The 72,089-nt window shown below is 36.8% G+C and overlaps 1 protein-coding gene across 1 annotated transcript; it reads left to right on the top strand.

Annotated features, from left to right (window-relative positions):
• The first annotated feature begins 39,160 nt into the window (after positions 1-39,160).
• Positions 39,161-40,411, top strand: LOC145010806 (Ribosomal protein S5 family protein). The gene is made up of 2 exons (XM_078969354.1): positions 39,161-39,920; positions 40,089-40,411. The coding sequence occupies exons 1-2, from the start codon at positions 39,264-39,266 to the stop codon at positions 40,254-40,256; spliced, it is 825 nt and encodes a 274-aa protein (XP_078825480.1). The 5' UTR covers positions 39,161-39,263; the 3' UTR covers positions 40,257-40,411.
• Positions 40,412-72,089: the final 31,678 nt, after the last annotated feature.

The following is a 72,089-nucleotide window of genomic DNA, read 5'->3' as shown; positions in this document are numbered from 1 at the left end:
ATCCAGAGTCCAGAGGCTTCATTTTGAGGTAAGGGTTCGAATCTCCTTCAGTTATAGGGATGATCTTTAGAGTTAGGGTTTTATACCCCCTTTTTGGAGAGTGATTATGTGAAGCAAATAGTCCCTCTTCGAGTTTGTTCCTTGGATCTGGACTCAAAGAGGTCTAGAGACCTTAACCATTGGAGCTTTTTGGGTTATTATGGAGTCTTTGGACCTAGGTGGTTATTTTTGGGACAAAATATCCTTTTGATGCCTTGTGGGGGTTAAACAAGCATCAAGCTTCAAACTTTACATGACATTCATGCTTGGGAAGGCTAGATCTAGCGTTTGGGAAAGCAAATCTGACCTCAGAAGGTCAATAAAAGTGTGTGCATGGCATGAACTCGCCGAGTTGTTCTTGGGACTCGACGAGTAGGGTTGGGGTTTCACGTAATATGTTCAATGAGTGGACTCGCCGGGTTGGGGGATAACCCAGTGAGTCAGGAAGAGTCAATATGGGTTTGAGTCAAGCCGGAACTCGTCGAGTTGTTCTTGAGACTCGGCGAGTTGAGTCGTGGTTGCCCTGCAATTCAAGCAGGTGGAAACTCGTCGGGTTAGGGGAGTGCTGGACGTGCCAAGAAAGATCTGAGGGAGTCAGTGAACGCGTTAGACTTGCCGAGTTGCTTTGGCGCACTCGCTGAGTCCGGTCAAAGTTGACCGTTGACCAGAGTTGACCAATGTTGACTTGATAGGGTTAGTCAACCATTTTTTGTAAAAGTGTTAATTAGAGATATATTGTATTATAGGAAGATTATAGTGCGGGGGATCGAGCACGAGTGATTCCAGGGATTTGCGAGTTATCGAGATACACGAGGTGAGTCTTCTCACTATACTTTACCTTGAGTAGGTAACTAGAGTTATGTGATACAGAGATTGTATGCTATATATATGTTATGTGTTGCGCTGCATTATTCTTTGTGATTTATGTTGTGCATGTTTACAGAGTTAGAACCTGAGGGTTCACAGAGTTTGGGTGCACGGACCCACAGAGTTATAGCCTCGAGTGGCTAATATGTGTTATATGTGGTATTTTGGGGAACTCACTAAGCTTTGTGCTTACAGTGTTTGGTGTTATTTGTTTCAGGTACTAGTGACGACCGTGGGAAGGCGCCGGCTTGAACAGTATACACACACGGGATTGTATGTTATGAGATCTTGGGATTTTTGTATGACATGAATTTTATTTCAAACATGGGTGTTTTTATGACTATTAAATGAATTATGTTTTTATAAAATGCGAAAAATTGTTTTGAAATTTACGTTGTTACAATTGGGTTCCACGACTATCTTAAAGAATGTGGAATTGTTTTACAATTGATTCCACCTAGGACACCGAAGCTTAATGGTGTTGCTGAGAGGTGCAATCGAACCTTGTTAGACATGGTTCGTTCCATGATGAGTCAAGCTTTGTTACCTATCTCATTTTTGGGTTATGTGTTAGAGACTATCGCCCATATCCTAAATCTAGTCCTAACTAAGAAGGTTGCCAAAACACCTCATGAAATATGGACAGGGAAGGTTCCCTCATTAGCACATATCAAGGTTTGGGGTTCCGAGGCTTTCGTAAGATGTGACACTCACGACAAGCTACCTCGTAGTGAGCATTGTATTATCATATTCTACCCACAGAAATCCTTTGGATATCTCTTCTATAGACCAAGTGACAATGTTGTCTTCATTACGAGGAGATGGGTAATCTAAGAGAGAGAGCTCATATACAAAGAGGACAGTGGGAGGAAAATTGACCTTGAAGAGCTTCAAGAGTTAAGTGATGAAGGAACCTCAAACACTAGCGCTCAACCTGAGAGGAAACTTCTATTGAAGCATTTGATGAATCCTTACCTCTAAGACGTTCCAGTAGAGTTAGAATGGCACCTGAGTTTTATGGTTTCCATATTACTACAGATGGTGATACATTTATCGGTTATAGTACACTGGTAAATTTGGATGAACCTAACAACTACAAGGAAGCGATGGAAAGCCCTGAGTCTGCAAAATGGAAAGAGGCAATGAATAGCGAGATTCAGTCCATGTATGAAAATCAAGTTTGGAACTTGGTTGACAATGTACCAGGTCGTAAGACGATCGAGTGCAAATGGATCTTCAAGAAGAAGACTGGCATGGATAGGAAATTACACACATATAAGGCGCGATTGGTTATGTAGGGCTTTACTCAAACTCATGGAGTTGACTATGACGAGACCTTCTCACCAGTAACAATGATTAAATCTATAAGGGTTATGCTAGACATAGTTGCATTTCATGATTATGAAATATGGCAAATGGATGTCAAAACCGCTTTCCTTAATGGAAGTTGGCTGAAGATGTTTACATGAGTCAGCCAAAGGGCTTTGTCGATGCAAAGAAACCTAATAGAGTGTGTAAGCTTGAGAAATCCATTTATGGATTGAAACAAGCATCTCGCAGATGGAATATTTGTTTCGATTAGAAAGTCAAAGAGTTTGGATTTTCGAGAAGAGAATATGAGTCCATTGTGTATGTCAAGGCTAGTAGGAGTGTAGTTAGCTTTTCTAGTGTTGTATGTAGACGATATATTCTCATTGGAAATGATATTCCAACCTTGCAGTAGGTTAAGTCCTGGATTGGAAAGTGTTTTGCTATAAAGGACCTCGGGGAAGCTTCTTACATTCTAGGGATAAGGATATTGAGAAACAGGAGTAAAAGACTAATAGGACTTATTCAAAGTACCTACTTGGACAAGGTGTTGAAACGTTTCAGCATGGAGAATTCCAAGAAAGATGAATTGCCCATCCTGAGCAATACCAAATCGAGTAAGACTCAGATTCTGAGTATCCATGTCGAGATAGCAGAGATGAGCCGAGTACCATACGCTTCCCCAGTTGGCTCGATCATGTATGCTATGACATGTATTCGTCCTGATGTGGCCTTTGCCTTAAGCATAGTCAGCAAATATCAAGCAAATCATGGTAGAGCTCATTGGACTGTGGTGAAGAACATTCTTAAGTACCTGCAGAGGACTAAGGAATGGGTCCTAACCCTTGGTAGGAGTAATGACTTGAGAGTGACATGGTATAGTGACACCATGTTTCAGACCGAAAGATATAATTCCCGCTCTCCATTGGGCTGGGTATTTACCCTTAAGGGAGGAGAAATAACTTGGAAAAGTTCTAAACATGAGACTATAGTTGATTGAATGTGCGAATCAGAGTACATAGTATGCGACAACCCGATATTTCGAATCAATGTAATGACCTAAAAAGTCAAGAATTGTAACCTCTTTTAATATAATGAAATTATTGTCAAAAATAAAATGTTCAAAAGTCATATACTGGATTGCATAAATGATAGATATCGTGTCAAGGGTTTCAGAAATATAAAGAACACTGAAAACCGAGTTATAACGAAGAAGTTATGACCAACCTAAGATTCACAACAAACACCGTCACTACGGTTAAACGTAAAATGAGAAATTTCAATAAAATACTTATAAGCCTTAGGAATCTAAATAAAAGTCGTAGATATCATTAAACCGTGAACATACATAAAAAGAACGCCCAAATCTGACTTCGTATGAGGAAGTTATGATTTTTTTTCGAAGTTTCGGTATAGCGGTAGACAGCTAAAAACTCGAAATAGAGATCGAGCGATTTCTAGCCGAAACAACCTAAATAAGAATCGAAGATCTCAACAATAGTAGTACAACGGTAAAAAGTCTGTCAAAAACGGACATCAGATGAAGAAGTTACGGATTTTTAACGGACTTTTCGTGTCCCGGCCTATTAAAAATAATATAATTAAAATAAAGTCAAAATTAGCCAACGGAGTCTAAATGAAAGTTGTAGAGTACATTCTCACCTACATGTGGATATAAAGAACGCGAAAAACGGAGCTCGTACGCAAAAGTTATGCAATTTAGAATTTGGAAAAATCCATTTACGCCCCGCGTAAAGGATTACACCCCACATACCAGAGGATAGGAGCCTCGTCCCATCGGCCACAGGCTCTCCCATCGGACCTCCCATCCGAAGTGCGTCATGCATGACGTCCAGTACGCCCAACATAAAGGATTACTCCCCACGTACTGTTAAAAATAAGATAATTAAAATAAAGTTAAAATTAGCTAACAGACTCTAAATGAAAGTTGTATAGTACATTTTCACCTACGCGTGGATATACAGAATGCGAAAAACGGAGCTTTTAAGCAAAATTTATGCAATTTAGAACTTGGAAAAATCCATTTACACACCGCGTAAAGGATTACGCCCCACATACCAGAGGATAGGAGCCTCGTCCCATCGGCCACAATCTCTCCCATCGGACCTCCCATCCGAAGTGTGTCATGCATGACGTCCATTACGCCCAGCGTAAAGTATTATGCCCCGCGTACCGAGGGTTTCCAGCCCCTATAAAAGGGATGCGAGGGTTCCATGCATAATTGCTCATTTTCACTCCTTCTCTTGCATTTTTACTCCGTTTTACGTGCAAGAAATATCCCGAAACCCCAGTTTTCATACCCAAGTCCCGGAGGAAGTTTTACGCTCCCGAGAATCCCTAGAAATCCGCCTTCTCCTGCCAAAGTTATGCTCAGTTTTCGTCTCACTTTCTTCAATCTATCAAGTGAGTTCATACCCCTACAACTACGTTTTCAAATGCTTTGTAAATTCTTTTATACACTTTTAAGGGGGAATACAAGTAAACACACGGTTATCCTCATGTGAAAAACATAAATATTTTATTATACTCTTTGTTATATACTCAATCATATGTGATTTATAACTATCATAGGAACAAGTTTTCATGCAACATATCACGATGACACATTGTCCTTTTGAAATAAAACATTTTGTTATATAAATATCAAACACTTTATTCATATTTTGAGTATAAATGTTCAATAATGTTATTACAAATGTTATACTTTACGTACATAGTCGACACTACACTAGGGTTTACCATACAAATGAAATACACTTTTGGAAAAACTATAATAGGTATAGTTTACAAGGAAATATTGAGATTTTACATACTATAAGTACTATATCAAGGAAATACTTTCATATACAAGAACAAATGGACTTTACATACGTAAATCTATTTGACACTAAGTTTTGTGAGACATTCAACTTCACGTACTTTCAAGTATGCCGTTAAAGTCCTGTATTATATACCATAATCTCTTGTAGGGAGAGCGTGATACTTGTGTATATATCTATACATGATTGACAATCCCGCACCTAAACTGTTAGCTACAGTTAAACCGGTAGGTTTGGGGTGACAAACGTCATAACATTCCAACGCTTGAAGAACGTTGTTACAGGCAGTCTAGGTCAATAGCATGGTTATAAAACTTACATGGAGTATTAAAAACACGATGAGTTACGGGGTTATCAAATGTCTTAGTGATTTTATACATACATAAACATGTTATTCTATGCATGAAAACTACTAATGCATTACAGTTTGGAACTTTTAAACTACCACACACTCATGGAAAAATATTGGATTTTTCAGAAACAAACTCAGTGATTTTATGCCAAACTTACAAATTTTATACATAAATGCTTATGAACTCACCAACTTAATTGTTGACACTCTTTCAAAACTACTTGTATTTCTTAGAGATTTAGTAATACAGGTAAACCCCAGCTTTTGGAGAAGTGATGCTAAGGCGTTAGTTTAAAACTCATTTTGTCATGATATTGTAATTTGTTTTGAACAAGTATCGTAACTTTTAAATTATATATATGATGGTTGTTTTACTTTCTTTACTATGTATTCAACTGTTACGATACTACATGAAGTCATCCGCCCCTAAACAATTCTACCGTTCTTGTTTGGGGGTGTGACAGATTGGTATCAGAGCATTGTTTATAGTGAACTAAGTAAATCGAACCACATATGATATACAAACTATAAATTCATAGGGACTAAAACTCTCTGACAAAATGTTTTTACACCAAAACCGCGTTTCATTTAGGTTAAATTAATTGGGTTGTAAAAGCACAAATACATGCATACAACGAGTCATTTTCATAGTTAGAACTATACATGAAGTATTAAGACAAGTTGGACACTACAACTAGGCTTCATAATATGTAATCGGATTTGGGACGAATGTTGCATGATCAACTATATTTATCCGAGATCGGAATAATGTATGTCGAGGAATGGTCGTTGTGAGCAACAAGTCAAAACTTACCAAAATGACACTGGTATCAAACATACAAACTTAAATACTATAGGAGTATTTGGTAAATACAATAGTTTAACTTACGTGTTTAGGTTTACATGTGTTGAATTCTAGACAATTCTCATATCTCTATTCTCGCATAGACACAATGGTTGGATTCCACCCACCAGGGGATCCCTACTACCCGAATCAGGACAATGGAGGATGTGTAGAGGAGGACCCCGAAGAGGATGAAGAACCTATAGAGTTGGAGGAAGGGGATGACTCTGGGACAAACTCAGAACCAAAAGTAATCAACCCACCAGTCGCCCAACCTCCTGCAGTTAGGAGCAACTTTCAGGGACCAACTCCCATTTGGGGAAGTCACCTTCACCATTGGAGCCAACAGCAAGGATTACGTCCTCCCTATGGTATGCGTTAGGACTTCTACGACGCCAAGGATGGAGGTTCAGCAGACCGAGCACTCTCAGTCATGGTAGGAAAACTAGCCAACCAGACCTATCAATCTGGGGTCCAAGCAAACCAGATTCGTGAAGTCAACGTGGAAGTACAATTTCACACTTCTGACATCTGTCTACTGGACAGGTTGCAAGATGATGCCCAACTCCGCACCGACACATTCCAAGCACAACTGATTGCAGCCCTCTCTGAGATAAGGGAATAGCAAGCCGCTTTTGATAGGCACCTTATGGAAGCAAAGCAATCGGATACTGAGTCGAGCTCCAAGCGCAACCTACATCACAAGTAAGACTTGCCCAAATCCCAAAATTTTGTTATAGAATAGGAACTCGGCTAAAAGTCTTACTTTTCTTTAACTTCTGTATCGGAGATCCTTAGAAGGGTCGAAATTTTCATAACTCCAAAATGTAACTCAACGTATGTTTAATATATATGAAGAAATTCCTTTGTGCGTTAATTCTTTGAATACCACTCAGATTCATAAGTTTATCTATCACTATGCAAACTTTTATTATAAGTCAAGCTCCAAAACCTTGGGTAGGTCAGTCAAATTCATAAATTGATAAAAATAGCAAATTTATTAACACACAGCATCTAATCCTTAAAGACTTATGTTCTTCATTCTATTTCTCTAGCCAGAACGATGTCGCCCCGTAGATCTACACGTTGTGTCAACAATGCAACACCTCCACCACCACCACCTCCATCAACGGATAATGTCGCCTTGATAGCTGCTGTAACAGCTGCAGTGACATCAGTAATGGCACATATGAGTAATAATGGGTCCGAAGGGGGAGTAAATAGCTCTACGAATGGCCAACGTTAGGTTCGTTCAGGGTATTGCACATTCAAGGACTTCACAAATAGCAATCCCCTAACTTTTAACGGATCCGGAGGGATAATGGCTCTATGACAATGGATAGAGAAAACAAAAGCGGTTTTCGAGATCTATGCACGTCTGAAAGTGAGCAAGGTAAAATTTGTCTCTTGTACATTCTCCGAGAGAGCTCTAACATGGTGGAATGGCCATGTCAAGTCACTAACTCTGGTAGTGGCAAATTCTATGGGCTGGGAGAATCTAAAGCAAATGTTAATGCAAGAGTACTGTCCAAGGGGTGAAGTACAAAAGCTAGAGCAGGAACTTTGGGGCTTTACTATGGTAGGCTCGGACATCACAACCTATACCAATAGTTTTAGTGATTTAGCAATCCTTTGCCCAGGGATGGTTGCTCTAGAGAGCAAGAAGATCGAAAGATACATTTGGGGACTATCACCACAGATTCGAGGAAGTGTACTAGCTTCCAAACCAATCACTTTCGATAGCGCCTAACAGTTGGCACAAGCTCTCGTTCACCATGGAATCTATCAAGGCTTCGCAACTGCTGTCCCGGAGCAAACCATAGGAAATAATAACAATAATATCAGTACCAACAACAACAACAACAACAACAAGAAATTTTGGAACAAGAGGAAGAGTCAGTTTTCACAGGAACCTTCCAAGAAGCAACAAATAGTGACAATCCATGCCTCTACTACCCCTACTGATGTCCCTGTTACCACTGCACCAGCAAAGCAATATACTGGGAACCTACCGAAGTGCAGCAAATGCAATTTCCATCACAATGGAAATTTTCGGGAGATGCACTGCAACAACTGCAACAGGAAAGGGTACGCTGTCCGTTTCTGTAAGGCACCGGCACGACCAATCACCCAAGTCCCTGGAGTCGGGGTGGCCCAGGCGTGTTATGGGTGCAGTGAGGCTGGACACTACAAGTGGGACTGCCCTAATGTAAGGAATGTTGGCGGTATAGGAAGAGTGTTGGTAATAGGGCAAAACGAAGCAATAGTTGGTCCCACGGTGGTTACGAGTACGTTTCTCCTCAATAACGCTTATGCATGCATACTCTTTGATTGTGGTGCGGAGAGGAGTTTTGTGAGTCATAAATTCAAACACATACTAAAACAGAATCCGCAATCACTCAATAACATATTTACAGTAGAAATGGAAAATGATAGAACAAAAAGTACAAACGATATGTACATAGGCTGCACACTAACTCTAAATGAACATTCATTTCAAATCGATCTAATGTTGATCACTATAAAGAGCTTTGATGTCATCATCGGCATGGATTGTTTAAGCCTACACCATGCCGATATACTCTGTCACGAAAGGGGTGTTCGCCTAAATCTGCCAAACGATGAAACTCTTGTCAATTATGGTGGCAAAGCCGGTACCAATTTACAAATCATCTCTTGCGTCAAAGCCCAAAAATACCTGTGTAAGGAGTACCTTTCCTTCTTAGCCCACATAGTAGATAAGGAAAAAGAAGAGAAAGACCTCAAAGACATTCCAGAGGTGTGCGATTTTCCCGATGTCTTCCCTGAAGATCTTACAGGAGTCCCACCAGAACGACAACTCAAGTTTAGAATCGATTTAATCCCCAGAGCTACCCCAGTAGCTAAGTCGCCAAATAATCTAACGCCAGCTGAGATGCAAGAATTATTCAGCCAATTAAATGAACTACTCAACAAAGGATTCATTAGACCGAGCTTCTCACCCTGGGGAGCATTAGTCCTATTTGTAAAGAAGAAAGATGGTTCTTTCCGCATCTGCATCAATTACTGAGAACTCAACAAGCTCACTATCAAGAACCGATATTCCCTACCACGCATTGACGACTTGCTCAACCAACTCCAAGAAGCAAGTTATTTCTCAAAGATCGATTTGAGATCTGGGTATCATCAGCTACGAGTCTTGGAAGGATATGTTCCCAAAACAACCTTTCGAACTCGTTATGGTCACTAGGAGTTTGTAGTGATGCCCTTTGGATTAACAAATGCACCGGCGGTGTTCATGGACTTAATGAATCGAGTGTGTCATTCATTCCTGGACAAATTTGTGATCGTGTTCATAGATGATATACTCATTTATTCAAAGAGTAAAGAGGAACATGGTCAACACTTCCGACAAATCTTGGAAACTCTAAGAAAAGAGAAGCTATACGCAAAATTCTCAAAGTGCGAATTTTGGATTCGGAAAGTAGGTTTCCTAGGTCACGTGGTTAGCAAAGATGGGATACATGTGGAACCTTCCAAAATCAAGGCAATAAAGAACTGGTTAGCACCAAGAACCCCAACGAAAATTCGACAATTCTTGGGCTTTGCTGGCTATTACCGAAGATTTATACAAAACTTCTCGAAGATTGCTAAACCACTTACCACCTTTACGCAGAAGGGTGTAACTTTCAATTGGGAAGAAAGACAAGACACTGCATTCCAAACACTGAAGCAAGCACTATGCAGCGCACCTATATTAGCCTTTCCAGAAGGAACAAAAGACTTTGTGGTCTACTATGATGCATCTAATCAAGGTCTTGGATGTGTTCTAATGCAGCGAGGAAAGGTCATCGCCTACGTCTCGAGACAACTCAAGACGCACGAGGTCAACTACACTACACACGACCTCGAACTGGGAGCAGTCATTTTCTCCTTAAAGATTTTGAGACATTACCTGTAACGCCCGTAGATTCGGGCTAGTCAATTTAGAGATAATAGGGGTCGAAAACGACTTTTCGACAAAAGATTATTTAGAATAAATAATCTTAAACAAGTTGTAGAATATGTCTCAAGGGTTCCGTACATATAAAGAACACCGAAATCTGAGTTATAATAAGAAGTTATGGTCTGTCGAAGTGTTACAACAAAACCGGCACGGCACCGGGAGACGTAAAAAATGAATTTATGATAGAGAAACTGTTAGCCTTAGTAATCTAAATGAAATTTGTAGAATATGTTATCCTGATAGTGTCCATAAAAAGAACACCCAAATCTGACTTTGTATGAGGAAGTTATGATTTTTCGAAGTTTCAACTTAGCGGTGTACAACCCGAAGTTCGAGTATTAGATCAAGCGGTTTTTAGCCGACACAACCTAAACGAGAATCGAAGATCTCGTTATTAGTAGCGTAACGATAAAAAGACAGACGAAAATGGACATCGGATGAAGAAGTTATGAGATTTTAACGGACAAATCCTATCCCGATTTGTTAAAAATATAACTTTCAAAATAAAGTCAAAATTAGCCGACGGAGTCTAAACAAAAGTTGTAGAGTACGTCTCCACCTACGCGTGGATATAAATAACGTCAAAAACGGAGTTCGTATAAACGAGTTGCAAATTATAATAGCATATTTATGTATTAAAATAAAGTATATATCATATATACGTACACATATGTATATATCATTAGAAAGGTATCGACGATGCGGTCATTATAAGACTAATGTTGAGTTCTTTCGACATTAGTTTAGTACAAATATCATTAAATCCATTAAAAATAGTATTATAGAGGGGTGTTTAGTTGTTTATATAACTAAAATGTCATTAAGTAATTATGGAGGGTAGTTTTTGAAAATTCAATTAGTATAAATAAGAGCCTTGGGCTCTGCACCATTCTCTTGATTCAATAGTCTTTCTCTCCTTATCCCCCGAACATTTCGGTCCCTCGTGATTCGACTTCTCTTTCTGTAATTTTAGTATAGTAAGGTGAGCATTGAACTGTTGCACGCATCTTTCTTAGAAAGATTCAGCGATGAAGTTCTGCCCCTGAAGAGCCCGACTCCTAGCTAAAATCCCCTTATAAGTAAGTTATGCTTACCCTATTTCAAATATAGTTTATATTTAAAAAAATTAGTGTTGTTATTATAAATTTATAATAAATATTTGAGCTATTATTATGACTTATATAAGTGTCGTTATAATATCTTTTTAACTACTCGCGGTACGGGGAATATGGTTTAAAGGGCCGCATAGGGTTGTTGGATTTCAGAAGTGCTATACGACAAAATGGTTCCGCCCTCCGGTGTTTTATATCTGGCCCCTGTCTGTACATAGTGGTTGGAACGTATTGTTTAAACGTTTATATAATAATAATAATAATAATAATAATAATAATAATAATAATAATAATAATAATAAGACTGATAATTAGTCACAGTAAATATTAGACTAAAATCTAGTGGTAATAATACTAGGTTTCGTCGAAGAAAATTATTTTAAAGTAAACGAAGCGCTATCCGAGTACCGAGTCACCACCTTCTCAGGTGAGTGCATAGTTACTTTCATCTTACACATAGATATGAAGTATTTTATATAAACTACATACTATGTGTGCATATTATCTAAATACTTGTTGTCCATGTTGGATGAACGTTTTTTTATACATGTTTTAAATGATTTGAACTGTATACGTATTTTAAATATACAAGTATGTTGGGTATGAGATGGGTAGATGAATGATGAGAGATAAAAGATGATGTGAGTAAACATTGGCAGCTATAAACTTAGTGCCTAACAAATAACATCGGCAACTATGGACTTAGTGCCTATTGGACAAACACTGGTAGCTATGAACTTAGTACCTGTTAGGAATTGGTAGCTATGGACTTAGTACCTATTAGATAAACACTTGTAGCTATGGATTTAGTACCCAGCAGCTATGGAATTAGTGCTTTACGAACGAGCATTGACAGCTATGGATTTAGTGCCAGTCCTATAAGTCTGGAAGCAAAGGACTTCAAAATGAACGAATACGGGATAGATGACTCTTAGGATAGATCCTTAAGAGTAAAGAAGATAATGGGGATGGGTAATTGGGTCGATTATTTGATTGTTTAAACATAATAATTATATTATTGTGGGTTGAAAACCTTATGTACTCACCAGGCTTCCCAACCTGACCAACTCAGTTTATTTATATTACAGGTGTTGAGATGAAGTCACATTACACTGAGAGATTAAAGAGATGTAGATCACTAGTGTAAATAAATGTAAGTTCTGTTTATGCTTATGTTTCTGTATTAACGATGACATCCCAAATGTTTTAAAACAAATTAAAAATACTTTTCTTCGAAAATGCTTTGATAACGTATTTATCATGTTTACTGGGAACAAATTCTGCAACATTTTTATTAAAAGAGGTACTCTGATTTTTATAAAGCATAAACAAAATCGGTCTTTTCTGGCCGTGAAAATGGGGATGTCACACTACCTCTATGGCACGAAATGCACAATCTTTACCAATCACAAAAGCCTTCAACACATCCTAAATCAAAAGGAACTCAACATGAGGCAAAGACGATGGGTTGAGATGTTGAATGACTACGAATGCGAAATTCGTTATCATCTAGGAAAAGCGAATGTGGTGGCTGATGCTCTTAGTCGAAAGGAATACTCGGGCCGCCGAGTGAAATCCTTAACCATGACAAACCATTCACACCTATCCACGCAAATCAAGGAAGCTCAGAGGGAAGCCTTGAAATCGGAGAATGTGACGGGTGAAGCCTTAAGCGGAATGGATAAGAATCTTGAAATCAAGGGCGATGGAGTTCGTTACTTCAAGGATCGGATCTGGACGCTGAAGTTTGGTGGATTCAGAGACGTAGTCATGAATGAGGCTCATAAGACTCGATACTCCGTGCATCCAGGTGCGGAAAAGATGTATCTGGACCTCAAGAAACTGTATTGGTGGCCAAACATGAAAGCAGAGATCGCTTCCTATGTGGGAAAGTGTCTGACTTATGCCAAAGTCAAGGTAGAGTACCAAAAGCCATCAGGATTACTACGACAACCCGAAATACCCGAGTGGAAGTGGGAGCAGATAACCATGGATTTCATAACCAAATTACCCAAGACAGCAGGTGGGCTAGACACCATCTAGGTAATCGTCGATAGACTAACAAAATCCGCACACTTCCTGCCAATAAAGGAAACTGACAAGATGGAGAAGCTAGCTCGAACATACATCCAAGAGATTGTATGACTACATGGTGCACCAATATCCATTATCTCCAATAGAGATAGTAGGTTCACCTCACGATTCTGGCAGTCACTACAAAAATCTCTAGGAACGATGCTAGACATGAGTACCGCTTACCATCCATAAACCAATGGTCAAAGTGAGAGGACCATACAAACCTTGGAAGATAAGCTAAGAGCTTGTGTAATCGATTTTGGTAAAGCATGGGATACCCATTTACCACTAGTCGAATTCTCGTATAACAATAGCCATCACTCCAGCATTAAAGTTTCTCCATTCGAAGCCCTCTATGGCTACAAGTGCAGATCACCATTGTGTTGGGCTGAAGTGGGTGACACGCAATTAGCCAAGGAACAAGTACCCGACAGCACTCTCATAGGCCCGGAAATCATAAGAGAAACCACTGAGAAGATTCTTCAGATTCGGGAACGACTAAAGGCTTCAAGAGATAGACAAAAGAGTTATGCGGACAAAAGATGAAAGCCCTTGGAATTTCAGGTCGAGGACCGAGTGCTATTAAAGGTCTCTCCCTGGAAAGGGTTAATACATTTTGGAAAACGTGGGAAACTAAAACCAAGGTATATCAGACCATTCGAGATCCTTGCAAGGATCGGTTCGGTAGCATACAAACTTCGACTACCATAGGAACTCAATAACATACATCCTACCTTTCATGTGTCCAACTTGAAGAAATGTTTGTCCGATGAGACCCTCGTCGTCCCTTTAGACGAAATTGAAATCAATGAGAGTCTCCACTTTATAGAGGAACCAATTGAAGTCATGGATAGGGAAATTAAAAGAACAAGGCAAAGTCGCATACCCATTGTGAAGGTTTGTTGGCATGCAAAGTGGGGACCTTAATATACTTGGGAACACGAAGATCAGATGAAACAAAAATAACCGTATCACTTTCCCTAATCCACAAATATTACTTCACATTTAATTTTGGGATGAAATTCCCTCTAAAGGGGGGATGATGTGACAACCTGATATTTCGAATCAATGTAATGACCTAAAAAGTCAAGAATTGTAACCTCTTTTGATATAATGAAATTATTGTCAAAAATAAAATGTTCAAAAAGTCATCTACTGGATTTCATAAATGATATATATCGTGTCAAGGGTTTCAGAAATATAAAGAACAATGAAAACCGCGTTATAATGAAGAAGTTATAACCAACCTAAGATTCACAACAATAACCGTCAATACGGTTAAACGTAAAACAAGAAATTTCAATAAAATACTTATTAGCCTTAGGTATCTAAATAAAAGTCGTAGATATCATTAAACCGTGAACATACATAAAAAGAACGCTCAAATATGACTTCGTATGAGGAAGTTATGATACCGTGAACATACATAAAAAGAACGCTCAAATATGACTTCGTATGAGGAAGTTATGATTTTTTTTTAGAAGTTTCGGTATAGCGGTAGACAACTAAAAACTCGAAATAGAGATCGAGAGATTTCTAACCAAAACAACCTAAATGAGAATCGAAGATCTCAACAATAGTAGTACAACGGTAAAAAGTTTGTCGAAAACGGACATCGGATGAAGAAGTTACGGATTTTTAACGGACTTTTCGTGTCCCAGCCTGTTAAAAATAACATAATTAAAATAAATTCATAATTATCCGACAAAGTGTAAATGAAAGTTGTAGAGTACATTCTCACCTACGCGTGGATATAAAGAATGCAAAAAACGGAGCTCGTACGCAAAGTTTATGCAATTTAGAAGTTCGAAAAATCCATTTACGCCCCGCGTACCAGAGGATAGGAGCCTCGTCCCATCGGACCTCCCATCCGAAGTGTGTCATGCATGATGTCCAGTACGCCCAGCATAAAGGATTACAACCCGCGTACAGAGGGTTTCCAGCCCCTATAAAATGGATGCGAGGGTTCCTTGCACAATTGCTCATTTTCTCTCCTTCTCTTGCGTTTTTACTCCGTTTTGCGTGCAAGAAATATCTCGAAGCCCCGGTTTTCATAACCAAGTCACGAAGGAAGTTTTGCGCTCCTTAGATTCCCGAGAATCCCGAGAAATCCGCCTTCTCCTGCCAAAGTTCTGCTTGGTTTTCGTCTCACTTTCTTCAATCTATCAAGTGAGTTATACCCCTACAACTACGTTTTCAAATGCTTTGTAATTCTTTTATACACTTTTAAGGGGGGAATACAAGTAAACACATGGTTATCCTCATGTGAAAAACATAAATCTTTTATTATACTCTTTGTTATATACTCAATCATATGTGATTTATAACTATCATACGAACACGTTTTCATGCAACATATCACGATGACACATTGTCCTTTTGAAATAAAACATGTTGTTATATAAATATCAAATACTTTATCTATATTTTGAGTATAAATGTTCAATAAGGTTATTACAAATGTTATACTTTACGCACAAAGTCGACACTACACTAGGGTTTACCATACAAATGAAATACACTTTTGGAAAAACTATAATAGGTATAGTTTACAAGGAAATATTGAGATTTAACATACTATAAGTACTATATCAAGGAAATACTTTCATATACAAGAACAAATGGACTTTTCATATGTAAATCTATTTGATACTAAGTTTTGTGAGACATTCAACTTCACATACTTTCAAGTATGTCGTTAAAGTCCTAATTTATATACATTAATCTCTTGTAGGGAGAGCGTGATACTTGTGTATAGATCTATAAGGGATTGACAATCCCGCACCTAAATTGTTAGCTATAGTTAGATCGACAGGTCTGGGGTGACAAACGTCATAACATTCCAACGCCTGAAGAACGTTGTTACAGGCAGTCTAAGTCAATAGCATGGTTAGAAAACTCACATGGAGTATTAAAAACACGATGATTTACGGGGTTATCAAATGTCTTAGTGATTTTATACATACATAAACTTGTTATTCTATGCATGAAAACTACTAATGCATTACAGTTTGGAACTTTTAAACGACCACGCACTCATGGAAAATATTGGATTTTTCATAAACAAACTCAGTGATTTTATGCAAAACTTACAAATTTTATACATAAACGCTTATGAACTCACCAACTTAATTGTTGACACTCTTTCAAAACTACTTGTATTTCTCAGGGATTCAACAATACATGTAAACCATAGCTTTTAGAGAAGTGACGCTAAGGCGTTAGTTTAAAACTCATTTTGTCATCATATTGTAATTTGTTTTGAACAAGTATCATTCAACAATGTAACTTTTAAATTATATATATGATGGTTGTTTTACTTTCTTTACTATGTATTCAACTGTTACAATACTACAAGAAGTCATCCGCCACCGAACGATTCTGCCGTTCTGGTTTGGGGGTGTGACATAGTAGCAAGCGAAGCGTCAAAGGAGGCAATATGGTTGAAAAACTTCGTCAGAGACCTTGGAGGTGTACCAGCTGTAAAGGAGCCGATGGAGATTTTCTGTGATAGAGACAATGCGGTCGCCTTAACCAAAATATAGTAGAAACTCATCTCACAATCATCGCTTAGCATTCTAAGTTTAAGTCTAGAAATCCTACAAATTCCTAGTTCGCTTAAACTAATGCTCTGATACCAAATCTGATATCCCCAATTTCACGGCCAGAAAAGACCGATTTGTTTATGCTTTGTTCTTATAAAATCAGAGTAATCTTTTGATTAAAAGAGTTGCGGAATTTGTTCCCAAAATAAAATATGATAAAATGTATCAAAACGTTTCTCAAAGAGAATGTATTTTCATTAAATAATAAAACCTCGGGATGTCATGTTCGATACAGACCAAAAGCATAAACAATATAAAATAAACCTTACGACAGTAATTTATAACTACTGATCTATAGTCCAAAATCTCTCGTCAAGTCCACCAACTTATACTCTTGTGCCATCACCTGTAATGTAAAGAAAACTGAGTGGGTCAGGCTTGGGATCCTGGTGAGCATATAGGGTTTTCAACCCACAATAATACATTTATGATATTCAATTATCAAACAATCAACCCAAATACCCATCCCCATATATCCTTTATTTTCTCAAGGATTTACCCTAAGAATCCACTATCCTTCATTCATTCATTCCTAAGGATTTACCTAAGGAATTAGCACAAGGTCTATTTGCTACCACGGTTTATACAACAGGCACTACGTCACATAGTCACCAGGGTTCATACAATAGGCACTACGTCTGATAGACACCAAGGTTTACACAACAGGCACGAAGTCACATCGTCACCAAGGTTTATCAAACAGGCACGAAATCGCATCGTCACCAAAGCTTACTCAATAGGCACGAAGTCGCATCGTCACCAAAGCTTTACTTAATAGGCACGAAGTCGCATCGTCACCAAAGCTTTACTTAATAGGCACGAAGTCGCAACGTCACCAACTATTCCATCTACCCATGTTCTATCCAACATTTTTGTAGATATAAATACAAGCACAATTTAAATCATTTAACACCCGTATAAAAACATCAATTCCAAGCCCATCTCAAATAGACAAATAATATATAACATATAGCACGTATTTCATAGCTAATACTTTATATTTATGTGTTAGAAGAAAGTAATTATACAGTCACTTGATCAAAAGATGATCGGACAGCACTACGGCTTGTAAAAGTAGTATTCCTTGGTAGATCTGGAAGATCTTCACAAAAACCGGGCTCCTCGCGGGTAGAGCTTCGGCTCGGGAATTTCATTTCTCAGGGTCTTCGGGGCCTCGGGACTTGCTTCGGGGCTCGGGAATGATACCGGGGCTTCGGGATAATTATTGCACGAAAACGATGCAAAAACACGAGAGAAAGAAGAGAAATGAGCAAATGAATCGGCTGCACTCGACTCCCTTTTATAGGGTCTGGATTTGCGAATTACGCTGGGCGTAATGTGGATCAGCTCGCTGACTCCCCCGTTGGATAATATCGAAAATTTATATTTAAATTTAATATCGAAAATATTTAATAAATTTCAAAAACTCATATCTTCTTCATACGAACTCCGTTTTCGACGTTCTTTATATCCCTATGTAGGTGAGACTACGCTCTACAACTTTTGTTTAGACTCCGTCGGCTAATTTTGAATTTATTTTTATTATTTATTTTTTGTTGGCCGGGACAGGAAAACTCCGTTATGAATTCATAACTTCTTCATCCGACGTCCGTTTTCGCCTATCTTTTTATCGTTTCATTACAATTAACGAGATCTTCAATTCTCGTTTAGATTGTTTCAGCTATAAACCGCTCGGTCTCAAATCGAGTATTCGGGCTGCATACTACTAAGTCGAAACTTAGAAAAATCTTAACTTTCTCCTACGAAGTCAGATTTGGACGTTATTTTTATGCACCCTCATGGTTTAACGTATTCTAAAACTTTCATTTAGATTGCTAAGGCTAAATATCGCTCTAACGTAAATTCACTTTTTACGTCGCACTGTGTCGTGTCGGTTCTGTCGCAAAACTTCGACAGGTCATAACTTCTTCGTTATAACTCGGATTTCGGCGTTCTTTATATGTACGCAATCCTTGGAAAATATACTACAACATAGTTAAGATTATTCATTCTAAATAATCTTTTATCAAAAAGAAATTTTTGACACTTATTGTCTCTAAATTGACTAGCCCTGATCTACGGGCGTTACAAAAAGTTTGCTACAACGTTCATGAGTGCTCCTGAAATAATATTTGACTATTGGATTAAACCCACCCTCACATGAATCACTTTATGGAATTTATCACGAGTGATTGTGAGACGATAAGTATAGTCTTCAAACCAAGATATATGAGTTGTTGAATACAAGTTGGTTGTGCATTGATAGTACGAAAACGCATCATTAAATTGATGTTATAAAACTTGTTGGTGTGTATAGTTTAACAAGTAATTAGTGTAAGTATATAAGTCAAAGTTTATGTGTTCCTTTCATCCTAATAGGATTAAAAGCTATATCTTGCACCCTCGATGATTTTGTTTTGACTTATGTGTCGGGCCCGGTCAGGACTGAATATATGTGTTCAATTAAGTTCTATGTGAAACAAATCAGAAATCGGGAAAGAAATTGTTGGACAATGAGTATGACTTTATTCCATGTCTCTGTCCACACGATATCTTGAAGAATAGAGAATCATATGATCCCTTATCTAAAGAACGCATCATTGATTTGATCAGAGTTCGACAACAGCTTTTGAGAGCTACGATTGCTAATCGGATTTTGAAGTTGCATTGGCGGTTTTAGTTATTAAACTCATCTAAGTGGGAGACTGTTGGATTAGGTGTCTAATCCCATAACTATAATTGGTATGTACTTGACCCGATATTAGCATGGTCCTTTTGGGTTGCCTTCACAAGAGCAATTTGATAGGATGGATAGTTGAGAAAGACGTTATTTGTGATTTATTAATATATTATATGAATAATATATTAATTAATCAACCATATTATTTAATTAGTATTGATCAAGAATTAATTTGGAATTAATTTAGTGATCAAAAGAGACTGATTAAATTTACAAGGACTGATTAGGCAAATCAGTAATATTTATAGTTTGGGCTAATGATCCATGTTGATTAGGGATGCACTAAATCTATGTAAGATTCAATGAAGAGTTAGTCCAAAGCGCCTATAATATGGATCATTGGAATACCAAAGGTTTTAGGGTTTTATGTATGCAACCCTAAGGATTCCACCCTATAAAACCCCTCGCTTCCTAAAATAGGCCATAAGTATTCCAAGGTGAACCCCTACCTGATTTGTGCTTCCTAACCTCTCTCTCTCACAAGCCTCCATTTGATTTTGGTGTTTGTAATTGATTAGAGGTTTCACACTTGAGGTGCTAATCTCTTGAAAGGACAAGAACTGTAAGCTACAACAAAAAGGTATTCATCTAACTAGTTTTTATGTTGTATATCTCCAATTGCATGCTAGCTAGGGTATATGCTTTGGAAAAATAAAAAATTGCATGTATAACTTGAGAAAACTTAGATCCAAAACATTAGGGTTATATGTGCACCATATGGATGTTATAGTGCTCAAAACACATCACAATGATCCTACTCACGACGTGACCACTAAGGCTCACGTCGTGAGCCTCTTCCAAGTGCAAAAATTAAGATTTAATATCTCAAGGGTTCAAATGGTACATATTACCCACATCCAAATGGATCTAAACCTCTCGTTACCAAAGCCTGAAGCCTTGTGATACTTGAGCTTCGGGTCACGACCCCGAATTATGAAACAACCCGAAGCAGGGTGTTACACCTAACTTGGCCCCAAATTCGAAGCCCAATAAAGACCAACTTTCTAATTGGTCCTAAAACCCATCATGGGTCAAATTCCAATAAGGCCTAAGGCCTATCCATGACCCAAAATCAAAAAGATAATGGCCTAAAAGGGCCCAAAACTCATCTAACCCAAAAAAGCACCCCAAACCAAGAAAGTCAACTGAAGTCAACGATAGTTGAGTACGCCCGACATACTTAAGCTTACGCCCATTATACAACCAAGCGAGTCATGATTGGGTACTGGGCAGCATACGCACAGCGTACACATTCCTACACCCAGTGTATGTGCTCATTAATCACTTTTTTATTAAGTGCAATACTTGCAACTAAATGCCCAAACTTCATATCCAAGTCTTATCAAACGCCTTAAGCCATAAAGTCATGAACTTGGAGCCTTTGCATGGCTCAAAAGGACCAAAATCTCACTTTTAACATTCTACTTTCACCATAATGACCTAAACTTGTGCATGGTGGATCCACAACCATCAAGATGCTAACTTTATGAACTTAGGACCTCAAAAACATTAAGAGAAGCAACTCCTAACTTTTGGAGTGGAAGGAATCCACTAGATCTCATCATATGACCAGAATAGGACCAAAAGTTCATAAAGACCAGATCTAAGCAAACAAGGAGCAAGTTCCAAGCATTATACCTCAATGAAGTTGAACGATGTGAGAAATTTGGATCTACAAGCTATCCTTTGATCAAGGCTCCTTCTTCGAAGTTCTTCTTCAAGCCTCACCTACACACACTAAACATACACAAGAAAGGCTAAATTTCTTCAAAAGGGGCTATGGTTTTGAAATGTGACTCAAAGTGCTTTAGAGGCAGAGAAATGAGAGATCCAATGTCTATGATGTTGTTTAAATAGGGTCCAAACCCTAAAATTTAGGATTTTTCCCCTACATGCATACACCCCATATACGAGGAGTACGCCCCACGTACAACAAGTTTGCCAAAAATGGCAAAACTGCCCCTAGGGACCAAACCTACAAATTATTAACATACCAAGGGTCAAAAATGAAAATACCTCAAATCGGCTGTTACAATTATGGTCAAGGTGGCCCATTATGTGTGTTGTTAATGCTAATGGGTTGTATTACATGGAAGAATGTTCTAGAAGATGTTGCATGGCAGAATATGATTAGTTGTCACCATTCATAAGCCTATAGGCAAATGGGCTTAGCCCCTTAGGGTTTTAGGTCTGATCCCTTATGTATAAATAGGGTGGTTGCAAGGTTATTTTGTATCTTGAATTCTAGAGTGTTAGGCGAATCTCTGTGAAAATTGTACTTGTAACCTCTGTTTGAGAGCTCTAAAACAAATAATATTCACATCCTACCCATAGACATAGGTCACGTTGACCGAACCACGTAATTACTACGTCATGTGTGCTTTTGCTTTAGCTAGTTATCCACTTTACTTCCTAACAATAATTTAATACATGTGAAGATATGGTGGATAACATACGGACTCATTTCAAATCCTAGAATTAATCAACCTGTGTCGCCATGGAGGTTCGCCTACAGTAACTCGATCCAGAGTATGAGGCAACTTAGGCCTGGCAATCGTGTCGTGTTCGGGTTAGCGGGTCACGGGTTGGCGGGTCAAAATACACCAACCTGAACATGACCCATTTAACTATACATGTCACAGGTTGGCGGGTTTGAAACATAAACCCATATATGACCCGTCAACCCACTTATTTATACGGGTTCATAGGTTGGCAGGTTCGTTGTAACACCGTGAAAATTTACAACCAATTTAAACTTTTCAAAAACAACCCATATTCATTTAAGTTATTACAAAAAGGTTTTCAGTTCATTTATTATCAGAGTATCCCATAAACATCAACATAAAACTGAGGAGCGGTACGATCACGCATTCGCCTTGCCACGATCTCCTAAAGTACCTGAAACAATACACTGAAACTGTAAGCCCGAAAGCTTAGTGAGTTACCCCCAAAATACCAACCATAAAACCGTACACATATCATATCATATCATACACAGAACAACCATGCATATCGAGTCTACAGTGTGACTAGTCTGCCTACGCCAGGCCTTCAGTCCACCTGGTCCACTCTCTAAGTCTACATTATGACTTGTTCACCCGCACCAGGCCTTCAGCCTGTCTGGTCTACTCCCTGAGCCTCGGCACATCTGGTCCACCCTCTTGGGGCCTTCAGCCTATCAGGACCGCTCGTCGGCCTTCGGTCTAACCGGTCCGCCCTGGATATGTTGGCATACCGCACAAAGTAGGACCCGCCTCAACCCAACCCCAGTCCAACAACCACGTGCACATACATATAATCATATAGCAGTTTACAAATAACTAATAAACCAATCTAGCAGATCACATAACATACCAACCTCCTAACCAAGATACCGACCTAACCGGTCACTAACATAGCATCATGATATATACTAGGATACCGACCTTAACTAGGTCTCTAACATATACCATCCTATCTACCAGGATGCAGACATAGCAAAGCAATAACATAACAAACAACTACTCGGATTCCCATCCGATAAAGGGCCGGCCTTGGTGCCTTAGACCCTGTCGATATAGTGAGGATAACTCACCTGCAACTGTCGACTTGAAGAAATAAGACCACATTGCTCCGACCACCAACACGAACTCCACCACTGATCATTACCAAGTAACCAAAACCAATAAATACCAATAATTACCAAAATACCCTTTGAAAGTCAAACTGGTCAACCCTTGGTCCAAGTCAAAGTCCTCAGTCAAATTCAACCTTCCTAGTTGACCCTACTCACCAAGTCAACCTGTTGACTTGTCGAGTTCCTATGCTCAGAAACTCCTATGCCACAACTCAACTCGTCGAGTCGTCCCAAGACTCGTTGAGTCCAACAAACTCTGAGTCCCTTCCTTCTCAACTCACTGAGTCATCCCTCGACTCACCGATTCATAGCTCAAACAAAGAGGTTAGGACTTCACGACCAAACTTGCCGAGTCCAAGGAAATATTCCACAGACTTTCCGAGTTGTTCTTCCAACTCGTCGAGTTCCTGCCCATCTTCATACACCTCGCCGAGTCTACCCATGTGACTCGCCGAGTTACTATGCGACTCAAGACTGATATCTAGCCCGACTCGCTGATTCATCTCCCAGAATCGCCAAGTCCATACGTAAATACGTAATATCTTCATTCAGACGATCACATGCCATTCCATTGCTTCCAATACATAGATCTGGACTCCTAGGGCCAGATTCACACGTAAAGTTTCCAACTTTACCTGCATGCAAGGCTCAACAAGCTCTAATCAAGCTAAAATGAAGGTTTTGATGGGTTTTGGTCATAAGACATCCTATGTGCTCATACAAACCCTAATGCTTGGATCTAGGTTTCTCTATTGTACATGCTTTGAATCCAAGACTATAAACCCTAATTCTAGTATATGGAAATCGATATTAACATATAATAAGGTTTAAGAACATACCTTGATTGTTATATAGCAATAACAATCCTAATTCCACCTTGAATTGACTTTGGAATGCTTAGAGTCACAAGTGTCACTCCTCTAATGGCTTATAAACACCAAGAGCAAATGGAGAAGGTATAAAGAGAGAGAAGAGAGGTTAGAATTCGTCCTTAGGACTTCTTGGGAACAAGTACACGAATTCTAAGGCCTTAGGACTTTATATAGGTGTAGAGATAGGGTTTCAGTTATTATCCTTATCTAGTTGCTTATCCACAAAGCAACCATAAGATAAGCCTTGAAAACCCTTATCCTTTATCCTTTGGACGATTTCAAGGATCCTTATCTCCTTGAATTCGTTCAACCCATATTTAGGATAACCATTACCATATTTTGTAACTATCACATAATTACAATTCAGCCCCTCTAGTTTAATTAATTACACTTGATCACAAAATTAATTCCTAATTAATTATTGACCAATATTAATTAAGCAAATATGATTTCTCCTTTAATATATTATTCTTATAACATATTAATAAATCATAATAACCTCTCTCTCTCTTTATTTATTTCTCCAATCAAGTTGCTTTGGTGAAGGCAACCCAAAAGGACCATGCACCATCGGGTCAAGTACATACCAAAATAGTTATGGACTTAGACACTAATCCAACAGTCTCCCACTTGGATAAGTCTAATAACTATTCTGCGTATGATTTCAGATCCTGATCCGTAATCGTAGCTTTCCAAAGCCGCTGTCAACTCTGATCCTATCAGATACGCGTGTCCTTAGATAAGGGATCATATATTCCTCCATTCTAGATATCGTATGAGACATGATTTCAAATCATTCTCTTTGTACTACTTCTCAATTTCCGATTTATGACGACAGACTAATTGAACAAATCAAATTAGCCCTAGCCCGGCCAAGCATTTACGTTTGTCATCACTAAACCATCGAGGGACCCAAAGATATCGCTTTTATCCTTCTTTGGATAAAAGGAACGGATAAACTTTGATATAATGCTTGCTTGCACTCATTCACCGAATTACACACAACAATATGTTTTATAACACCAAGTTACTAGTGCGACATATTATCAATGTGCAACCGATTCGCAAGATACAACTCACACATCTCAGTTTCAAGAATATAAGATGTTATCGTCTCACTAATCACTCGTGATACAATTCATGGAATGATCCAAGTGAGCGTGGGTTTAATCCAATGCTCAAATCATATTCATAAGCACTCATTAACGTTGCAGCAAACATTTGCTTATGTCTAATACTCTTCAAGACAATCCACACACCAATTCACGACAGTCTTCATTCATATCCACTTCCAACATATGAATGATTGTGGCCCGTTTGAATAATTCGATTATTCTAAATAAACTCAATTATTCTGGAAGTCAAAACATTCAAATGTGAAACACAAGAATAATACTAATCCCATATGGCCTCAAACCTTTGAGTATAAATAAAACGCCTTTTATTTATCACCATATTGATTACTCATTATTTGTCGTTTCGGGTAATCAACTTCTTACTTGAATTATTACACCTGTCCCATGCACCTAGCATGCACACAATGTTTACCTATGGTTCTTACTTTTGTGAAATAGACAAATTGCACACATTTCCAATCATTCTCATTTCACAACTCCAAATCCATTTTCATAAGTGAAAGAATATCAAATTCTTGCTACTTATAGAATATGCTAGATTCTAACATCCTATGCAATGATTCTTTCGTAATGTCACTGCACCAAAGTCACAAAGACTATTGTCAATGATATTACAAAGTCCTCTATCGGAGATTGTTACAAGACAATTCCTTAGATATGATTTCTCTCACTCAAAGTACATTCCTTTGAACATCCTTTTGCATAAAAGTTTCTAATCTAGACATAGATTTTCAATATTTACTTCCTAATATGAACACACTTCCATATTTTCCTCATGACAACTCATTCTTAATAAAATCTTTTCTATTTGTAATGATGTCGATATGGTCCATCCAATATGGAAACATTTCCATATTTTCCAATACTATACTTCCAACTACTCACAAGCGACCAATCCTCATCGAACTTTGGATTGTCCTTTGATAGTTGTTTAATTATTTTAGTCAAAACCAATTCTAGTCCCTTTTCCCTCTAAATGCGCTAGACATTTGGAAAATTTTAGAATGGTCAAACATTAAAGCATTTGCAATCGATCCTATACCCGAAGCGTATGGGACACGACGCATAATGTTTTATTTGCTATGTTCTCAAAATTCGAATTGTGAAGAGGAATGCCGTAATCATAATCGAAATTTTAAGAACACACTATGTACCTTTGACTAAATCTATTAACGTTTCACAACCTAATCCTTTAGATTTGAAATGAAGCATAATATTCTTCCCTTAATTATAGCAAAACAACTTTGCAACCCTTACGACTTTGCAAGGTATAACTCTTGTTTTTCTATAATTAATATTGCCAACTTGCAATACTTTCCATAATAATCATACAATCATAACTTTTATGCTCCCACTATCATGATGATTACTATAAAACATAACACTTATGCTCCCAGTAGCTTCGACATGTATTCATAAACATCTTAACTTTCAGAAAGACAATACCTATTGAATTTCTTAAGTCCATGTTTCTAATACTTAGTGCTTTGATAATCTTTTATCAAGGCTTCTTGAACTTATACACCCTTTTCTTAGATAGTTCATATGTGTGTCTTAAACAATTAAGACTAATTGCCAAACCTCACAATTCAAATCATGGAAAGGGATACCGTAACCATAATCGAATTTGAGAATGCAATTTTACAATCACTATTTTCTTAAAATCTTTCTTAGTGAAAGCATTTCTTCACAATCATTTTCATGAAGGAGGAAATCTTATGACACTTAGATTTAAATGGTGTATTTGTTCTTATCCATGTGAATTTGTTAAAACCAAAGTTTACGACAAATTCAAACTCATATGGACCGAGCCTTTTTTTAATCTTGATTTCTTGCCTTATGGTACCACAGCTGCCCACGACGTCTTCTAAGTAGTTAAGCATCTCACCCTTTTCCTATCAATGTACCTTTCATTGATCAAGGTGCTTTGCCTTTTATGCGTTCAAAATGAGTACTCATAGGACTCACATGCATAATTAACTCAATTGGAACAGCACAGAATCAAAATATCATCAACACGATAGGTTGTAAAACTCAACTCATGTGCTAGTGATGATCGATAAGGTTTATTTGATTTGTTCTTGAAACTTTTAAAGACCATTAAGACTCCCACTGACTCCTTGACATATAAGATTCTCTTGTCAATAAACATTTGTTGACAACCAGATATTCAAGAGTTAGTGTAGCTTTTATCAAAACACTTCACAAATTGGTCCAAGTTGGTCTTTGTCTTATTCAAGACATCACAACTTTCCACATTTTATGAATGTTATAAACCTTTAATACTTTTCACTCATTGCCACAATCTTAACTTTAAGATTTGTTATTGGAACGAAGTATGATAGACTTCTTGATTTAACCATTTCTTCAATCCTTGATTCCTCTTCTTAAACATACAATTGTACTAAGACTTACTTAGAGGATCAATTGAGACACGGTTCTTAATCATTAAGACCCATTATAAAGCATAAAAACTACTCTCCCTTCTTCTTAGAATGGAGAAACTTTTATCTTTCTGCCTACTTGATTTTTCTTGTTCGTTCTACTATTGATCTAAACCCTTTAATCAATTCAGAATTACACTTAATCTTGTAAGTGTAATCATATTTACTAAGCCATTAGTAAATCATGACAAATATCTTTGTTACTCGTATGGTGAACTTTATCAACACACAACTTTGTGTACTCGATCTCCTAGTCCTTCACTTGACACTTTGTCAACGAATTTGTCTAATTTCCAAATATGAAATTTCTCATTCATCATGCAACCGAGTTGCGTGATTCCAAATTTCTGTCCAATTGAAACTTTGGGCGACGAGAAACTCTCCCTATTTGGTAAATTCTCAACAATTCCATAAATAACATAATTAAGAATCATATCCATTTGTTGTAGAAATATGCAAACATCAATTTTCATAATGATTTCATTGCAAGGAAGTAAATAAATAAATATATAAGTCAAACAAAATTTATTTTATTTATAAAAGCAGCGGAAAAACATTTGTCCTTACAATGCAAAATCTATTGAAAACTATGTAAAAGGAAAATTTCTAACAACTCTATCATAACTATCTAAGCTCAAAATCCAATCTTCAAGTCCATGCGATCGAGATCCATCTCTTGTGATTAGATTCATCTTGCTCTCTTATCAAGCTTCCTTTCTTTTCACCAATCCTGCAAAACATTCAAATGCAATTTTATCACATCATGTATTAAGAATCAATGAATAGGAACTTAGCGGGGTTAGATAGTGGATTTTACCTGAAGCGTAGTCATACTTTTGACTCTCCCATCTCTTAGATCTCTTAGGTAAATAGGGCAACTTCATCTCCAATGTCACTTCTCTTGGCAATAAAAGCAAATTGACTCTTTTGGAACAACACATGGAACTACTTCAAACATAGCTTTTCTCTTATAATCAAACTTTTCGATCATTGCATGTCTTTCATTGCCATTGTCTATATCCATAGAGGTCTTGAAGGCAGATTCACCAATAAACTTTGCTTTTCTATTACGCCAAACCATTGCTGATTCAGCAGCAATAAGCATATAGGTGAGATCAATAAGGGTTACGTCGTGGTTCATCATATAGTACTCTCTTACGAACTCATTATACGAGTTAGGAAGTGACTGAAGAACCCAATCAACAGCCATCTCTTCATCGACAACGGATCCCATCATTCTTAACCTATCAATGTGTGACTTCATCCCTAAGATGTGTGCACACACCGACTTTCCTTCTTTATGTTTACTTGCCAACAGGGCTTGAGTAATATTGAACCTTTCAATTTTACAATCTTGTGGGTTAGGGAGAATAATTGGAGGAGGAGGAGGAAGTAAAGCATGATTTCTTGTTCCTCGATCGAATCGTGGAATATCATCTTCATGTGGAATGCTTGTTCCACGGGATTTGAGAAGACCATAGTTATCGAACTTTGACATCTACAAAACGGGAGAAAAACAAATTCAAGTTAGTTGATAGATTGAGTCCTTAGTAAATCACCCAAATGAAATACTAAGGCTAGGACCCAACACAATATTCTACAACTCGGGAGAGGGATGCTGTAACCCTAATTGAAGAATATTTGAAGGTAAGTGAATGACGATTCACTAATTTCCACCATGAAAAATGAAAAAGAAAATTAAGTTTTAAATCTATGAAAACTCCAAGATCCTTTGAGATTCATTGAACTTTCGATGACATGTTTAAATCTCGATATGCCCCTCTTGTTTGTGACTGGGATGCCGAGGATCACAAAGCGGGTGTGAATAACCATGCAAACTACATGGTGCCCTCACATGTTACAATCACCCATTCGATGTGTCGGTAAACCACACACGCTCCATCGAACTATGACAAACATTGAGTCACCCTTTGCTACCTTTGCTTAGAACCATTTAGTGTGCCGGTAAACCACACACGCTCCACTAACGTCTTCGCAAGGGCCAAAAGTGTAATTTCATGGAATTGCATCAATTCACTTTTGCCTAAGTAACTAAGATTGGGAATTAGAAAAACATTTAGTTACTTTGTATTTCATTATACTTATAATGGAAGGTTTCGTCCTATCCTACCCGTTCGGCTAACGACCCTCCACAAGTCAAGAGTGCGGTGGGTAAGAGTGGATACCCATTCAATCGCCATTTTATAGGCAATTTCCTTAAACACCCCTTATAGACCAGCTTCGTGAATGAGGCCTAGTAACGGTAAGACTGACTTTTACTCATACATATATATAATGTTAGACTTTTAATGTTATATATATATATATATATATATATATATATATATATATATATATATATATAGTATAGGGTGCATTTTATACTTTTAAAATACTATGTGGTTAACTTTAACAATTACACTTTTAATTCAATTAAATGGTTAACCTAAACTTTTATGGATTTATTAAATCTCTTTTAATTATACTCCTTAATTAATTAATAAAACCATAAGGGTGTATTTGAACTTTTCAAAACTAGGGTTTTAGAATTTAATATTCCTAATCAACTTTTAATCAACTTTTAAATTCCAAAACTTGAGGGCAAGTTTTGAAACATTTCAAAACAATTTAGTTTTAATCTATCTTAAAATTTCGAATTTATGACATTTAAATTTAAAATTTTAAATATTAAAACTTTTGATTTAATAATTATCTTGAATTAGACTATTAATTTAATTATTAAATCATAAGGGATTATCTAAATAATGAGGATAATTACCATTTATACATTTAAGTTATCCATAATCCCTTAAATTATCTATATAGATTTCGAAAATATTGGATGGATAATGCAAGATCTTGAATTACCATATATAACAATTAGAGGATAATTACAAGATATGGGATAATCCAAATCCCTAAAAATTAGGATCTTATCTTGGGGAGGAGGCAAATTTCGAAAATCAAGGGATTTTAACAAACCCTAGATTTCGAAATTGAAGGGTTTAAGGAAATGATTTGAAGATCTTATTCAAACTCTTGCAAATTAGGGTTTGCAAACCCTAATCTCGAAAAAAACTAGCCTCCTAGGGTTTATTGGCAATAAACCCTAATATATCAAGTTCATACAATTGAAACCAAACCAATGGCTCTGATACCACTGATGGGTTTTGGTCATAAGACATCCTATGTGTTCATACAAACCCTAATGCTTGGATCTAGGTTTCTCTATTGTACATGCTTTGAATCCAAGACTATAAACCCTAATTCTAGTATATGGAAATCGATATTAACATATAATAAGGTTTAAGAACATAACTTGATTGTTATATAGCAATAACAATCCTAATTCCACCTTGAATTGACTTTGGAATGCTTAGAGTCACAAGTGTCACTCCTCTAATGGCTTACAAACACCAAGAGCAAATGGAGAAGGTATAAAGAGAGAGGAGAGAGGTTAGAATTCATCCTTAGGACTTCTTGGGAACAAGTACACGAATTATAAGGCCTTAGGACTTTATATAGGTGTAGAGATAGGGTTTAAGTCATTATCCTTATCTAGTTGCTTATCCACAAAGCAACCATAAGATAAGCCTTGAAAACCCTTATCCTTTATCCTTTGGACGATTTCAAGGATCCTTATCTCCTTGAATTCGTTCAACCCATATTTAGGATAACCATTACCATATTTTGTAACTATCACATAATTACAATTCAGCCCCTCTAGTTTAATTAATTACACTTGATCACAAAATTAATTCCTAATTAATTATTGACCAATATTAATTAAGCAAATATGATTTCTCCTTTAATATATTATTCTTATAACATATTAATAAATCATAATAACCTCTCTCTCTCTTTATTTATTTCTCCAATCAAGTTGCTTTGGTGAAGGCAACCCAAAAGGACCATGCACCATCGGGTCAAGTACATACCAAAATAGTTATGGACTTCGACACTAATCCAACAGGTTTAAGGCAAGGACACTCTCAATCAAGCCCCAAAGCTATCACTTTCTGATCACATGGCTCCAAACCAACCTAGATCTGAAGTTGCAACCTCAAATCTAGTCTTTATACCCGAAATAGATCCCAACCATGCTAAAGAACCCCAAATCACATACCATGGATGAAATAACAAGGAAATAGCTTAAGGTAAGGTCCTCTCACCTCAAAGATGAGTCTAAACTGATGTAGACTTCAGATCCACAAGCTCTCTTGATGCTATTCTCAAATTCCTCCAACTTCTCTTCACCAATTTCTTCTTCCAAGCTTTAACCTTCTCAACAATGGAGTCTCTCACGATTTAGGGTTTATCTGGAACACTCAGGGAAGATAGAGGCTAAAATGAAGGCATATCATTCTTTAAATAGGGTGCAAACCCCATGAATTAGGGTTTCTCATTCCAGCACGGACTCGTCGTGTCCAGCCTCCAACTCGGTGAGTCCGGTCACTTAACATGTGTCCGGCACACGCTTAGACTCGACGAGTTGTAGCTCATACTCGTCGAGTTCCTCTTTTCCAAACTTACATTTTACCCCCTGAACTCTTGATTTTGACTTTGGGATGTTACATTCGTGGATCAGATTTGGGTTTGTGGGTTCCATAAATAAAATTGATAATTACACATCAATAAATTCTTGATGCAAACATATTCAAATTTTAGACACTTCTTAAACATCCGAATGAAAATTAAAAAAATTCATAGAAACATATAAAAACATGTTCAAACTAAAACATTAATATAAATGCCAAACAACAAACGTGTTTCACATGTCAAATGGTCAATGACATCTTATCCTAGTGTATAAAGTGTATAATATTTAAGTCTTAATACATTTAAAAAATAAATATTTTTTTATTAAAATTATAAACGGGTTGGCGGGTCAACCCGTATATTTTTTGAGAAATTCATATATGACATGTTTAATAAACGGGTTTGCGGGTTGAAAAAACTCAACCAAAATTTGTTTATTTCGCGTCGTGTTGCAGGTTGTGTCAAGGGTCGTATCGACAATTGTCAGGCCTTTGAGGCATAAACTTATGCTCTCAACGGATGATTATTTGGTACACGAAAGCGACTCGGATGGTAAGTCATAAACTTATGCTCTCAACAAATGATTAGTTGGTACATGAAAGCGACTCGGAAACCATCGTTAAGGAAATTCCTTTTTCAAATAATAATAATAATAATAGTTAAAAACAACATAACTTTCTAAGAATCATTTTTTTTCACTAAATGCATTTGAAACCCCAAACTCTTCATATTTCATTCTAATATATCTATTTTATAATTTACATGTAAAATATTATTGGATTTTTCGAATTATCAATATAGTAAACTTAAAATGTTTGATTTAAACATGTTAAATCAAAACATCAAATAAACTTTAAAATATTAGAAAACTATTTGTTTAAAATATTTTAAAATGTTTAAATGTAAAACTAAATCGACATGTCGATTTAACTAAAAATATCCAAAACAAATTTTTTGTAGTAAGTGAAAATTATCCAAATAAATGGTTTTTAAATTAAATAACAATAATTTTAGTTGAACATAACCTTTTAAATTACATTACATTAATTTACAAAAAATGTCAAATAAGTAATTTTTGAATTAGTCAATCGTAAGGTTAAAAGTAAGATTAAATTGAGAGTTATATTTAGTTTTATTTAAAAATCATTTGCGAGTAACGACCATTAAATGATTCGATTTTAAATGTTATAATATAATTAAAAATCATTGCAATTTTGTATTCCAATTTAGTGTAAGAAACTATTATTTCATAGTTAATATCAATAGCATAATTATTTCCAACATGAACTTGTCAAATTCTAACTATAAAATTTTATTTTGCCCAACACGCAAATATTCACCTATTTTATATTTAATATAATTGGGTGTCATGTTAGAGCAAATATAAAACTGGTAATATTAAGACTTTCAAATTTCAACTAATATAGGGCCGTTAAATATGTGTAAATGGTTGTCAATGACTAAATTATGACATTATCCATTTGTAAATGATAACATTTTTTAGAATTAAATATAAGACCACAATGTATTGTGATATATAGTTGAAAGCAACCATTTCTCATTCTACCAACATTAAAGTTACAAGCATTGATGATATAAGAATGATTATAAATCAAGAAAATACGCCGATATCCTGAATGAAATACAAATACTTAAAAAATCATCATCTTTTCCATTACCCTTTTTGGTATAAAAAATAGTCCTAAAAATAAATATTCAAAGATTTGTATTTAAAGATCTTAAAGATTTCACTAGAACCTTTGCAAGTGAAAGTCTCTATTTAGGTTTCAAGTTAACGTTCGATGCAATCTCCACTATAGAACTATCCACAAACTTTAAAACATTCATTAATGATTTTAAATGGGTTCTTATTTCTTCAAAAGTTATTAAAAAATTGATTATTCCTTCAATAAAGTTCACATTATCAGAATTAGTATACATAATTATCATAATTCCATCTAATGTATCAAATTTTAGTTGCATTCATATCCTCTTTTTAAGTGATTACTCGTATTTTTTCAAAAACATCCAAAAATCATTATATTTTAGATAATCATCATAAAAGACCATTTTGAAAATTTGAAAAAAGCAATTATATTTTTGGATAACTATCACAAAGGATATCACATTTTTTTAAATACCCATAATATGATGTCGTCAAATTATGTCACATCATCATACAAAGTTATTAGTTGATATGTCAACTGGCAACCTTGTTGACCGATTAAATGAGTATACTTATAACAAATTGATAAAAGAAGTGTCCAACTTGAGAAAAAAAAATACATTGTCAAAATCAATTTTTTATGATAACTAAATTTGTTTAGGCTTTACCATTTATTATAAAATATGATCAAATAACAAAATTAATTATAAATTAAAGAAAGACATGAGATCAGATATAACTTTTATTCCAATACTTATGATGAAATCATCGAAGTTTACAATACATAATATTCACTATTTATACTAGATAATGAAGATGAAATGTGAGGTATGTTATGAATGTTAATTATAGTGGTGCATAACTACAGTTATAAAACTCATAATAATGTTTGCTATAATGTTCACTAATTATGGAGAATAATAGGGGAATATGGATAATTCAATAGTAATTCACTAAATAATAATTCATAACACTCCCCCTTGAATGACGATTATATCATGCCTCATTAAAACTTTAATAGGTAAAACCTCATGGGAAAAACCATTTATTAAGGAAAAAGAGTACATGATTAATAATAGATCTTTGAAACAATTGTCTCGTTAAAAACCTTGCTAAGAAAACCCAGTGGGAATACATAGCTAAATAAAAGAGTACAATATATTTCCAACTCCTCCTGATCAACAAATCACTTGATTTCCTTGAAGCACCGCATAGCAATGTTTCGTATCATCTTTTCAAATTTGGATGTATGAAGTGCTTTAGTAAACAAATCGAGAAAGTTGTTACTTGATTGAATTTTCTGGATGTTAATGCCACAATCTTTTTGAAGATTATGAGTGAAAAAGAACTTGGGTAATATATGCTTGGTTCTATCACCTTTAATAAATCCTTCATTGAATGGAGCTATACAAGTCGTATTATCTTTATATAGTATGGTTGGAACATCACTGTTAGAAGTTAGACCACAATTCTTACGAATGTGTTGAGTTAACTTTCTTAACCATGTACATTCATGACTTTCCTTATAAATTGTTATAATCGCTGCATGGTTAGAATAAGCAGCAACTAATGTTTGTTTAAGAAAATGACAAGAAATTATGTTACATCCGCAAGTGAATAAATAACCTGTTTGGGATCAAGCTTTGTGTGGATCAGATAAATATCCAATATCTGGATATCCAATTAACTCTGCATTTGATGAATTTGCTTAGTATAAGTTCATATGCACTATACCTCGAAGATACCAAAGAATATGTTTGACTCCATTACAGTGTGTTCTCATTAGGTAAGAACTATAACTTGCTAATAAGTTTATAGAATATATATATATATATATATATATATATATATATATATATATATATATATATATATATATGTATATATATATATATATCATGTATTGTATTATTAGCAAGATACATTAGTGCACAAATAGCACTAAGATATGGTACTTCGGGGCCAAGAAGTTTTTCATGTTATTCATAACCTCGAAATTGGTCCTTTTTGGCATCTAGGTACCTTACCACCATCGGGTTACTCAATGGATGTGATTATCCATATAAAGCCTTATAAGCACGTTTGCTAAATAATTGGATTGATGTACAAGAACTCCATTTTGGTGTGCTAAATTTGAAGACCCAAACAAAATTTCAACTTACCAAGATCTTTCATTCTAGGTTTTTTTTTTTTTTTTTTTTTGTTCAAACAAGAAGTGACCTTTTCTAATTCTCTAGGAGTTTCAATTATGTTCAAATCATCTACATAAAAATCAATTATGACAACTTCTGGTCTTGAACTTTTTATGAATACACATGGGCTTATTGGATAATTTTTATAGCCATCTTTCAACAAAAATGTACTTAATCAATTGAACCGCATGTGGTCTTAGATTTATTTAATTTTACCAAACATACTTTTTGAGAATTAGACGTTTGTGCTTCTGGCATCTTAAACTCTTACAGTATTTTCATATAAATAGGCGGTAAATACATCCATTAGACACATCTCCAGTTTTGCATATGTTGTCGAACTTATAAAATAACTAAATGTAATTACATCAACTACTGGAGAATATGTTTGGGAAAACCTTGTGCAACAAGTCTTGTTTTATATCTCACAACTTCATTTTTCTCGTTTCTTTTGTGCATAAATACCCATTTGTGTCCCACGAGTCTTACTCCGTTTGGTGTACAGACTTTAGGTCAAAAAACTTTTCATTAAGTAAGAGAATTAAGCTCTTCGATGATTGCAATTTTCCATTTTTTCCAATCTTTTCCATTCCTACATTCCTCCATGGATTTAGATATAATATCCTCATTTTATTCATAATCTCGCGCGCAACATGATATAAAATAATTATCATCGACATCTATCTTATTTTGGTTCCATCTTATTCCTATCATAACATAATTTATTGAGATCTCTTTATTTTCATAATTTTTAGGTACCTTAGTTTCTTTTGTTATTTCATTGGGCTCTTCTAGAGCTTCATTAATCATTTTAAGAGATTTTTGTTTTATATTTTTGACAATCAGTTATATTTGCTCTCATTCCTTTTTAAGAATTTTTATCTGTGGAACTGGTTGGTCTTTTACGATTCAGGCGTGGCTTAGATTTATTTGCTGTTGTATTTTTCCTTTTGGGATATCAATTCTAATTGGAGCATTTACAACCGGTACATGAGACATTGTTACTCATTTAGGGTCAGTAAATGCATATTGCAACTGATATGCTACATTTTGTATATGAATTATCTTTTTCAAGTTTACATTAACTTGAACGAGGATCTAAAAATGAGAGTGATAATTCATTGCAAGAGATTTTATTTTTTAGATTCTTTATTTCTCCCTCTAATGTTGGAAAAATCGGTTCTCAAAATGACAAACGTCAAATCTAGCTATAAATAAATCTCCAATTAATGATTCTATTTTTTTATTTAAATATAGATGAAGATTTATATTCAACATAAATTCTCATTCTTCCTTGAGGACCCATTTTTGTGCAGTGACGTGGAGAAATGCGTACATAAATTGCACATACAAACGTCCTTAGATGAGAATTATTTGGTTCCTGACCGCAAACTAGTTGAATAGAGAAGAACTTATGATAACTAGTTGGCATGATGTGTATAAGTGATGTTTTATGTAAAATTGCATGCTCTTATGTCAATTAAGAAGTTTATAATGCATTATTAAACGTTTTGCAATTAATTGAAGGCATTTGGTTAACGACTCAGCTAGTCCATTTTGCATATGAACATGTGCACCAAGATGTCCAATAGTTATCCCAATTTACATGCAATATTCATTAAAAGCTTGTTATGTAAATTCTCCAACGTTGTCAAGTTGAATTTTCTTAACTGGGTAATCAGGGAAAATGTGCACTTAGGCGGATTATTTGTGCAAGTAATCTTGCGAAAATGATATTATGGCTAGATAACGAGCACACGTACGACCATCTAGTTGACGTGTCAACTAAAACCATAAAATATCTAAATGGTTCACATGGTGGATGAATTAGTCCACATATATCCCCTTGAATTCTTTCTAAGAAACTAAGACTCTTATACACAACTTTATTCAATGATGGATGAGAAATTAATTTTCTTTGAGAACATGCAACACAAGATAATTCATTGGTTTGAAAAATCTTCTGGTTATTCAATGTATGTGTTGTTGCACTGTCTACAAGACATATATCTTCCTCATTTCTTTTACGAATATCCATATTTCTCTTCAATAAATAAATAAATAAATAAAGCATAAGAAACATTCGGCTAAGAGAAATAAAGACATAGTTTACTACTTTGGGAAGATTGTGACAACATCATTTCTCATGAAACGAATATGACACAAAAACATAATAAATGTCATGAAACAAAACTACACATTATTCACTATCCATAGCACCACTTGTCCATTTTGGGAGACAAGAAAATTGATGACATCCAAATGTATCAAAATAAAGATTTGTATGTTAAGGAATTATTAGTTAAGAAAGTCCAAAAAAATAACTTGTAAGCATTGTATATGTTAACTTATAAAAAACACATACTTAAAAATGACAATAGTGATAAAGAGTTAGAGCTCTATGGTAGAATCTTATCGATAACGTGTTATAAAATATGATCAAATAACAAGTTAAATTATAAAGTAAAGAAAGACATGAACATGAAAATAACTTTTATTCCAATACTTGTGACGAAATCATGGAATTTTACAATACATAATATTCACTATTTATACTTGACAATGAAGATAAAATGTGGGTTATGTTATAAATACTTATTATAATGGTGCATAACTACACTCATAAAACTCATAATAATGATTGCTTCATAACACCCTTATAGTTTTGAATCTTTATTACTTTTTTCAAAATAAAACAAAGAACAACATTCTATGTGATTCTCGCTTTCGAACCTTACCCATATAATCCAATTTCCATTTATTTGATTTTGTTTTCAAACGAACGAGTTAAATAAAGTAATATACACAATTTAGTAAATTTGATCAACCAATTTTAATTATTCATTTAAAAAGTACTTTAAAATTGAGCCCAAACGCCCAAAGTATGTCCAGCCTTGATAAACAAGGCCCAATAAACAAACCCTAGCATTTCATATCCAGATATAAACCTCTATATCGCTTCTCTAGGGTTCCTCTTCCTAAATCTCACTTCACTCTCGTGCGTTTCTTGTATAACCAAACAAGCAAACCATGGCTGAGAGAGGCGGAGAACGCGGTGGATTCGGTAGGGGGTTTGGAGGCAGAGGAGGCCGTGGTGGAGACCGTGGCAGAGGCCGCCGTCGTGGTCCTCGTCGGGATGCAGAAGAAGAAAAGTGGGTGCCCGTCACCAAGCTTGGTCGTCTCGTGAAAGACGGTAAGATTTCCAAACTCGAAGAAGTCTACCTTCACTCCCTCCCAATCAAAGAACACCAGATCATTGATCAGATCCTCCCTTCACTCAAAGACGAGGTCATGAAGATCATGCCTGTCCAGAAGCAGACTCGTGCTGGACAACGAACACGGTTCAAGGCTTTTGTGGTTGTTGGAGATGGGAACGGCCACGTCGGGTTGGGCGTTAAGTGTTCGAAGGAAGTCGCAACTGCGATTAGGGGTGCGATTATATTGGCGAAGTTGTCGGTGATTCCGGTGAGGAGAGGTTATTGGGGAAACAAGATTGGTAAGCCACATACCGTTCCGTGCAAGGTCACCGGTAAATGTGGTTCAGTTACCGTTCGATTGGTTCCGGCACCCCGTGGTGCAGGGATTGTGGCTGCTAGAGTTCCGAAGAAGGTCCTTCAGATGGCTGGTATCGATGATGTGTTTACATCTTCCCGTGGTTCTACCAAGACACTAGGAAACTTTGTCAAGGTTCAATTTCATTCATTTCCTTTTTCATCGATAACAACTTCCCTTAAATTGTTGTTCTTGATCAATTATTATACCTGCACAATTGCATTTATACTTGCTTTGTTTGATAACATCTTGTGTACATTAACAACCTAATTGTTATTACTAATGCGATATTTGATTATACAGGCTACTTTCGATTGCCTTTTGAAGACTTATGGATTCTTGACTCCTGACTTCTGGAGGGAGACAAGATTCAGTAGATCTCCATTCCAAGAGTATACTGATTTGCTTGCAAAGCCCACCACAAAGGCAATTACTTATGTTGAAGATGTTGCTGCTGAAATTGCTGCTTGAAAATCATGGGGAGAGTATGTTTTGTCTTTAGAACGTTTTGATTATAGATTGTTACCAGTCGTTTTTAAACAATTTTATGTTTTGAGTTATGCTTGTTTTGGCTATGGTATGGTTGCACATTCATATTTTCTAATATTATGGTGATTTTTTTTTTATTTATTGCTCTGATGAAACTGTTGAATGGTTGAATGTTCAAGTCTTATGAGAGCCAGATGGAAATTTAGATTAGATTTGCTGTTCCAAATTTTTTTTAACTATTACTTATATATATATTTTTATAAATATTATTTTTATCTTTTAAAATAAAAATGACCCCACCTGGGCCTTTGTTCATGTTCTAGATCTAGTTTTCCAATTGAATACTTGCAAACAATTTCATCGTCGTATAACAAAATCAAGCTCCAAAATTTCATCGTTGTAGCAAAATTGGAGCAACTTTTTGGATTATCATCAGAGGAGATTAATTCATGAGCTTGTTTTAGTAAATACGACATAAGGTATTTCAGTTTTTCGTTTTTCTTTATACTCGATTTCAATCCTAGCTTCTTAGGGCAAGCATTAGATTTCGTTTTAAAAACCGGTTTCAGATTTGTTGCTGAAGATGAAGGTTTAGCAACCATTCAACTAATTCGTTTTCTTGTTGTCATCATCTATTACAATGGTTTCCGATTGCTCTTTCTCCTCATTTTTTACTTCGATGTTTGAAAATCACATTGATCAAGGAACCGTAGTTAGGAATCGATTTGTATTCCTGACCGCAAGATAAGTAACTTGAAGAAGATTGGAGCTTTCCATTTTGCATATGTTGTTAAAGAGTTGATCCGTGAAGTTTTCGTTGATTGCAATGCTTAAATCGATTGAATCGGTGTTGGGAGTTGCGTGTTCATTACAGTTTCGTATTTTGGTTTATTTTGGTTACAGATTTTAGAAAATTGGTGTTGATTTCATTTAGGTTTGAGCTTTAGATTATGGATTTAGTATTAGGCTTTAGGTTCTGGTTCTAGTATTTGATATGGTGGTTGTAAGAGGTGCAGTGGGGGCGCCAACAGTGGTGGATTGTTTCAGAGAAAGAGCAAGACGAAGGAGGGATAAATGGAGGTGGGACCCACAAAAATTTAATATCTTTTAGAATAATTATATAATTAAATTAAAGGCAATATAAATGATTTAAATACATTAAAAAATACTATATTAAGGGCAATATAACCTTTTATGTCTATAGGGATCAGATGTCCAAGTTAAAACCAAACAAGGAACGGTTCGAATTAATTTTTAAAAAATAAGGATATAAGGTAACTATAAATAAGGATATAACGTAACTTTTGGTATCTGTACGAGAGATGATTCGTATAATTTACTCTAAAACCAATTTTCTATTATTCCAGTACACACCCAATTCAACCTAATATTTTACTCTTTTGCAATTGAGGTTAAACCAAACCAATTTGGAAGATGTAAACAACTTAATTTTTTTCATTGTTGAATGTTTTTCATACATTCTTAATCACATCGTCTTCTAGGGCATTTAAGCTATTCTCTTACAAACTCGTGCCCTATGAGCATATAATTGGATATGTATGCAATTTGTTTAGTAGAGTATTGAAAAGGCTGTTCATCTTATGTGGTTATAATCTCATGACTTATAATAGTAAATGTGTGGATTGTTAATCTTCAATGATTATATTATGAATGATGATACATGCAATCAAAATATTATACATCATATTTTTGCCCCAAACAAAACAAACATTAAAGAAATGCAAAACGAGCTTTTAAATTTTCAAATATTGTTTCAACATCTTCTCTAGCAGTCTCCTCATGTTCAGTGAACAACAAGGCATCCCACGAAGAGCATATGGCATCAATGAGATAATAAGTCATATTTTTTCCTTATTATTCACGATGTAACTCATCATTGGTGCTCGACCTGCCAAGACATCATCAAAAAGAGATCGTTGGAGGATGTTAATGTCATTGCACGAATATAATGTTTCGAAGAATGTATGTCATATTTATAAGTCATATGATGCAACGACTTCTAAAATCCATGTTCTTCCCCAACAAGGATTAATCTGTGCCAAATCATCTTGGTTGAGACTTCGAAAGTACCATTCATGAAAACATGAAATGATACCTTCTACAAACTTTGTAAGAACGTCCTTTGTTAAAGTCTCACTTATTTTCAAATACTCATCACGTGTATTTGTTGATGTCCAATATGTGAATACCCACATACCAATAACTTTGCGTTTAATAAAGATGATATCGGCAACTGCGCGTTTAAGAAAAATAATACTGAAAACTTTGCATTCAATCAAAGCATAATGAAAATATATTACAAATACTTTGAAATACAAATACATAGTAAAATATCTCACAAAGATATTAAAAACATGAAAAAAAAATACATAGTAAAATATCTTACAAATACATTAGTTTCCATAAAATTTAGACATTAGAATACGTTTCATGTATTCTTCTTGAGACGACACGAGCTGCTTTTGTAGAAGTGTGCTCAAATGACGACATGAGTTGCTTTTGTAGAAGTGTGCTTAAATGTTCTAGTTGCATCTTCATTATCTTATTTTCTTCCATTTTTTGCTCATTTTGTTTTTTTTCATGATTTTTACTAAATTATCTCTACTAAGCCTCATGGTAGCAAGGAACTTAGAAAGGGTTAGAAATTAAGAGTTTAAGATTTGATATGAAGTATGCCAATATTATATTTTATTTATATAGAAAAAAATCATGAATTTTAGTATTTAAAACACAATTGATTAAGATAATGTTAGATTTTTAAAGATAATAAGTTTTATTCAATAACTATATAACTAAATCTTCACTGAAAAACTCATGGTAAAAGTAATTGAGGTGATCTGTTGTGAGCTGAGACGGAGGTATGACCTAGGTCACTAACATTAAAGAAGTTTTTTTTTTTTTTTGAAAGTACAGCAAGCTTTCGTCCAAAACCCCTCAAATAGGGTAGTCTTATATCACTATGAGAAAGACCTTAGGGTTTAAATTGTCAAATATAATTTTATATTATTGAAGGCTAAATTACAAAAATTGTTCTCATATTTTGATTAAAATTATAGGTTTGATTCGATCTTTGAAAAATTGATCGAGACCATCATTGTGGTTTGAAGAAATTACACTAATGGTCATCTCATTTAATTTTATTAGAAAACAACTCTTAGACAAATGACATTTACTGTCATTTATATCTTTTGCTATTTTTATTATTATTTTCATTTATTCATTTTAATATTTATTAAAGGCCGATCATACCGTCTCAACCTCTTAGCCAAAAAGTTCTTACAATTATATTCTCATGCAATACTACCATTCTTACAAATCAACCACCTAGCAATACCACCTACCATTTTTTATTCTCTCACGTTAGTAAACACCTAACCACGCTCCAACTACCATCCACCACCATCTATTACTACCACTTGCCACCCACCACCATACTCTCCACAATCCATGCATCATCAATTGCGATTACCACAATCATCATCTCCAGGGCCAGTCTTACTGTACAAAAAAAATAAGCTCTTGCTTAGGTCCCCCAATTGTAAGGGGCCCCTTAACCCAAAATTAAATTAGGGGATTGCTTTTATTCAGATTCTTCATTCACCATGAGGCAGAAACGGCGACTCGATAATTGTTCTTCACTTCTTCTTCTTTCTTTGTCCTACGAATCTAGTTAACTTATTAGTGATTTCATTCTTGATTCTACCTAGAAGCGCACAAAATGAGAAAATCTGTTTTTTAAACTTTTATGTATAATATGACTTAATTTTTTTTCAATATTCGTTGTGTTAAGTTGAATTTTGGAAAGGATAAGGGTTTAATTTATAACATTAAGTATAGTAATGACAAAGAGCCTCAAATTTTTGGTTCACTTAGAACCTCTATACTGGCTGAGCCGCCCCTGATCATCTCAATTCAAAATCACAAATCTTGTCCAAATTCACAAGTTGATAATAGATGCAAAATTTAATAAAAAAAAATTATCTATCTTTAACGTTCAACTCCATATGTAGAAGATCGGTAATCAAAAGAAAAATAAAACCGAGATTTTGAATGTAGTAGAAACATCATCTTCATCTTTATTCCATTTCATAAAATCAAAAAGCTAAAGTACAACAATATATTTTGATTTGTTTTTATATATCACACTGGAATTACCATCCTAGATATGAAAAATAGATTCATTATTTAACTGAAACTAGGGGTATTTTGTACTTTGTGATGGGCAGAACTAATGGTTTTACTGGTAAACGCAATATATTTTGGAAGAAATATGGGTAGATGCATGAATAACAACATACTCTCATCTACTATCTAGTTATAGCATTATACTGTTACTCACATTTTTTTTCATTATATCAATAGCATCCAAAATAAAAGCCAACTTTTATTGCTATAATAGATAAATTTTTGTCAAATTTACATGGCATAATAAGCAAAGAAAAATTGAACGTGTGATGTTGTAGTTAAGTAGATTTATAAAAACATGAAGATAATAGGAAAGATTTTCATAGGATGCAAAAAATTACACAAAATTTTATAGAACAAAAGAAATTAAACAAAAAGGTATTACAAGTTACAAGTGATATATAAGAGCTTTCAAAAAGGAATATGATCCCAAATTGCTTACTAAATAAACATAATAAATGTTATGTGGTTTATAAAATGGTGGAGAAAAAGGAAATTCATAACGTAACCTAAAAACAAATACATTTAGTGTAATTTAGTTTCATATAACACTATACTAATCATTTAGTTTAGGTTTCCAAGTATCACATACCATTTAGGTCTCATTTTTCATATATAGCAAATTAGTTTCTTTTTATCGTTTCATTTTATTTAGCTATATGTTTCATTTCTCATAACTATGTAATGATTAAAGCTGTATTTGGCGCGCCACAGCTAGCTGATAAACTAACTTATTTTTTGAACTTTTTTATGTTGTCGTGTTTGGTAAGCCAAAAAGTAGCTTATAAGCTAGCTTTTTGAAAATCCACTTAGACTAGCTTTTAGGAGCTTTTTTAAAATTTTCCAAATACATCATTTAATTAATTATAGAAACGAATACTTTTAAATGTCTTTTTATATAATTTTATATATTTCAGCTAAGTTTACCGAACATTATTTTTTATCAACTAGCTTTTAAACTATCAACTAGTACGCCAAACATAGCCTAAATTAATCTAATCATTCTAATACCATTTTGAATCAATTTCAATAGTTATATATGTTTTAGAAAAACAAAATGTTCATTTTGGACATTTTTTTCCCTTTCGTCTTGATTTTACGACATATTTCAAATATCATAGATTCTTGTGTTTACACTCTATTATGTAATCCAATAATGTAAAATTATATATATATATATATATATATATATATATATATATATATATATATATATATATATATATATATATATATATATATATATATATATATATATATATATATATTCACAAGACCTTTTGAACTACTTTTTGTTTCGACACTTTTTGACTATTTTCTCATTTAGGTATTTACCGAAAATGTGTTTTCTCATATTTTAACATGCCTTATTAGTAACTTTCTGTTCCTAACATGTTTTCAAAGCAATGCAAATATTTTCATTTTGTTCTTTTATTCTATTTATTATAAAATTCTAAATTTCAAAAAATGTCTTCCATATTTAAGTCTTTTTTTTATATAAGAAGTGATTCGTATATAATAATTTTTCTCTATACATAAAATTTATGTTTTATAGAGTTGTACAATACAACAATTTGAAACACAAATTATTGTGTATGGAGAAAAAACTATTATGTACGAATCAATTCCTTTTTAATATATTCTTCTATTTTTGCTTCCAAAATTACTAAATTCACTCTTAACCCTAACATGTCACATTTCCACTTTGGTAGCTAGTAGCAAGTAAGCATCTTAGGTGACGTTTGGCTTGTAGAATATTTCTAAAAGAATTTGAAAATATCAATGAACTGGAATTTGTCATGAATTGGCATTCAATTCCATATTTTGTTTAGTTGACATGAAATGAAATTGAAATTCAGTTCCGTATTCTATATGGTTTGTAGACATATGAGATTAATTTGATTTCAAAAATATAAAATAAAGGAATTGCCCTTTTTTGATTTATTTTACTTTGTTCCGTATTCTTTATGGTTTGTAGATATATGGGCAGTGTTGATGATGGATAGTTGTGGCAATGGTGGTAGTGGATGTGAGGTTGGTTGTGACAGTGGTGGTGACTGTTAAGTTTTTTTTTTTTTTTTTTTTTTTAAATTAAGTAAAATTTTATTTTTCTCAACCAAAACTTATTATATTTTGGCTAAAAACTTATATTTCATAGTTTATTAACTTATTCTAAGTTAATTGTATTTAATTTGTTTTAAAATATCAAATACGTCAAAAAGTCAACAAAAGTCGACTAAATGCTCTTTTTGACAACACCAAAAGTTAGCGAGTAGCCAACTATAAATTGTCATAACTTTTACATAAAATCTTCAAATAGGTTGAAATAAGTTGTTGCACCTTCATTTCATTCCCAACTACATTTTTTGGCTGAAGAAATAACTGATTTGGTTATGTATAACTTAGGTTATGCAACCCTAAATATGGTATCACACCCTCGGTCGCCGGTGGAAATGTTGGGATGTGCGAAGTTAGAATATTGGATCACATATTATTAAACATACATTGAACAGTACTAAACAACATAAACATAAAGCTTAGGGTTATGCGACGTTAAAATGTTGGATCACAACTTATCAATCTTTAACACCCTGTTTCGAACTGTTTCATAATTCGGGGCCGTGAACTGAAGACCAATTATCATAAGGCTTAGGGCCTTTGGGAAAGAGACTTAGTTCCCTTTGAGTGTGGATAATGTAGATTAAATGATCAGGGAGTTCAGTTTGTGTTTTGGAGTCCAAAGGGTATATCGGTAAAGTGGCAGTTCGGGCCTTTTATGAATTTTGGATTTTAGTTCTGAAAGTTTTATTGTGACATCCCCAATTTCTCGGCCAGAAAAGACCGATTTGTTTATACTTTGTTTTATAAACCAAAGTAATCGTTTAAAGAAAACGGTTGCGGAATTTGTTCCCAAAACAAGATATGATAAAAACTTATCAAAACATTTCTCAAAGACAATATATTTTCATTAAATAATAAAACATCGGGATGTCATGTTCCGATACAGACACATAAGCATAAACAGAACATACATTCATTTACTCTAGTGATTTACATCTCCTTTAATCTCTCAGTGCAAAGCAGCTTCGTATCGATACCTGTGATACAATTAAATTGAGTGGGTCAAGCTTGGGAGCCTGGTGAGCATATAGGGTTTTCATCCCACAATGTTATATCATATAAATATATACATAACAACCAAAATTATATAATTTCACCATATAAAAGCAACTCTTATCCCACCCCAACGATCCTCACAACGCCACGATCTAAACTCTCGTATCTAAACTTTTCCTCTTTATCTGATCCCTACTCACGGATCTAAACTAATCTCTCCACCTGATCCATACTCTTGGACCTAAAACTAACCTCTTGGTCTAATCCATACTCCTGGATCTAAACTAATCCCTTGGTCTGATCCATACTCCCAGGTCTAAACTAATCTCTTGGTTTGATCGATACTCCCGGATCTAAAACTGTGCCCAATCCATACTCCCGGACTAGGGACAATTTACTATGTCTTAATCCATACTCCCGGATTAATGACAAGTTTACCTATTGGTCTGATCCATACTCCCGGATCTAAAACTGTGCCCAATCCATACTCCCGGACTAGGGACAATTTACTATACCTAAATCATGTTCTGATCCATACTCCCGGATCTAAACTGTGCCCAATCCATACTCCCGGACTAGGGACAATTTACTATGTCTTAATCCATACTCCCGGATTAATAACAAGTTTATCTCTTTTCCTATTCCATACTCTCGGATCTAAATCCAATCTCTTTATCAAATCCATACTCACGGATCTAAAACTAACCTCTTGATCTGATCCATACTCACGGATCTTATCTACCCATGTCCTACCCAACATATTCGTAGATACAAAATATGCATACAGTTTAACTCATTAAAACCTATATAGTTCATCCTTTCCATACTCATCTTCAATAAACAAACAATATATAAACACATAGCAGGTATTTCATAACAAATACTTAATATTTATGTGTTAGAAGAAAGTGACTATACACTCACACATATAAACAACAATAAACTTAATACACTCAAACCATACTTGTATTATTATCGTGTTTATGAAAGGTAGTATACACTCACTTGATCAAAAGATGATCGGACAGCACTACGACTTGCAAAAGTAGTAATCCTCAGCAGATCTGGAAGATCTCTACAAAAATCGAACTTCTCGCGGGCAGAGCTTCGGCTCGGAAACCGCACTTCTTGGGATCTTCGGGATCTCGGGACTTGCTTCGGGACTCGAGAATATTACCGGGGCTTCGGGGCACTTTTGGCACGCAAATCGATGCAAAATAGGAGAGAGAATAGCAACCCTAAACGGCTGGCCCTTCAAATCTATTTATAGGGCAAATTTGGCCCTTGCCACGTCGTGGGATCCTTTTGCCACGTCGTGGGCTTGGTCGTCACTGCATGCGTCATCCCAAGTTGCATCTGGGGGCCTCCCGGAGGTGTCAGGACACTTGCCACGTCGTGGTCTCTGACAGTTTTGGGGTTTCGCGCCCCAAACTTCAGAAATTCATAACTTTCGCATACGAACTCCGTTTTCGACGTTCTTTATATCGCCACGAAGGTGAGATTATGCTCTACAACTCTAATTTAGACTCCATTGGCTAATTTTGACTTTATTTTTAATATATTATAAGTATATTACTTATATATTATTTTTAGTAGGCCGGGACAGGAAAACTCCGTTCGAAATTCATAACTCTTTTATCTGAACTCCGATTACGTCCGTCTTTCCGTCGTTGCACTAATATCAACGAGATCTTCAATTCTCATTTAGATCACTAAGGATAGATATATATCTACCTTAAATTCACTATTTATCTCGCTTGGTCACGTTGGGTCGTTCCGGTTCTGTCGCGAAACTTCGACAGGTCATAACTTCTTCATTATAACTCGGATTTCAACGTTCCTTATATGCACGGAAACCTTGTAACATATACTATAACTTAATTAAGATTATTCCTTCAAAATATTCTTCCATCAAAAAGTCATTTTTGACACTTAACGTCTCTAATTGACTAGCCCGGATCTACGGGCGTTACATTTATGGCAATGGGGAGTTGATAGAAGTGTAGACCTTCTAATTACCTTTCTGTGGATATAAAGATTGTGGAAATCAGAGTTGAAACGAAGAAGTTATGGTTGTTCGAAGTTCGAAAGGATTTTGGGGAAAACTAATCTCATAACATGAGCATTTGGAGCTCACGATGTGAGAAGTAAGAAATGGAAATGCTGATTTAAACTATGCTCACGACGTGAGCATAGTGGGGCTCACGACATGAGAACTGTGCAACCCAAGCCCACGAGGTTTTAGGATTTTCAACATATATGTTTTTGGGGCATTTTATGAGCATCCATCATATCTAGATCATCTTGAGAGAAACCCTATCCCACTTTCACCATTTTGAGCGTCCCCTCTCATTTTGCATCTATTTATGAAAATTTTGGTGCTTTGAAGAAGAAGATGTTCTTGGTGCTTAGATCCAGTAATCAAGTTCCAACATCACCTTAAAGATCATACCTTGGACCATGGTAAGTCCTCAAATTCCAACCTTTATGTGTTATTCATCTAAGATCTAGAATTTTATCTTTTTTTTTTCATGTTGGAGGTGGTTTGAGTGGTTGGATTCCATAAAGTTGGCAACGTTATGGATCCATGTGGGCCCTTTGAGGTTTGGGGTGCTAGATATATGGTTTGGTTAAGCTTTGGATCTCATTTTCACCTTTTTTTAAACCTAATCAAGTTCAAGACATGTATGTCCATAAATCAAAGATTTTTATGTTGCTTTTGATGTATGAAAGCCCTGTAGAAAGTTGGAATGGATGACTTATTGGAATAAGGACTTAAGACATTCGTATTTAGCATCAGACGTGGCTCACAACATGACACAGGGAGTGTCATGACGCGAGAGTGGTTTATACATGATTGTTTTTGACGGATTGAGCTCATGATGTGACCAAGGAAGGTTCATGTCGTGAGGCCTGTTGAGTGGGTCATACAGGACCAAGTTAACTGAGTTGAAGCGAGTTGAGTTGGAATCTGGCCGAGTGTATTCTCACGACGTGACCAAGGACTGGTCACGGCGTGAGTGTCAACTAATGGAAATGTTGCATGTTGACTTTGACCGTTGACTTTTGGTCAAATTGCTAGTTTTAGAAGGTGGACTAAGGGTTTACCTTTTATGGTTTGTTAGGAGGTGTATGGCACCCATTCGTTGGTTGTGCGAGCTGTTAGATGTGGATTTTGTCGGCGAAGTGAGTTACCTTCACTGTATCCATGGGTCAAAGGCACCAATGTCGGCCCACTAGTTAAATGTTTATAGTAAGATGATTGTCTATGATAATTGTCTGGTATGCTAGTATTTTTTCGTGTTTTGTGGTTTTTTGATTAAGATATATGTGGTAGTGGTAGGGGTGAAATAGACTTAGTATCCGATTGAAATAGACCGAAAAGCACCTAGATATGCTTGATAGTATCCGATTAAAATAGACCGAAGTGGATTGCAAGCACCCAGATATGGTTGATAGTATCCGGTTGTAATAAACCGAAGGGGTACGTGAGCACCCAAATGTGCTTGGCAGTATGTGGTATGTTGGGGAACTCACTAAGCTTTATGATTACGGTTTTCAATTTATGTTTTCAGGTACTTCTATTTTGGAAGGGAAGAGTTGGGGATGATTGCATTGCACACACCACATTGTTCCGTATATTACATGACTCTGAAGTACTTGGATTTTTATTGATACACTCTGATTCACTATGGTTTTCATGATATTGTTTTGTATAATGGTTTTATTAATTTAAAAATCAAAATTTTTAGTCTTAATTTTTGGGACCTTACACAATCAAAGAACGAAACCCCCTTTAGATCAAAACCAAGAAAAAGAAGAAATGTATTAGACCTTGGGTGTCATGAAATTTGGGTGACCCAGGTTGGATCGAAAGGGTGGCCATAGGAATCACCATCCGACAAGTTAGATTGAGAAGTTGGGGAAGAACAGGAGGGAACACGATGATTTGTTTGATTTGAATATGAAAAGAACTAGTTAACCTGATCAAGAAGGCTAGATATGGTGAGTATACTTCAATGGAGGCACAATTGATGGTCAAACACAGGTCAAGGCACCTGAAATATCCCAAAATATTTCAACAAATTTTAACTTTTTAAAACAATCTTTTTACTAAAGAGGTAATTACAAAAACCATTATTTCCAAAAGATTATTTAAAATCAGAATCGTTTACAATATAGCTTTCAAAACATTTTCATTATCAAAGTTTCCAAGAAATCATAAGTCCCAAAAACATGAGGATGTGTATGGTCACACCTTCACCTAGCCACAGTCCACTAAAGTACCTGAAACCATAAATCAAAACTGTAAGCATGAAGCTTAGTGAGTTACTGTAAAGTACCCACACAAACAATTAACACATATATAATAACAACATGCAATGGATCCACAACTAAAAGATTAGTGTAGCACCCGATTCCTGGTACACATTTAATTCAAGCATTTTTATGTTTTTCTCTGGGACTCGACGAGTCGGAGGACCCACTCGTCGAGTAGAGTCAAGATCCGCAGACATCTTAAGTGATCTACTCGACGAGTCGGAAGACGGACTCGACGAGTAGGCGCTGTACGAATAAAACCCTAAATCTGAGGGTTTACACCTATATAAACACCTTAACTCAGCCTCCCTTGTCCCTAACACTCCCTTAGAGCTAAATATCGAAACCCTAACCGTTTGTGTGTGTTAAGGCCATTTTGGTGCTCTTGGTTGGTTTGTGAAGCTTGGAAGGAAGGAAGAAGCTGGGAAATTCGAGTTGGGGCTTGTAGATTTAGAAATCTTACTTCATCTTCAGCTTAAGCAAGGTAAATGCCCCCTATTTTGGTCTTCCTTTTTGGTTGTTCATCTTTAGGGCTTAGATTCATGGTGCAATTAGGGCTTCTTAAGCCATTTTCGGATTTGTAAGGTGATTCATGGGGTTCTACTTCTAGATCTGAGTCATTGGAGGGGTCTCATGGCATAAAGGTGCCAACTCTATGGCCATGAGAGCCCCATGCACATTGTAGAGCACCTTCTATAGACTTTTGAGCTAAAAACCCCCATGCATGTGCATCAAGTTTGGAACTTTACGTATAAAATGGACATTAGGAGGCCAGATCTATGGTTTTGGTGTGTTAAATCCCATTTAGATCGACTGTATAGAAATGGTCAAGGTTGTACTCGGCAAGTCGTTCTTGGGAGTCGGCGAGTCGGTGCACTTTCAGCCATCTTAAACCCTTCTGCGACGGTCATTTGTTAGAAAAGGGAGTCCCATAGTTGTTTAGACGTGTTGGGAGACCTAAAGTTCATAGGAATCGACATTTACTAGAACAGACTCGGTGAGTCCAAGGCAATCTCCTAACTCTTGAAGATGAACTCGATGAGTTGTTCATACAACTTGGCGATTCGAAAACATAACTGGTTCATAGGATGAGGATGAACTCGACGAGTTGTTCATACAACTCGACGAGTCAGATGAAGGTTCATTTGATGTTCACATAAAAGAGGAACTCATCGAGTCATTTCTAAACTCGACGAGTAGAGTCGTGGATGAGGAAGGTTAAAAGGATAGGGACTCGACGAGTTGGCGGCCCAACTCGGCGAGTCATGTCAACTGGAAGTTGACTTTGGATTTGACTTCGACTTGGTCTTGGTTAAGGGTAAAATAGTCATTTTACCCTAAGAGTAGATATCAGATTCTGAATGAGTGTTTTGTGGGGGTTATAGCTGGAGGATTACCGGAGCAGCAGCAGATAGAGACTTCCCGCGCAGATTATCAGCAACTACTCGATTGAGGTGAGTTACCTTCCAGTAGCGGTGGGTCTATGGACACAATGTCGGCCCACTAGTAGGAGTTGTATGTTAGATCATTGTCTTTGTGATATTCATCTAGGTTTGCTGCTACCTGTTATGTTTTATGTGCTAGCATGCTATGATGTTATGTGATAGTGGTAGTAGGGGGTGATAGTCCCTGGTTACCGGTTGATAAGACTGAAGGGGTAGTTTAGTATCCCAGCCATGCTATCCACATTATGATATATCTGATATGATATTATGTAGTAGTAGTAGGGGTGAAATAGTCCCCAACATCCGGTCGAGAGGACTGAAGAGGAGACCAGCACCCAGATATGCTACTCAGTATCCGGTTGAGAGTACCGAAAAGGAGGCCAGCACCCAGATATGCTAGTCAGTATCCGGTCGAGAGGACCGAAAGGGAGGCCAGCACCCAGGTATGCTAGGCAGTATCCAGTCGAGAGGACTGAAAGGGAGGGTCGGGCACCCGGATATGCCTGGCAGTATGTGTATGTTATGTGATTGTATTGTATGTGGTACGATGGGGGAAGTTACTAAGCTTCGTGCTTACAGTTTATAGTTTTGGTTTCAGGTACCTCTTCAGCGAAGGGGAAAGAGTTGGCATGGTAGCAGCACATCGTACGCACATGCATTGATTTTCCACACTTGAGATACTCTGGGATTATACTTTGACATGTTGCTATTATATTATTTGGGTTTTCAGACATGATACATTGATTTACAAAATGATATATATTTAAGTAGTTTTCATTATGAATGTTTTTATAATCAGTTAATCAAAATGAAATTTTTGGACTCGAAATTTGGGATGTTTCAAGTTGGTATCAGAGCCTTGGTTTGAGGGATTCAGGCATACTTTCGGGTATGCCTGGACTCAAACTAAGGAAATGGTAAAAAGGTTTTCAAAAGAAAAATGTTTTCAAAAGAATTTTTTTTAGGAAGGAGTTTTGACAAAGAGAGAAGCGTGTGATGGTCGCGACCAGCCGATCTCAAGTAAGTATTCCCCAAAGTACCCATACAAGTTTATGTTATGTTTATCAGCTTCAGTAGAACAACATGCTATAATAGGACTAAGGATCTAGGAATGATGCCTTATGTTCCTTCTAATTGTGCTTCAACTTATGAGGATTTCATGCTAGTATTGAGTAGAAAGTAGTAGGATAGCATGTTTACGTTATGCCTGATAGTATGAGCTTAGCATTGTATGCTAGTACAGTTTCTCGTTACGAAAATAAAGTTGTTTGAGTAGTTTGCTGTGTCCGAATGTTGCTTGCTTCGTTCTTGTAGGACTCTGAGTGATGGGAGTTAGCCATTAGGTGAATACGTCACGTCATATGTGATCAGGGTTGAATAATCTCAGAGTGTTGGATTTGGCCCTATTGCGCAGCTCTTGTCTGAGTCCAACCGTTGTAGGGTCGGGTCTTTTACTCGAAGGATTATCTAAGCCTCGTCATATGTGATGGTATTCAGGTGATGACTAATTGGCATTATAAAGAGGCCTTCAGTAGCTGAGGACTGGATTTAATGGAGTCATAGGTACCCTAGGGAGAGCCTAGAATGGGAATAGCAGAGAATAGTAGTAGTAGAAGGGACTTGGTGGAGTCAAGGCGGTTCTTGAGGAAAGTATGGATAGATGTGGAAGGTAGTATGGGCTCGTACTACTGAAAGCAGAGGATTCGTACTTGAATCGAGGAGGGCTGAGGCAAGACCAGGGAACTTGTGATGGATGTAATCCCTCTAGAAGTATCAATATCACTGACGGTTGTCATTATGTATTGTAGAATGGTGGTACTATGTTCGAGGCCAGCAGTTGGCAGCTCAGGAGAGGGATCGGGTTCGGGTTCAGGTTCCGAACCAGTGGATGAGAGGCTACGCAAGTTCATCGCGTCCGAGATCACTAGAGGCATCCTTTATGTGACCCTGGTCATCTTTGGGTCGATCAAGGAAGGGATTATCGAGCTGATGGAAGATCGCCTTTGGTCGTTCAAGAGCGACATGGCGACAAGCCAGTCGGGATCACACACGCTATCCTTTAAGGAATTTAGGGGTAGTGGTGCGCCGGATTTCCATGGGGCGAAGGACCCCATTGCAGCCAGGCGATGGATTGCAGACATTGAGTCTGCACAATTGACTAGCTTCTACCCCGAGGGGTCGAATGTGAGATATGCAGCAGGGTGCTTGAGAGATAGGGCCAGAGATTGGTGGGAGTCGGTTGGTGACTCTTTGGGAGCCTCGGCTGTTGAGGCTATGACATGGTCAGACTTTGTGACCCGATTTAGAGCCGAGTTCACGCCCCCTGTGGAGCTTCAACAGCTGGCTAGAGAGTTCTTAGACATGAGACAAACTACAGAGACTGTGGTGGAGATCACCGCCAAGTTCGGGGAGAGGGCGTTACTGGTGCCCCAGTATACTGGAGATGAGGACATGAGGAGGAACCGCGATCATGACATGCTACGAGCGGACATTCGGGAGCATGTCAGTTTTTCAGCTTGCCCTACCCTGGATTCCATGATTGCCAGGGCAAAGGAGAGGGAGATTGATCTGGAGCACATCCGGAAGAGGAAGGATGAGGAAGGACATGTTACTGGGGCTTCGAGGAAGAAGTCCAAGGGATCAGATTTTGGTCCGAAAGGCCAGCAGAGCCGAGGCCGCTGCAGGAAATGCAGCAAGACACATGAGGGGGCTTGTAGGTTGGGGGCATCTGGCTACAACAAGTGCGGCAAGCTAGGACATTTCAGTAGGGATTGTATCGCCCCTGCACCTGCTATTCAGACATTTGAGTTGCTATGTTTCCACTGCAACCAGAGTGGCCACAAGAAATCCAATTGCCACAGTTGACGGCAACAACGCCAGTAAAGGTGCCAGCTCCAGCGACCCTGCGGATTACTGATGGTCGGCAGGGCAAGTCAGAGGCATCCTTCACCTGAGGATCCGGGCCTTCCAGTTGACTACCGAGGAGGCACGCATCGCACCCGCTGTGGTGACGGGTATGATTCTTTCCCTCTGATTTATTTATTTGATGCTTATGGTATTGATATGTGCTCTGTGTATACGTTTAGGATCGTTCCATGTGAACGGTATCCCAGTACAGGTGTTGTTTGACTCAGGTGCCACTCGATATTTTGTTTCCCTTGCACTCAGCAAAAGGTTTCCTGAGTCTTTGGGCATGTTGGATTGCCCTTTAGAGGTAGAGATTGCCGGTGACCGATCGGTGCGAGCATCATCAGTTTTCCGAGATTATGTGCTGAAGTTATTCGAGGAGTGCTACCTTGTAGATTTGGTTCCCATTCTGTTTAGAGGGAACAAGGTGATTATAGGCATGTATTAGTTGAGACCTAATGGGGCGGTGATAAATTGCGCACAACAGCTAGTGCGAGTCAGGACCCCAGGTCGGGGAGAGTTGGTGATCCACGGCGAGAGGCCGCAATGTGGACCCACATTATGTTCAGCAGCGAGAGCTAGGCGCTACCTACAGTAGGGTTGCGCATGGTATATCGCCTATATCACCTATGTTATGGATACCCGGGAGACGGGTAAGGTGATGGTGAGTGATGTTTTGGTGGTGTGAGACTACGCAGACGTGTTCCCAAAGGAGATTCCTGGGATACCTCCAAAGCGACAGGTGGAGTTTAGGATCGACCTAGTTCCTGGTGCGGCTCCGATAGCCAAGGCACCATATTGGTTGGCTCCTCCCGAGATGCAGGAGTTGTCTACGCAGCTACAAGAGCTGCTAGACAAGGGATTTATCAGGCCGAGTAGCTCACCTTGGGGAGCCCCGATCCTGTTTGTCAAGAAGAAGGATGGATCGCATCGCATGTGCACAGAGTACTGGGAGCTGAACAAGGTAACGGTGAAGAACCGCTACCAACTCCCGAGGATTGACGACCTCTTTGACCAGCTACATGGAGCATATTGGTTCTCCAAGATCGATTTGCGCTCGGGTTATCATCAGATAAGGGTCAGAGAGGAGGATGTGTAGAAGACTGCGTTTCGGATTCGCTATGGCCACTATTAGTTCGTGGTGATGCCCTTCGGGCTCACCAATGCTCCTGCCGCTTTCATGGACCTCATGAACCGCGCATGTAGACCGATGTTGGATCGGTCAGTGATAGTTCTCATCGATGATATCTTGGTTTACTCCAAGACGCAGGAGGAGCATGAGGAGCATCTGCGAGAGGTGTTGGAGACTCTACGGAGGGAGAGCTTGTACGCCAAGTTCTCCAAATGCGAGTTCTGGTTGCGCGAGGTGCAGTTCCTTGGGCACCTTGTAAACCAGAACGGTATTCTGGTTGACCCAGCCAAGGTAGAGGCTGTGATGAGATGGGAGGTTCCGAGATCTCCATCTGAGATTCATACTTTTCTGGGATTAGCCGACTATTATCAGAGATTCATCCAGGACTTCTCCAAGATAGTCGCACCTTTGACGCGACTGAAGAAGAAAGCCGCAGTTTTCCGTTGGGGGCCTGAGCAGCAGGCGGCGTTCGAGACACCAAGACAGAGGTCGTGCGAGGCGCCAATCTTAGCCCTGCCAAAGGGTCATGGGGAGCACCAAAGTGGTACTCAACACGACATAGAGGATTCAGCAGGTTCGGAGCAGGCTTCAGACTGCTCAGAGTCAGCAGCAAAGTTATGCCCACAATCTACGATCTGACCTGGAGTTCCAGGTCAGGAACATGGTTCTCCTGAAGGTGTCGCCATGGAAAGGCGTCATCCGATTCAGGAAACGGGGCAAGTTAGGCCCCAGGTATATTGGACCGTTCAAGGTTTTAGCCCGGGTGGGCAAGGTGGCGTATAGGTTAGATCTTCCAGCCGAACTCAGCCAGATCCACATCACTTTCCACGTCTCCCAGCTGCGGAAGTGTCTGGTGGACGACTCAGCAGTGGTACCCTTAGAGGATATTCAGGTTGATGACAGCCTGAATTACATCGAGCAACCTGTAGCAATCCTCGACTGGAAGACGCAGGATTTGAGGAACAAGAGGTTCGAGCTGGTGAAGGTGCAATGGCAGCACCGGAAGGGCTCGAAATAGACTTGGGAGCCGGTGGATGAGATGATGGAACATTACCCAAAACTTTTCCAGGAATAAGCAGCAGACTTCGAGGATAAAATCTAAAAAGAAGTGGGGGAGATCTCTAGCACTCAATTCCTGGTACCCATTTAATTCAAGCATTTTTATGTTTTTCTCTGGGACTCGACGAGTTAGAGGACCCACTCTTCGAGTAGAGTCGAGATCCGTAGACATCTTAAGTGATCTACTCGACGAGTCGAAAGACAGACTTGGCGAGTAGGCGTTGTACGAGTAAAACCCTAAATCTGAGGGTTTGCACCTATATAAACACCTTAACTTAGCCTCCCTTGTCCTTAACACTCCCTTAGAGCTAGATATCGAAACCCTATCCGTTTGTGTGTGTGTGTGTGTTAAGGCCATTTTGGTGCTCTTGGTTGGTTTATGAAGCTTGGAAGGAAGCAAGAAGTTGGGAAATTCGAGTTGGGGCTTGTAGATTCAGAGATCTTACTTCTTCTTCAGCTTAAGCAAGGTAAATACCCCCTGTTTTGGTCTTCCTTTTTGGTTGTTCATCTTTAAGGCTTAGATTCATGTTTAATTTAAGGCTTCTTAAGCCATTTTCGGATTTTTAAGGTGATTCATGGGGTTCTACTTCTAGATATGAGTCATTTGAGGGGTCTCATGTCATAAAGGTGCTAACTCTATGGCTATGAGAGACCCATGCACATTGTAGAGCACCTTCTATGGACTTTTGAGCTAAAAACCCCCATGCATGTGCATCAAGTTTGGAACTTTACGTATAAAATGGATATTAGGAGGCCAGATCCATGGTTTTGGTGTGTTAAATGCCATTTAGATCGACTGTATAGAAATGGTCAAGGTTGTACTCGGTGAGTTGTTCTTGGGACTTGGCGAGTCGGTGCACTTTCAACCATCTTAAACCCTTCTGCGATGGTCATTTGTTAGAAAAGGGAGTCCCATAGCTATTTAGACGTGTTGAGGGACCTGGAGTTCATAGGACTCAATGAGTGCTAGAACAGACTCGGCGAGTCCAAGGCAATCTCCCAACTCTTGAAGATGAACTCGACGAGTTAGTCATACAAATCGACGATTTGAAGACAGTACTGGTTCATAGGATGAGGATGAACTCGACGAGTTGTTCATACAACTCAGGGAGTTGGATGAAGGTTCATTTGATGTTCGTAAAAAATGGGAACTCGTCGAGTAGAGTCGTGGATGAGGACAATTAAAAGGATAGGGACTCGACGATTTGGCGGCCCAACTCGTCGAGTCAGGTCAACTGGAAGTTGAGTTTGGTTTTGACTTCGACTTGGTCTTGGTTAGGGGTAAAATAGTCATTTTACCCTAAGAGTAGATAGTTGATTCTGATTGAGTGTTTTATGGGGATTATAGTCGAAGGATTACCGGAGTAGCAGCAAATAGAGACTTCCCACACAGATTATCAACAGCTACTCGATTGAGGTGAGTTACCTTCCAGTAGCAGTGGGTCTACGACGACAATGTCAGCCCACTAGTAGGAGTTGTGTGTTAGATGATTGTCTTTGTGATATTCATCTAGGTTTTTTGCTACCTGTTATGTTTTATGTGCTAGCATGATATGATGTTATATGATAGTGGTAGTAGGGGGTGATAGTCCCCGGTTACCGGTCGATAAGACCGAAAGGGTAGTTTAGTACCCCAGCCATGCTAGCCAGATTATGATATATGTGATTTGATATTATATGGTAGTTTAGTACCCAGCCATCTAGGTTTTCTGACATGTTGCTATTATATTATTTGGGTTTTCAGACATGATACATTGATTTACAAAATGATATATATTTAAGTAGTTTTCTTATGAATGTTTTTATAATCAGTTAATCAAAATGAAATTTTTGGACTCGAAATTTGGGATGTTTCAACTGGGTTACCCTTGAGCCCACAGTATGATTCTGGCTTGCTTGTCGGGCCCAAAACTCATATATGGCTTGCTCTAGAGCCCACAACATAATTATGGCTTGCCCCCAGGGCCCATAGCGTATGTCTGGCTTGCTCCATAACCTTATCAGTCATTAGACTGTCACACAAATGTTCAACCCTCAGTATGAGTCTGGCATACCCTACCCGATCCTCAGCTCATATCTGGAATGCTAATGAGCCCTCAGTATTAGTCTGGCGTTCCCTCCTCAGCCCTCAGCTCATATCTGGATTGCTCTAGGGTTTGTTGGCTACCGCACGGAGCAGTACAACCTCAACCCAACCCAATACACCGATATATAATAGATAATAACATATATTGATAACCATAAAAATAGTGTCGCATGCAGTCCTATAGATCTACCGAACTAGCATATCAAACTAGCATGCATATTTATTTCGTACCCAACATATCAACAAATATCAGGTTATCAAATTAAGGAGCCAGCCTTGGTACCTTCTACCCAAAAGTACAGCGAGGAAGACTCACCTTGCCTTGCTGAATCTCACAGAAAGAATCATTAGATGCTAGCTCGCAAGAATCCCCGCGCTATCAATCACAAGATAGGCATGGCAATCGTGTCGTGTTCGGGTTGGCGTGTCGTGGGTTGGTGGGTCAAAATATACCAAACCAAACATGACCCATTTAAATATACATGTCAAGGGTTGGCGGGTTTGGAACATAAACCCATATATGACCCACCAACTCATTTATTTATACGGGTTCACAGGTTGGCGGGTTTGTGGGTTAGATTCCATAAATAAAATTGACAATTAAACATAAATAAATTCTTGATGGTTGATGCAAATATATCCAAATTTTAGACAGTTGACTACTTAAGTCTTAAAGATCCAAATGAAAATTAAAAACATTCATAGACACATGTTCAAATTAAAAATTAATACAAACATAGATAATACTTATTATATATTAATACTTGATACATAAATACATTTAAAATAAAAATATATATCTTTTTAATTAAAAATATAAACGGGTTAGCGAGTCAACCCATTTATTTTTTGAGAAACCCATATATGACCCGTTTAATAAATGGGTTGGCAGGTTGAAAAACTCAACCCAAACCCATTTATTTCGTGTCGTGTCATGGGTCGTGTCGCGGGTCGTGTCGAGAATTTCCAGCCCTATCACAAGATAAAAATCCATCAGTAATCGGATCCGACCTACACTAAATGTCCAAAATGGGGTAAAAGACATTTTTACCCAACTTGGCCCCAAATCCAAGGCCTAAATCAACAATCCAAAAGGCCCAAGCATGGCCCAAAACAACCTAAGGTCAACCCTGATCAAACTTCTGGTTAAACTCAAAGTCAATAACCCATGTTGACCAAACACGCCGTGTTACCCCTTGGACATGCCGTGTTCTCCAATCATCCAAAAAATCGGGAAAACCCCAGCCAACACGTCGTGTTTGCCCGAGTTTCAGCAGCTTCATACATTCAATTGTTTTCTTCAATTCCAGGGACTCCAAGGCTCATATCTAGACCCAAATGCTATCAAGAAGGATAAAGTTTCAACTTTATCCTTTGGAACCACTCCAAGGGTCCAAAAACCCAACCACAAGTCTTGAAGATTCAAGGGCTTAACCCAATAAGCACTAAATACTTAAGGTTGATGCTCAACACTTTCCAGGAGAGGTTCTAACACTAAAACCATTCCAAAGGTCGGTGCTTTATAGACATGCATGTACAATGCATGTCTTGAACCCATATTAGGTCAACAAAGAGGATTATGAACTAATCTCTATGCATGACATCAAAACTCAACCATAAACCATATCCAACACTCTACAAGGTTACCTTGACCTGGAGATTCATAAAGTTGCAAACTTTATGAGATTTAACCATCCTAACATTCAAGAACAAGAAGCTATGGGGACAAAACTCAAGATCTAGCAATATGGAATGATAAAAATCAAATCTTGGAAACTTACAAAGGTCTAGAAGGATGCCAAGCTGAAAGATGAGGGACTTGCTTGCTGGACCTTGTTCCTGATGGGTTTGAGCCAAAAGAACATCTTATGTTCTCATGCAAACCCTAATGCTTGGATCTAGGTTTCTCTATTGTACATGCAATTTATCCAAGACTTATAAACCCTAGATCTAGCATGCATATTTCAAAATTTACATAAGAAAACAGATCTATATGATTACTTATTCTCCAATGGCTTGAATCTTCTTGTCTTGGAGCTTAGAGTCACAGGTGTCACTCCTCTTATGGCTTACAAACACCACAAGAAAGAGGATGCTAATTGAGAGAGATGGCATGGCACAATTTCGGCTATGAAGACTCCTAGGGTTTCAAGTGGCCGAAAATTGGATGCCCTAGGGTCCTATTTATACTGGTGCTGATAGGGTTTCAGTCAAAACCCTAATAGATAGCTTAGGCCTTAAGCAGTCTAAGGAAGCTTCTGGAATAGGGCCTCTATGGCCAAAATTAGGATGGACACATCCCTAATTTCATCTAAGTCGTGTCTATAAGCCTTCTCAACCCAATACTTAACTATCACACATTTGACAGTTTAAGTCCCCGTTATTTAATTAATGTATTTTAGTCACATAATTAATTCTAAATTAATTCTTGTCTAATATTAATTAAACTATATGATTTTCCTTTAATATATTATTCATATAATATATTAATAAACCATAATAACCTCTCACTTGATAAATCATCCTATCATGTTGCTTCCGTGAAGGAAACCCAGAAGGACCATGCACAGCCGGGTCAGGTACTTACCAAATATAGTTACGGGCTTAGACACTAATCCAATAATCTCCCACTTGGATAAGTCTAGTAACTACAAATGTAAATACAATCTGATTAGCAATCATAGCTCTCAAAGACATTGTCGAACTCTGATCTTATCACTAACATGTCCTCTAGATAAGGGATCGTATAGTCCTCCGTTCTAGATATCGTGCAGACAATTACATGGAACATAGTCATACTTATTGTCCAGTAGTTGTTTCTCGATCTCTGATTCGTCTGACATAGAACTTAATTGAACACATCAATTCAGTCCTGACCGACACATAAGTCAAACCAAATCATCGAGGAGCCCAAATATCGCTTTTACCCTCTTAAGATAAAAGGAACAGATAAACTTCGACTTACATGCATTTTCCATTCACTCATCAAATCATACACAACAATGTGTTTCATAACATCTAGTTACTGGTGCGTTTACACATTATCAATGTACAATCAACAAGCAAACAATAAACCATATATCTAGGTTTTAAGACCATATGATATTATCGTCTTGCGATCACTCGTGATAAATTCCATGAAGTGATTCCAGCAAGCGCGAGTTTAATCCAATGCTCAAATCAAGTTCATAAGCACTCATGAACGTTGTAGCAAACCTTTGCTATGTCTAATACACTTTAGACAATCTACAAACCAATTCATGATAATCTTCTTTTATACTTACTCCCAACATATGAGCAACTGTGGAACATTCGAATAATCTTATTATTCAGGAAGTCAAAACATGCAAAGTGAAACAATAGGTAAATAATCAACATGAGATAGTAACATTACTTATAAATAATACTCTTTTATTTAATCATCAAATCTCAATTACATATCTATTACATGTTTCGAAGCTATCTAATCTAAACTATATCGTCCTTCATCCCAATGCTCCTAGTGTGCTGCAAGTGTTTAACCCTACTCAGTCCCTTCGTAAGCGGATCTGCTGGGTTATCCTCTGACGATACCCTCTTCACTACGAGGAGTCATTCTTCCACCCGATGGCGAATAAAGTGATATTTTATGTCGATATGTTGAGATCTTCCATGATCTCTCGGTGAAGGCAACCACTCCTTCGTTATCACAGAAAATTTCCATGGGCTCCTTTACAGCTGGCACAACTCTAAGGTCTCTAATGAAGCTCTTCAACCATATCTCCTCCTTTGACGCTTAACTCGCTGATATATACTCTGATTCGCACGTTGAATCAGCCACGATTTCCTGCTTGGAACTTTTCCAAGTCACTACTCCTCCATTTAGGGTAAAGACCCAGCCCGACTGCGAACGATAATTGTCCATGTCGGTCTGAAAACTGGCATCACTATACCCTCTCACCCTTAAGTCATCACTCCTAACAAGGACTAGAAATCATTCCTTGGTCATCCGAAGGTACTTAAAGTATATTCTTGACTGCGGTCCAATGTGCTTTGCCAGGGTTCCCTTGATATCTGTTAAACATGCTCAAAGCGAAGGTCACATCAGGGCGACTACAAGTCATAGCATACATGATTGATCCAACCGTGAAAGCGTATGGTACTCGGCTCATCTTAGCTATCTCGACTTCGGTACTCAGACTTTGAGTCTTACTCAATTTGGCATTACTTTGGATCAATAACTCCCCCTTCTTGGAATTATCCATACTAAAATGATTTAGTAAGTTGTCCAAGTAAGTATTCTGACTAATTCATATTAGTCTTTTACTTTTGTCTCTCACTATCCTTATTCCCAAATTATAGGCAGCCTCTCCGGGGTCCTTCTTAGCGAAACACTTCTCAATCTAGGACTTTACTTCCTGCGGCGTTGGGATGTCGTTTCCTATGAGTAGTATGTCATCGACATACAATACGAGGAAGCTAACTATACTCCCACTGGATTTGACATATACACATGATTCTGTTGGATTAGTGTCTAAGTCCATAACTATTTTGGTATGTACTTGACCCGATGGTGCATGGTCCTTTTGGGTTGCCTTCACTAAAGCAACTTGATAGGATGAATTATGGAGAGAGAGAGAGGATTAATTATGATTTATTAATATATTATGAGAATAATATATTAAAGGAGAAATCATATTGTTTAATTAATATTAGTCAATAATTAATTAAGAATTAATTTTGTGGCTATAAGACATTAATTAAACTTAAGGGACTAGAACTATCAATTGTATGATAGTTGAATATTGGGCTAATGGACTTCATGTTAGAGGGGTGGATGAATTCTATGGGGAACCCCATTAGAAATCATCCTAGGCCTCTAAGGAGGGAGTCCATGGGCTGCTTAGGGCCTAAGCAATCAAATTAGGGTTTCCTTGTTAGATAACCCTAATAGCCTCAATATTTAAAGGACCCCTTAGACTCAAAAACGTGGTGAACTAATTGATTAGGGTTTCCAGCCATTTTTGGGTGTCTCCTCTCTTCTAATTCTTTATCCTCTTGCTCTTGGTGTTTGTGAGCCATTAGAGGAGTGACACTTGTGACTCTAATCTTTCTAAATCCATTACAAGGAGGATTTGAGATTGCTATTGCTACATAACAATCAAGGTATGATATAAACCCTAATTCCTATAATAATATCGATTATCATATGCTAGATCTAGGGTTTATAGCTTTGGATATTCAATTGCATGTTCATTAGACAAACTAGATCCAAAAGCTATTAGGGTTTGCATGTACACCATAGGAATGATGTTTTGCTCAAAACCCATCAGTGGTATCAGAGCCATAGCTGTGTGTTTGATGTATTTGATGCTATTATGGATTATCCTTGCTTAAAATTTGAAATCTAGGGTTTCTGGGGGCTGGAATCGCCGAGTCCATAGATGAACTCGCTGAGTTCATGGTAAACTCGTCGAGTCCATGCCTGACTCGACGAGTCAGTTGGTCAGAAAGAGGGAAAATAAGGATTTTATGCTATTTTGGCTATGGGATAGTTACCAAAACGTTTTTTTATTGATATAAATCAAATTTTTATGATATTGGGTGATTATCTTTGCCAAAATTAAAGATAACTTCATATTAGTTAAATAATTATTTCCTTATATGATTAGATTTACTTATTTAGTGAATTATCTTGCAAGATTTTGGACTAGGTCAAATTAGATAACCACCAATTAATTGTTAATTGCCTTATTTGAATTTTATGATCTAGAACATTCTTGATAAAGCTTGGAAAAGTTTCAAATTAATCCCTTTAGGTTTTATAGTTTGAATTTGAACTTAAAAGTTTTGTTTTTGAAATTTAAATAAGTTAAACCCTAATGTTTTGAAATGTTTCAAAAACTTGCCCTCAAGTTTTGGAATTTAAAAGTTGATTAAAAGTTTAATTTAGAAATGTTAAATTCTAAAACCCTAGTATTGTTTTGAAAAGTTCAAATCACACCCTTATGGTTTTATTAATTAATTAAGGTGTATAATTAAAAGAAATTTAATAAATCCATAAAGTTTTGGTTTACAGTTAGTTAAATTAAAAGTATAATTTATTAAATTAGACCACCTAGTATTTTAAAAGTGTAAAATACACCCTTATACTATATATAACATTAAAAGTCTAATATTATATGTATAGCTTAAACTGCTAGTCTTACCGTTAGTAGGCCTCATTCACGAAGCTGGTCTATAAGGGGTGTTCAAGGAAATTGCCTATAAAATGGTGATTGAATGGGTATCCACTCTTACCCACCGTACTCTTGACTAGTGGAGGGTCGTTAGCCGAACGGGTAGGATAGGGCAAACCCTTTCCATTAAAAGTATAATCAAGTATAAAGTAACTAAATGTTTATACAAAATTCTCAATCTTAGTTACTTTAGGCAAAAGTGAATTGATGCAATTCCATGAAATTACACTTTGTGCCCTTGCAAAGACGTTAGTGGAGCGTGTGGTTAATTGGCACACTAAATGGTTCTAAGCAAAGGTAGTAAATGGTGACTCAATGTTTGTCATAGTTCGATGGAGCGTGTGTGGTTAACCAACACATCGAATAGGTGACTGTAACATTGGGGGCACCATGTAAGTTTGCATGGTTATTCACACCCTGTTTTGTGATCCTCGGCATCCCAGTCACAAATCGAGGGGCATATCGAGATTTAAACATGCCATTGAAAAGGTCAATGAATATCAAAGGACCTAGGAGTTTTTCAATACATTTAAAACTTAATCTCTGTTTCGTTTTTTATGGTGGAAAATTAGTGAATCGTCATTCACTTACCTTCAAATATTCTGCAATTTGGGTTACGACATCCCTCTCCCAAGTTGTGGAATATTGTGTTGGGTCCTAGCCTTAATATCTCATTTGGGTGATTTATTAAGGACTCAATCAATCAACTAACTTGAATTTTCTCCCGTTTTGTAGATGTCAAAGTATGACAACTATGGTCTTCCCAAATCCCGTGGAACAAGTTTTCCACATGAAGATGATATTCCATGATTCGATCGAGGAACACGAGATCATGCTTCACTTCCTCCACCTCCTCCTATTGTTCTCCCTAACCCACAAGTTCAAAGGATTGAAAAGTTCAAGCTCACTCAAGCCCTTTTGGCTAGTAGACATGATGAAGGAAAGTCAGTGTGTGCACATGTATTAGAGATGAAGTCACACATTGATAGGTTAAGAATGTTGGGATTTGTTGTCTGTGAGGAGCTGGTTGTTGATTGGATTCTTCAATTGCTTCTTGACTCATATAGTGAGTTCGTAAGAGAGTACTATATGATGAACCACGATGTGACCCTCATAGATCTCACCTATATGCTTATTGCTGCTGAATCAGCAATGATTTGGTGCACTGGAAAAGAAAAGTTGATTGGTGGATCTGCCTTCCAGACCTCTATGGATATAGGCAATAGCAACGAAAGGCATGACATGGTCAAAAAGTTTGATCATAAGAGAAAGGCAAAGTCTGAAGTAGTTCTGTGTGCTGTTCCAAAAGAGTCAATTTGCTTTTATTGCCAAGAGAAGGGGCATTGGATACGAAGCTGCCCAATGTACCTGAGAGATCTAAGAGATGGGAGAGCCAAGATGTATAACACTACTTCAGGTAAACTCCACTATATAACTCCATTAAGTTCCTATTCATTTATTCTTAATACATAATGTGATAATATTACATTTGAATGTTTTGCAGAATCAGAGAATAGAGAGGAAGCTTGATGGAAGAGCAAGATAGGTCTGATCATGAAGAAATGGATCACGATCACATGGATTCGAAGATCAGATTTTGAGCTTAGGAAGTTATGATAGAGTTGTTAGGAATATTTAATTACATAGTTTTTCAGTTGATTTTGCATTGTAAGGACATGTTTTCCACTTCTTTTATGAATAAAATAAATTTTGATTTATCTTATTTATATATATCCTTGCAATAAAATCGTTGTGAAAAAATTGATGTTTGTGTATTTCTATAAATGGATGTGATTCTTAGTTATGTTTTGGTAGTGTCAAAATTTTCTAAGTAAGGAAAGGTTCCCATCACCCAAGTTTCAATTGGATAGAAACATGGAATCATATGATTTGAATCATGTGATGTATGGAAATCTTGGTACTTAGGAAATTAAGACTAATTCCTTAATCACACAAGTATGTGAGTCAAGTAAAGGACTAAAGGAATAGAACACAATGTTGTGCACTAGTCAAGTCCACCACAAATAACAATAAGACTATTCGTCATAATTTACTAAAAGTCTAGTAAATGTGGTCATACTTACAAGATTAAGTGTAATTCTGAATCATTGAAAGGTTTCAATGAATGGCAGAATTAATAAGAAGAATCAATGAAAGCAGAAAGATAAAAGTTTCTCCAATCTAAGAAGAAAGGAGAGTACCTTTGTATCTAATTTTATGATCGTCTTAATGATTAAGAACTATATCATGATTGATTCTCTAAGGACATCTTAGTGCACTAGTATGGCTAAGAAGAGGAATCGGAAATTGTTGAAATGGTTAAATCAAAAAGGATGAGTCATACTTCGTTCCAAAATCAAGTCTTAGAATCGTACTCCAAGATTGTGAATTGAGTGACATGCATTCATCAAATGTGAAGTAGAAAATTGTTTTCCTACTCCTACACATTTGAATTTGGTATGTTGTAATGTCTTGAAGAAGCCAAAGACCAACTAAGACCAAATGTGTGTAATGTTTTGTCTAGATATAGACACAAACTAACTCTTGGATATTTGTTTATCAAGAAATATTCTTGATAAGAGAATCTAAAATGTCAAGAGGTCAGTGAGAGTCTGAAGATCTTGAAAGGATTCAAGAATTAATCAAGAGTAAACACTAGCACACGACTTGAGGTTTGTAACCTATCGTGTTGACATAATTTTGTTTCTGTGCCATTCCGGTTTAAGTTGACAATGCAATGTGAGTTCCATGAGTTCTCATGTGGATTGCATAGAGTCAAGACAACCTAATCAATGGAAAGTACATTGATAGGAAGGGGTAATGTTGTTGACAACTTGGAAGACATGGTGGGCACCCGTGCTGCCATGAGGCAAGAAATTAAAATTAAGTAAGTTCAATCCATAAGAGTTGAATTTTGTTTTGATAAATTCACATGGATAAGAAAACATGCACCTTAAAATCTAAGTGTCACAAGATTTCTCTCCGTTTGTGAAGAAATTCTTTCACTAAGAGAGATTTTAAGAAGATAGTGGTTGTGAAAATTGCGTTCTCAAATTCGATTATGATTATGACATCTCTTTGCATAGTTCGAATTGTGAGGTTTGGCAATTGGTCTGAATATTTGAGGACTTAGTATTGTTCAGACACACATATAAGTTATCTACAGAAAGGTGTATGAGTTTAAGAAGCTTGATAAAGGCTTATCAACTGTTTTTAGAATACACGTCAAAGCTAGTCGGAGCATAAGGGTTATGCTGGAATGAATATAATCGTCGTGTTAGTGGGAGCATGATTATTATTTAAGTATTGCAAGTTGGCAATATTAATTATAGAAAAACAAAAGTTTCACTTTGCAAGGTTGCATGGGTTGAAGAGATGTTTTTGCTATAATTAAGGGAGAGAATATTATGCTTCATTTCAAATCTAAAGGCTTAGATTGTGGAATTTTAATAAATTTAGTCAAGGATACATAGTGTGTTCTCAACTTTGATTATGATTATGGCATCCCTCTTCATAGTTCGAATTAGGAGAACGTGACACATAAAATATTGTGGCGGAAGATTGATAAAGTATCATATCTTTATGTAAGACATTATGCATCGTGTCCCATACGCTTCCGGTATAGGATCGGTTGCAAATACTATAAGATTTGACCTTTCTAAAATTTTCCAAATGTCTAGCGCATTAAGAGGGAAAATGGACTAGAATTGGTTTTGACTAAAATAATTAAACAACTATCAAAGGACGATCCAAAGTTAGCTGAAGATTGTTTGCTTGTGAGTAGTTGAAAGTATGGTATTGGATGGACCATATCGACATTATTATGAATAGATAAGATTCAATTAAGAATGAGTTGTCATATGGAAAATGTGGAAATATTTCCATATTGGGAGTTGGATATTGAGAATCTATGAAAAATATGGAAATATTTCCATATTGGGAGTTGGATATTGAGAATCTATGTCTAGATTAGAAACTTTTATGCAAGACGGATGTTGAAAGGAATGTACTTTGAGTGAGAGACATCATATCTATAGAATTGTTTCTTATAGATATTGGCCAAGTCTTGATGATTTTGAGCTATGACTTTACGAAATGATCATTGCATAAAATGTCAGAATCTAGCATATTCTATAAGTGGCAAGAATTTGATATTCTTATGCTTATGATAAGGACTGGGAGTTGTGAAATGAGTATGATTGGAAATGTGTTCATTTGATCTATTTCACAAAGTAAGGATCATAAGTAATCATTGTGTTCATGCTAAGAGCATGGGAAAATTGTTGTTGTAATTCAAGTAAAAAGTTGATTACCCGAAACAACAAATAATGAGTAATTAATATGGTGATTAAATAAAAAGGTGTTTTATTTATACCCAAAGTTTGGGACCATATGGGATTAGTATTACTCTTGTGTTTCACTTTGCATGTTTTGACTTCCTGAATAATAAAATTATTTCAGAATAATCAAATTATTCAAATGGTCCACAGTCATTCATATGTTGGAAGTAGGTATGAATGAAGACTGTTATGAATTGGTGTGTGGATTGTCTAAAGTGTATTAGACATAGGAAAATGTTTGATGCAACGTTCATGAGTGCTTATGAATATGATTTGAGCATTGGAATAAACCCACGCTCACAAGAATCACTTCATGGATTTTATCACGAGTGATTGTGAGTCGATAATATTGTATATTCTTGAAACCGAGACGTGTGAGTTGTTATTTGCTGGTCGGTTGCACATTGATGATAAGTAAGCGCACCAGTAACCTAGTGTTATAAAACTTATTGTTGTGTGTGATTCGATGAGTGAATGCAATCGAGCATTGAGTCGAAGTTTATCCGTTCATTTTACCCAAAGTAGGATAAAAGTGATATTTGTGGGCCCCTCGATGATTTAGTGATGACACCCTAAGCGCTTGGCCAAGTTGGGACTAATTTGATGTGTTCAATTGTAGTCTGTTGCCAGTCGTCATAAATCGGAAATCGGGAAACAACACATAGACAAAGAGAATGATTCAAATCCATGTCTCAGTCTATACTATATCTAGAATGGAGGAATATATGATTCCTTATCTAAATGAATCATATCTGATAAGATCAGAGCTGACAACGTATTTCGAAATCTACGATTGCAGATCGGGATCTGAAGTCATAAGCAGAATAGTTATTAGACTTATCCAAGTAGGAGACTTTTGGATTAGTGTCTAAGTCCATAACTATTTTGGTATGTACTTGACCCGATGGTGCATTGTCCTTTTGGGTTGCCTTCACCAAAGCAACTTGATAGGATAAATTATGGAGAGAGAGAGGATTAATTATGA

This window comes from Lactuca saligna, chromosome 8 (assembly GCF_052625555.1).
Source record: "Lactuca saligna cultivar CGN05327 chromosome 8, ASM5262555v1, whole genome shotgun sequence".
Taxonomy (NCBI): domain Eukaryota; kingdom Viridiplantae; phylum Streptophyta; class Magnoliopsida; order Asterales; family Asteraceae; genus Lactuca; species Lactuca saligna.
Note: the sequence above shows the minus strand (reverse complement) of the source record. Positions and strands in the feature narration are given on the sequence as shown.

Bases quoted from the DNA above. Each gene is read 5' to 3' on its own strand.
- LOC145010806 (XM_078969354.1), top strand. From the start codon at position 39,264: ATGGCTGAGAGAGGCGGAGAACGCGGTGGATTCGGTAGGGGGTTTGGA. The intron at 39,921-40,088 runs GTTCAATTTCAT...TTGATTATACAG, and splicing joins CACTAGGAAACTTTGTCAAG to GCTACTTTCGATTGCCTTTT.